Raw genomic sequence first — 72,089 nt, forward strand, 5'->3', positions numbered from 1 at the left:
TCTTCATGAATAGCAAGGGACAATTATGCCTTGTTAAAGTTTCAGCTTTGAAGCAAGGTCAATTGTGGTCAACTTTCAGAAGTCTACCTGAGATTTGGAGTTTATTATCTATAGTATTTATAGATTATAGTCTGTATCTATCAAAAAATGAAGGTCCTTTTTTCATAAAAAGTAGTACTTCTATGGGCCTTACACAAGTCACTTTTCATCTCTTCATAAAAATTAAAGATGGTGATCATATATCCAGAGCAGTTGCCTATAAGAAACCAGGACTCAGCAATAAATGTCACAGCCATGTTTTTCATTCTATTGTATTTGCAGAAAAGAAACGTAAATCCCAGAAACAATTGTACATTAAAAGTAGGCAGAAAGTGCTTTCCCAAGAACAAGTCAGTGTTATCTAGTAATAATTATGGCCCTGGTGAAAAACTCGGTGAAGTCAGCTCAAAAAATTTTATTGTCTTGAAATTAAATCAAGCTCTCTTAGAGGGGTGATCAAACTGTGTCTTTTGAACGCCATGTAACTTTGTCATGGCCATCTCTCATGCCTGGGTTATGGCAACAGGCTGTCCTGATGCAAGGGGTGCTGGATAACCTCAAATCCTGCCTGCGATGTGACACAGCTGGGTCTCCCTGGGTTCCCAATGAACACTCAGGCCATTGCTACCTTCTCTGAGGAGTCCTCTCTGGCTACGACAAAAGCCAGAGAGTGGTCAGGTATTTGATTAGACACTCTCAGTTATAGCTGTGTGGCTTAAGACAGTTTTAAACCTTCTCCCATGCTAGATTTCAGATTTTAAAACTCAGTATTTAATGTTACCCTTTATTTTTAAAAACCACATACATAATATTTTAAAATGTAATCTGTATGTGGGCTGGGGTCTGTGCTTGGATCTCAGAGAGGCAGGAAAGCAGAGGTCACTGTCAGAACTCGAGGGCTGCTGAAAGGATATCTCTAAATTGCCCATCCTCAAAAGGGGAAAAAAAATCATCTCTGGGAAGAGACCAAGCCAGGAAACGGCAGAGGTGACCTCCAGAGCTCCTTTCCAACCTAATTTACCGGATGATTCTATGAAATCTTAGTTGTAAATGGGACGCGTAAACAGCAACTCAATTCACTCATATCTTTATGGCAAACAAGGATATATTTGTGGTGAACAAATCTAATCACAGTGTGAGCCCATAGGGAATCTGACCGCAAAAGCTGTGAGGCTGTTCAGTCATCATGTAAGACCACAGGGAAACCAGATGTACCAGGATTCTCCCACTGCGTCTAGTGAAATTCAATCCCTGAGGCATTAAAAGGTTATGGAAAAAAGGGAGCAAATATAGCATATGTACAGTAATCCTCTTTTTGGAGTCGAATTTTCAGAGATGGGCTTATGGGGCTAGCACTGTACTCCAAAAGGAATTCAGCACTTCAGCTCAAAGCCTCAAACGCAAGTTACCTCAACTCCTGGCAAATTCAATGTTTTGAAAATATTAAGAACTGACAGCCTGAATAAAACACTGTGCTGCATGTGATGTTCACGTTGTGCATCAGTGGGACCTTCGGATAAGGTCAAAAGCAAAATGCAGGTCTGGATGCAGTAGCCACGTCGATAGGTTGGAGGGCTCCCTGTCGTTTGACCAGTAGTGCCCCTTGCTCATGGGGGAACTACAGCCACGTTAGGCTCCATCCCCACCTCATTTCTTAGCAAGATATTAGCTGAATTATTTATTCAAATAACTGAATGCCTTTTTTTTGTTGTTAAAAAACAGCCTGAAGTTGCTGAAATCAGTACAGTCATCCTGATTTAAATTCATTTTGAACAGAAATCACAAGAGGCTTCATTCTGACCTTGCACCAGCCCTTACACTTCTGTGTAATGCAGTAGAATTATTCTTGATTTCCATTTATGTGAAAATCTAAATTGGTTCTTAAAATAGATGCTGTCTTTTTTTTTCTCTCAGTCCGCTACCAGTAAATTATTTGACCTACATCTTAATACGTATTGGAAAAAAAAATGTTCTCCCCACTCCTATTTTACAAATACATTTCAGAACTCATATATTCAACTTACACTCTATTGGTTTCCGCCCCACAAGATTTACCACCCAAGAAAAAGGGAAATCCAGAGGAAAGCCCACTCTCAAGGACGCCAGATGAATATAAAGTGTCTATTCACACACTTTTAACGCATATGTGCTGCTTATGTCAGATGTACACCAGCTTACATTTCTGCCTTGTTTTTTTCTATCACTTCAGTAATAAGAAAAATCAGTTTTGAGTCTATGTCAAACTACTTTAAGAGCTCCCTTCACCTTGTCTGCATGATGTTCTCTGTATTGAATGAGAAGCACTTTGTAAATTTTCCAGAAGTAGCAATGAAATCCCAGAAAAAAAAAAAAAAGTTATGTGCTCTCAATTTCACAAGTTAGAAATACAAAGCACTCATAATCTGAACTTTCATGAGTTTTGCCATAATTTCTTGGCTTAGCTCACAATAGTCTAATAGGAATTAACTATGAAAATCCCCTCTATTTTGAAAGGAATACTGACCTTCCAATACCGAATGTACAGCACATGGTCACTTTATGCACCCTACCAAAATAAATTTAGTGTATTCAAACCAAAGTCCCAGTAAGCTGAAATGGACCGTACATACTCGTTGTCAGATTGCTGCCTTCATACATCATAATGGCAAATGTCTTAACGCAGGACAATGACAATTACTGGATTTATGGCAAAACACAGGCTTTGAAAGGCAAATCTCACAGGAACAAGGTGAAAAGGCACTGACAGACTCACCTTATATACACCCTCTTTCATGTAGTAGCAGCTGAGCTGTTTGTTCAGTAAGGATTTCACATCCTCTTACAGGATTGGGCTTTCGTTGTTTTTTTTTTTTCTTTTTTTTTTTTTTTTTTTTTTTTCTATTTGGTGTGGAAAAAACAATTTCCTTTTGTCCTGTATTTGCAACAGCTACATTCTTTTTTGTCAAGAAATAAATGCTCAGGGAGTAAACTTCATGAGTGAAAGATTGTTTTTTCCCTTGTTGCACCACTTGATCCCTACCACCTGCTTACAGTAACTATTTCTGGTCTCATTACCAAGACTGAGAAATGTGCAGCTTATATGGAACTGGGACATTTGCAAAGAGTTGTATAAGTACATATGCTTCTCTAAACTTGCCACAGAAATAATAAAACCCCACAAACTACACTGGTTCCAACAGTTCCTTCTAGGATTTACTCACTAAACAGACCAGAATAAATCTTTCACGATCCTCTGGTACAGGCACTTCAGAAATCCTTTCTGAAAACTGCTATGTAATGCAGTTTTATTCACATTACAGCATACCCAAGCCTTAAGCCATAATGCTGATTCAAATTCTACTAAACTTGCATTCCTTCTTCATTTTAGCACTTGGAAACCCAATGTTAAAAACTCAACATATTCTTAGTACTAGTAGTTATCCATCCTCTTTCTTATATCACCCAATGGACATGGTGCTTAGGGACATGGTTCACTGGCAGTGCTAAATTAAAGGTTGGACTTGATGATCTTGGGTTTTTTTCCAACCTAAGGGAATCTATGCTTCTATGAATTTATTTTAACATATAAGTTTTTTTTTTTTTAATATTAAAAGAAGTATTTAGCATTATTTTCTGTTTTGAAATGTGTCTTAATCTATTCATTAGGAGCCATATTTGAATCCGTATCCCCAGTTTAGCAGATTTTTTCAGTAAAGGCTTAAGGGTTGAACACCTACCTCACCTTAAAAATAGTTTTGGTATATGTAGGTTCATAATTGCACTCCAAGACTGCAAAGCAGAAGTCTGAAAGTTTCATAATTAAGACTATAACTTTAGCTGTCTCCTACTTCTCGCTGTATCTACTGAAGGCTTCCCCAGCTCCGTTACCTAACTAGGCTCACCACAACAAATAGTACAGTTAAATCTAATCTTGCAATTCCACTGATTCTATGTTCTCAATTGCCTCTGCCTGCTTGTGACAGCAGGGAAAAAAATAAAAAAATAAAAACCACCTTCTTACATTCCTGCAACAAGCTTTTTCTTCTGATGTCTATCTTACTCCAGAATGGCCCTTCCCTTTTTAACCTCTCCTTCTGTTTCAGCATCACCAGGTTTTCCTGTGTTGTGGTCTGTGTTTTAGCAACTAACCCACTTTGGCAAATAAATCATTCTGAGCAATTGCCAGCTCTTTTTGTCTGAGGGTCCTCCATTCAATTTCAGGTTGTCAGCATTTCATTATTTTCCATGGTTGGCCTCATGGCAATGTCCTTTTAAAATTCAATACACTGAAAAGCTTAGGAAAAAAAAAAAAGAGAGAGAGAGAGAAGAGAGAGAGAGAAAAATGTTCCCTTTTCAGTAGAGAGCATGCAGGTTGAAACAGATATATCTTGAGGACCCATGATATCAAAGAGAATTCATAAGTTTTACATAAATTCCTCAAATTGCCACAGTTTTGTTACGCATGCATATTTATGAGGAGATATTATACATAATAGAGATATACAGTATATCAACTAAATGTTCTGTTAGCTTTTGAAGCATAACATTAATACCAAACTTGCAATGCAGTACAGAATTACCCAACAGGTACGTTTTCCTTGGCTGCCTGTCCTGTACTGTGAGAAACTGGTAAGTTCACTCATCAAAGGAGTGCTTTTATGTCCAGGCACATATCCCAGATTAAGGAGAACAGATCACTAGTACTTAGGTCTCATATTTCCACATTTTATGTTAATAATGGAGAGCGAATAAGTTCACTGAAGTTTAACAAAATTATGTAGTGTGGAAGTGCAAGAGCTTCAGACATGATTTAGATATCTAAACCATGACTTGAAAAGAATTTAGGACATAAATCCTCCAAAAAGTGACCCAGGAATCCTTCACTGCAGCAACAGCAAGACTTAGTGCTCACTTTTCACTTTGGCATTTATGCTTTGGACCTGCGTGTGCAAGCTTTCCATCCATGTGCAGGACTGCCCACAAGTACGCAGCTCAGAACCACTGTGATCCAGATGTGAGACGGAGCATAACCCAAGTGCCTCCCTCCCCCCAAAAAAAGACTCTAGAAGAGTCTGATCTGACTGGTGTGGTCAGGTAAGGTATATCAGCAGCAGTGCTGAGCCCAGCGAATGCACAAATACTGCAGAAAGCCCTCCTTCTGCATTACTGCTTGGCAGTTGCAACACGTGAAAAAAGATCTGGAATTCCTGTTTATCCTGGCTCCTCAATGCAAGAGCAATGGCACCAGAAAACAAAAAATTAAAAGAGAAACTGACTCCCATGTGCACTGCATAGGACACCTGCCTCTTATGGTAAGATCTGGGTCTTGGTTGCTGCTCCATGGCCTGACCTTATGCAGCCAGAGAGGAAACAAACCAAAACCAGCACTAAAGAATGTGGGTAGCAGGGATCAGAACCCATGAGTTTCTCTTGCCAGCTGAGTGTCTGATTTAGTGCACTGCAATATCCTGTTCCTGCTCTATTTTCTACTCTTTTCTTTAGATACTGTTAGGCATTCAAACATTGCCTAATTATATGCAAATACTAGTCCAATTAAGCACCAGATATTGCCATTTGCTAACATTAGGCTAGATTAGTTTTGTAGGTGACAATTCAATAAAGCATTCATTCTTTCATACCTCCACGAAACAGGCAATTCAATAATAATTTTGTATTTACAATTGCATCATAGAGCTGCAATCATGCACTTCCTCCTACTGTGCCATCGCCATGCTGCTCTCATAGTACCTGAACAATTCCAACTGTCACGTTCTTACAGATGGCTTACCTTTATCCAGAGACTGTTTTCTGCATCCTCATCAGTACCGTAACATCTCCAGTCTTCCCCCCTCACAGTACCTAAAGGGGGCCTACAAGAAAGATGGGGAGCGACTCTTTGTCAGGGGAATGATGATCATTATCCTAGTGACGGGACAAGAAAGAATGGCTTTAAGCTATCAGAGGGTAGATTTAGATTAGATATTAGGAAGAATTTTTTCTGCTCTGAGGGTAGTGGAACAGGTTGCCCAGAGAAGCTGTGGATGCCCCATCCCTGGCAGTACTCAAGGCCAGGCTGGTTGGGGCTTTGGGCAACCTGGTCTGGTGGGAGGTGTCCCTGCCCATGGCAGGGGACTGGAACTACATGATCTTTAAGGTCCCTTCCAACCCAAACCAGTCTGTGATTCTATAACTTAAAATTGCTTCACCTTTTTCCACATATAAATCAGAGCATTTCAAGCTTAATAACTTACAAATTGACAAAATGAAATCATGGCACTAGGTTTTAGATGTCAAATTAGTTGCATCAAACTGGTAACATGGTACTATCTAGGAGCGTTTCCACTTTCTAGACCATAAGACCTAAATATAATGAGTAAAACATATATTCATGCTAGCTGCTCACAAAGTCAGCATTCATTCTCCATCCCTGATGCTAGAGACTTGAATTTCCATTGTCTAACTCTGATGCATTCAAAGCAATTATCATTCAGGATAACACTTTTTTAAAACCACTTTGTATTTTCTTTGCAAAGCTTTAAATTGATTCAGAGCCCATATACTGTATGTCTGTATTACCTTCAATTGAAACAATAAATTAGTAGGAAGTTTAATGCCTAGCTGTGAACCAATTGTATCAGCAAAAATACATATTTCTAACACCAACACTGTGAATTTTTGTCCCTGAGAAGGGCCTAAAAGTTCTCTGAAAGCTGTCAGTGACAGTTATCCTATTTTATCCTATTATTTTTAAATCCCCTTCTCAGTATATTGCTAGAAATAGAAAATGTTATTGCCAAATAGTCTCTTTAATCCTACAACATATTGTCCATTCATGGTTCACCTCTAACCTAGCCTTAAAGATGGCAGAAAATGGGAGAAGTGATATAACTCAGCTCTGCAAAAAGTGACTGAGGTATACCGCTGCGCACCAACAGTGGTCATGCAAATATTTATATGAGCACCACAAGAAATGGAGCAGTAACTGTGCAACAGAAGCAAAGAGGAGTTCAGCAGTGTGCCTGTTGGATGGTTTCATACTAAATTACCAAACGGGATATCTTCAGTCTGTCACAGAACCAGCAAAGCCCTTGGTTCTAATAATGCTGTGCTCACTACTTGCCATTCCTCCCCTGTGCATCTGCACAGATGAGTGGAGCCAAGCCTGGTCATGAAGTGTTTAGATGAGGATGGATTGAGACTCCAGGCCATGGTTGTTTTTGGCCAGTGGATAGATGGCTGTATCCTGAAGTGTCAGGCATCAGCCACAGTCCCTAGGGTGTCCTGAGATCACAAGTGGAAGTCCATGAGAAAGAAGAGCAAGGGAAAAAGGTAAACTCTAGGACAAGCTGCCAACACCTACGTTCACAGAATTTAGAGACCTCTCTTGCCTGTGAGACCTCTCTGCTCATGTATCTAACTTCACTAAAAAGAGCCTTCAGGTTCAGTGAAGGGGAGGAAATGTGCATAAATTTACTTAGTCATTACCTAGCTTCATGATAGGAAGTATATGAAAAATAATGAACCATAATCACTTCTTTCATCAGGTCCCAACCACTTCCTAATATTCTCCAGTGAGCCAAGTGCACAAAAAATAGATGGGAGCAATACCTGGCACAGTACCAGCCCAGGAGCCACCCCAGAAAGCTGAAGAAGCACTGCACACATACCCATACAGGCTGGAAAACTACACAGGACCTCGGGAGAGAATAGCTTTACATAACTGGTATAGCTACCTGCATCACAAACATGAGGCTTCTGCACTTAACACTGGGTGCATGAAAATGCTGGACACAGCTCAGCTGGAAAAAGTCATCCTTCCCCTGTCTCTCCTGCATTTTTAGGTTGCTCTCTCAAGGCAAGCAGTGTCTCTGTAATGTCACCAACTCTATTCATTTTTCTCCATAGTGTTGCAGTGGCACCTGTAATGGTGAGAAAAAAAAAAAAAAAAAAAAAAAAAAAAAAGGACTCTTGAATGCTGTGATTGGCACGGTTAATGACCTAATGACCATGACACTGCAGAGCTGCTGTGTGCTTCAGCAGTGGTTGGCTTATTTCAAGTCCTGACTTTCCATTTAGTAAAGTAAACCAGAAGCATGGCATAGCCTCTGAGTAAGCATTTTATTGAAGCTCCAGTGTTAAAATAGCCTAGACAAAAGGACCATCAAACATAATACCTAAGAAGGGGTGCAGTAGGCAAATACAAACCAAACACTTCCTTTGTTTAAAAATAAATAAATAAATAAAATAAATAAATCTGCAAGCTTTTGTGTATCATCGGTTTCTAAAGCTAACAGACTACACTTCTAAAATCACGGTAACAGACTTCCCCACCAGAGTAAATGAACTTAGCTTTCTGTGTTAATGGTTGAGAGCTGCTTGCATTGGCTAGAAATCTTACCTTGAGTGGGGATGCTCCACTCTTACCACAACACAGTTGGCAGGGTGTCAGAAGGTAATGTCTGCGGACAACAGTCAGGGGAGAGGTCAAGCCTGCTTAGCCATGCATTGGAGCCAGAAAGCATGCATTAGCATGGTCCTCATCAGTGCTCCCAGTTCAGTTTTTGGATTCTGAAAGACTCTACCACTTTCTTACCTGATTGTTTTTGCATTACTGGTTAGACAATGCACCTGCAAAAGTTACAGCTTTCACCTATGGTGATTTAGTCATGAATTCATCACTGTTGTCAGCATCATTCCTCTCAGCTATCTTGGTTACTGAATTGTACCACTATGATGTATTCACATAGCCATATGTCATGCACAGGAAAATGTATCGGTGAATGGAATGTATTTACAGGGGTTGAAAGACATATTGTATATAGCCTATACTAAAATATGTACAATTAATTGGATTAATTAAAGCACAGATGAAAATATACTAAATAAATGAATTGCTATTTCTGTAAGACTATTCCTAGTGTCTGTGTGCATACTTCAACAAGTCCCATCTACCAGATTTGTAAGCAATGGTATTTTATTTCCGGTTAGGGAGAAAGAAGAAAGTTATTTCCAGCTATTCTACATTCAATGACCAAAACACCAACAAAATTTCTGGCATGGGAGGAGAGCAGAAAGACTGGATATAGCAGGTACTTCCCTAAGCTTGGTCTGCATTCTCTTCAAGTCCTGATGAGAGGTTTGTTCTCCTCCCCAGGAGGGCAGGGAATAACAGCAAGTGTCCTTCCAAGGTCTGCAGCTCAGGACCTCACTGAAGACTACATTGTTGCTCATATTAACTAAAAACTGTTGACAGGAGGAGAATTTCAATACTTTGAACACTAACAACATTACACATACAGCATTATTCACATTTTTAAAAAATGATAATATGGCCACACAAGATGGTGTTTACCCTCTGTTTTGCCATTATTTTTTTCTTGTAAATTTGAGCCAAAAAATTATTCAAAGATTAAATTTTAAATACACAATTATCTACGCATAAAATTTACGAGAAATCCAAGACAGCAATATTAGAAAAATATTCTTAACAATTCAAAAATGTATCTACATGGAACTACTTCTTCAGTTACTAAAAAGTTCCTTTTATCTTTTTTTTTTTTTTTAATATACTTCTGTGGTAATAAATCATCTATTCACATCACTGTGAATGTGATTATCTGTATCTTTAATCAGTTATTTATTATCACTCCACCTTGGCTGTGAAAATAAGCAATTTGGTAATTCTTCAGTACATTACAACATACATATGGAGTACAAACCACAAAGGAAGCATGAACCCTTCTTTGCCTCTCTCTCTTTCTCTCTCACAGATATATAAAAAGGCCACTTGTGAAGTCCAGCAATTTAAAAATGTAGCTTATCTATAGAAACAAGTAATTAGCAGTGCAATTTAACGTTGGCAATTACTCATGGGCATGGTTAAGTTCATTTGCATTTCTGACTACCTGATAGCAAGTGAAGTCAAGTAATTACTTGTCCACACTACCTAAATTACATAAAAAATAACTGAACACTGCAATATCTATTTAACAGTATATCTATGAAAACTAGATTCAGAAGATGTATGTCCAGTCTTTCAAATACAGTTGTAATGAAAAAAAAGTTAAAAGATGTTTAGAAGCTTGAGGATAACGATGAGTACCTGATGGGATTTTCAGAAGCACGTTGGTTTCTCGCAGCCCTTAGTTGCACAGAGCTGTGGTTTCCCTCTGCAAGACAAAACCTTTTTATATGCTCAGCAGACAAGTTTATGCACATTGGCCCTTAAACCTTTATTTATCCCTGTGCTAGCATGCAACACAGATCAATTTTTAAGAACAAAATTACTTTCAAAGGGCACTTTGGTAACATTGTTAAATATCTCATTAAACACTTCTGAGAAATATTTATAAAACAACTGAGGATCCGGCAAAAGATTAATTTTAAAAATTGCAATAATTACCCAGAAGAATTGTTCTCAATATTCATATGAATGTGGTTTTGTTATACGGGAAACCAGGCATCACTGAGATGGAAACCAGTTCAGGCATCCTTAGCATGGGGTGAAATTTATGTCTGTGCTCAGAGCCAACCCCGCAGCCAGACACTACCAACAATGTCTTTACTCTGCAAACACTTTACAAAGCACAGGAACCAAATATATTGCAGGTGAAATTCTCTGTTGTGCAGGGGTCTTTCACAGGTCTCCGTATTACATAAGTCGTACTTAAATACTATTTCAAAGTTGCACAAATCTACAGCACTGGCATGAAACTTCCCTTGGAAGAATTCCTTGAGCCCTCTGAAAAGGATGTACTTTGATAGCATCTATCACAGTCTCTTAAGCAATACATAAATCTTGTGCTGGCCTCTGCACAGAGGTGGGTACACCTTGCAGAGTCTCTCCAGTTTTGTAGAGATGTTACAAAATCCCACACTGCTTCACAGTCTGCATTTTGCAGACTGAGCGGGCATCGCATACATCCAAATTTCAGAACCACTAATAAACGCTTTAATTACTCAAATGATCAAGAGAATAGAGACATGAATATTTTACAGTTTAGCTGCTCACAGCTTCTGGCCCTGGACTGAAATCTTGATTCCACTGAAATTGGTGAGAGTTGTTACTGACCTTGGTGAGGCCAATATCTCACCCCATCTTTTCAACTGATAGCTACTTGTCATCACTAGCCTGTCTTCCAGCCCAATCTCTACCTCAGACTCCTTTAGTGAGATTTCTCAATGTCAGTCTTTTCTAAAAAAACTCTTCCATTCTGAGGAAAAAGCTCAAAACAATGAGAATCACCTACCCATCAACCCCACCTGGTTTATAATTTTGGTACACAATTCCTCAAAAGAAATCAAGTGCCATGTACCCAAACTGCTCTTACATGCCAACAAAGTTCCTTTACAACAGTACTCAACTGTCCCTCACACAGGTGCCAGAACTCCTGGTACCCAAACATTGCCACCACCTCATGGCAATGGGTTGCTGCGATTTTTGCCAAAGACCTAAAGTATGATTCTCTAATCAGGTGATCCCCTTCTGGGAATGGATCCAGTGGACCCAGACTTTGGTTATTCTTAATCATTACCTAAATAGAAAAATAATAATTATTATAAATAACAATAAAATAAGACAGAATATGGAATCCTCAGTTATCAACAGCAATGCTGAGTACCTCACCCTTAATTTTCTAGGCTGTGGGTCTTTACTTATGAAAAAAATAAGTAACATGGAGATAAGTAACATGTTTCCAGGAGACATGGAAAGATCTCTGTACTATAACTGTCAACAAATTTGCAGTAGGGTTGCCCAAACCTGCAGATAGTTCACGTCTTTTGATCTAAATCAGAAATGAGGGAAAGTGTCTTGGCTCTCATATTTTCTAGGGAACGCCTGAATCATTCTGCTGTTAGCTCCAATGGGGTACATAAGTACTCTTGATCTTACACTTGACTTATTCTCTGTCCCTTTCCCCTTCATTTTTGGGGAAAAGCAGACAAGAACTTACATAAAAACGTCAGGGAAGGATTATTTACCTTCCCAAGAGTAATCACTTCTGTCCTCTGAGATGCTTATATAGCATGCAAGTCCTCTCTTTTGAACTTATTTCCTGCTGTCCTTAATGCTGTCCCCCTTACACTGAGGAGCAGGCCATTTATTCCAAGTTCAGGATCCCTTGTTGTGGCAAAGACCCAAGAAGTTCTGCTTGGCTACCCCTAACCAACAAAGGCTTTACAACAAAGGCTTCCTCTTTTTTATTTTTTTCCTGTACCTTTCAGATCTCTAGCCTGAAGAACCAAAGAGTACAGATCTGAAGAACTACTGAGGACAGATCTCTTCACCTGTCCTTTTGTGGCTTTTCTCCTCTCCCCCCTTCCAAAGGCATATTCATTTCAGCTCATGCTTCCTGGAGCCAGCTTTAACAGACCACTCCTTTCACCTCCCAGATTCCCAGTCCACGACTCCTGGATTTGCTTTCCATCTATGGGGAAAGTGACCCGCTCCCAGCACAACAGCTTAACACAGTATTACTTCACACTTTACCAGAAATCTCTCCATTTGTAACAAGTGTTTCTCTTGCCTAATTCTATCCCAGAGAATAGTGTATCCATCTGACCTATTTTAGACTTGTGCTTCAAAATGAGATGATCTGATCCCTAAAACGTGCTATGAGGAGAGGCTGAGGGCACTTGGGTTGTCTAGTCTGGAGAAAAGAAGGCTCAGAGGCAACCTCATTGCTCTCTGCAGCTTCGTGAGGAGCGAAATGAAGAGGGAGGTGCTGGTCTCTGCTCCCTGGTAATGGATGATAGGATGCATGGGAATTGCAAGAAGCTGCAGTAGGGGAGGTTTCAGACTGGGCATTCAGAAAATTTCTTTACCATGAGGGTGGCCAAGCATTAGAACAGGCTTCCTGGAGAGGTGGCTGATGCCCCATGCCTGTCAGTGTTCAAGAAGCATTTGGAGAATGCCCTCAATAAGTTTTAACTTCTGTTTAATCCCGAAGTGGTCAGGCAGTTGGACTTGTTGATCTCTGTGGGTCCCTTCCAACTGAACTATTCACCTCTTCTCTTCTCTTCTCTTCTCTTCTCTTCTCTTCTCTTCTCTTCTCTTCTCTTCTCTTCTCTTCTCTTCTCTTCTCTCTTCTCTTCTCTCTTCTCTCTTCTCTTCTCTCTTCTCTCTTCTCTTCTCTTCTCTCTTCTCTTCTCTTTCTCTTTTCTCACCTCTTTCATTTACAATGGGAAACTAGCTTAGTTATATGTTTCAGTCTAGATGTCTATATTTCATTGAATAAAATTACAGCATTAGTTCTCAGATTACACATATGATGATTATGCTAAACCAGCAGTTGAACAGTAGTCCATGAATTCTGAAGTCTATGGACTTCAGCAGTCCATGACAGGTATAAAAGAAAAGCAAATTTGTAAATGTTATATAGCGATATAAATTGTAACAGCTCTATGAGAAAGTACATATATTTAACAGAAAAGGGGTAGCCAGAGAGGTCTGCTTAGCTCAGCCGATTGTGACATGAGAAGCACATCTTGAAGTAGTAACTTTAATAACCACCCAAAACAGCAATTTTTGGAACTGAAATCAACCCCAAAGATGAGCAGCAACATAAGGTCATTAATAATTACATTCATGAAAGAAACAAAGAGACAAAGAAACAAAGAAAGAAAGAAGAAAAATGATAAGGTATCTATGATAAGGCTCTATGTGAGTTTTCTACTCAATAACATATTTTATTTGAAGCAAGTCACTTCCTTGAAATACTGCAATTTTTTGTTCTAACTGTATTACTCGGTGGCTGCAGACCTTTGGGCTCGATCATGCTGCTTCCACAGCTAATTTTGTGGCTCGACCACTAATTCCAAAGACTTTAGAAAGTGACAAAACCAAGAAGAACACAAACTTTGACAACAGCTTTAGTAGTCTACTGGCGGTCCCCATGATGTGCCACACAGTATGAATCCACCCCACAAACCCATTCTCCAGAAGGACTTATTTTGGGTTGAGTGGAGGCTCTCTGTGAAGAAGTTCCCCAGAACCCAGGCCTCTCTCCACCCCGGAATATCTTGTTCTCCTCAAAGTTTTTCGGGTCACCTCTTGGTGTGCCCGCTTGTCTTGGTTAAACTGCAAAGACTCAAGAGTGCTGAGGGCCACACTCTGCCAAGTCTTTTTACCAAACCCACCACTTCTTCGCCTGGTTTTACCCTCCGCGGGTGGCAGCGGGCAGCCAGGCTCCCGCAGTGGCTAGGCCAGGGTCGCCTCCCACCACGGCCACCTCGGTCCCCCCGAAAGATGCCATTTTGGGGGTACGGCCGGGCTGAAGAGTGCCATCTGGGGGCACGGCCGAGCCCCGGGTGCCATCTCGGGGGGCAGCGACCCACCCCGTCCCCTCGCGTCTCCCCGCTCCCTCGGTGCGCGTCGAGGCACAACCGGGGGCCGCGCCCCGGCCGGAGCAGGCTGCCATTAGCATTCAGCCCCGCCGCCATGCAGCGCTGCCAGCAGCCCTGCGCCGGCCGTGCCTGCACGCTGCCAACGCCGCCGTGCCGCCGGCTGCCGGGGGGGCAGCGGGGGAGGCAGGGGGAAGGTGCGGTGTCCTAGCGGCCCCGCAGCCGAGGCGCCCGCCCCGAACCGCGGCGCTTTCTTCGGGAGCCCCCCCCCCCCCCCCCTCCCCGCCGCCGCAGGGGCTAGCAGGGGGAAGGAGAAGGGGGCGCTCCCTCGCCCCCCATTTTCAGCACAACGGGAGGGGGGGGGAGTTCATCGGCACAAACAAGGAGCGCAGGACCCGCTTCCTCCCCCCCTCCCTTCCCTCGGCGATAAATCCAGCCGGGCTATGCATCGCGATGGGGACGCGCTGCCGCCTTCCCCGCGCTGAGGCGGCGGCTGCTGCCGCTGCCGGGGGGGCCGCCATCCCCTCGGCGGGGACAGAGCAGCCGCCGCGGGGGCTGCCCGGCCCCCAGCGAGGGAGCAGCCGCCGCTGAGGTCGCCCTGCCCTCGGCCAGGGCCGCCGCCAAGGGCCGGGGGGAGCCCGAGCCGCTGCGACACGGGAGGGAGAACGGGGCTCGGCGCGCAGGGAGGAGGCGCAGCGGGCATGCGCCGGCCGAGCCGCTGACTGGATCCTCAGGCGAGGTACCGAGGCAAAAAAATTAAAAAAAAGGAAAAAATAATAATCCTAAAGGAATGAAGGAGAGAAGAACGGAACGCGGCGGAGGAAAGCGAAAAGGGGTTTAAAAAGGGGATAAAGCAGCGCTGGAGGAGCAGATGTGGCATGTGGGCACCGCCGGCACCAACAGGTAGGAGGAGGAGGGCAGGGGCTGGGGAGCCGGGGCTGCCGCAGCCGCAGGTGCGGGGACCCCCCCCCCCGGGCTCGGGGCTGGGGTCCGGGGGGCCGATGAGAGCCGAAGCCCGCAGACAAAGCCCCGGCTCCCCGCCGCGGGGGGCTCCCGCAGGGCGCCGGCAGCTGCGGCTGCCAGGCGGCGGCACCCGGGCGGCGCGGCGCAGTCGTGCCCGGCATGGCCGCGGGTGGCGGGCGGCCCTTCCCCGGGGGGTGCGAGCGTCTGTGGGGTGCGTGTGGGGTGTGTGGGGATGTGGGGGGGGTGCGAGGGGACGCAGGGCCGCCCGGGCGGCGGGGACGGCTCCACAGAGGAGGGAGAAGCGGCGGGGGGGGGTGAGGGGGAAGGTGGGGGGGGGAGGGGGAGCCTGATTTCATGGTTTTAAAACGATGCCATGATCTGATCAGCCTCTGTTTACACAGCAGCAATCAGGCTCTTTTGTGGACGGTAAGAATGGAAGGGTTTTGCTGGGATTCAGTGGGAATATCCTTTGTGCACCCGAGGTGGAAACGCTCGGGGTGGGGAGCGAAGGAGCCTGATCATGCCTGCTGTGGCTCCTGTCCCTGGCTCCGGAGGGAGGGGGAATAATAATAATAATAATAATAATAAACAACAGCAGACAGTTCTTTAATTTATTTTATTTTATTGCACCAAATGGTGTACCGGTGAGGTTCACCGGGAGGATTAGTGGGAATCGCGGAGCCCTAATTAGCTAAAAAAAAAAAAATATTAAAAAAAAAAAAATTATTATATGTTTATTTAAGCATAACCAAAACCAGCCCTCCTGAAAGGATGGGCATTGTATCTTGGGTGTGTTGCCTGTTTTTCCTCGGTATTTACATCGAGCGTTGCTTATTCTGAATTATGTTGAGGCTCTAAAGATTTGCATTAAAGCGGGGAGGGGGGGGACCCTAAAGCATAGTGCTATCGCCGGTCTGGCATACCTGTTTATTTGGAAGCCTAAATGATAAAATTATGGCTTATAGGAGGAAGGGAGGGGAATAATGAATACTGTTTCTCTTACAATGTGCATGAACCAACACAGTGTGATTAATGTGCTTTGGTGACTTGGGTTAAAAAACATAAATTCTGCAGGGTTTCTTTGGGTGTGATCCGTATCAACACAGCAGCTGCCTCTAAAACATTGACAAATACCGTAGCCGTAAAATAAATATAGGTAATGTCAAAATATCAGCAGCCTTTGGGGATTTTTTTAAAGATGTCAGTGATTAACTCTTGGGCTTGCAAACTGGGAATCTTTTTGATTCATAAAATCTCTGAGGCTTTAACTGTAAAATTATATATGCTACCGAATATAAGAGGCACTGGTCAGTTCTGAAACTGTAACGAGCCAAATCTGTGAAATGCCAATAATCAAACATGCTAAGCAGTAAGTATAAAAAACAACAAAAAAAAAGCCTCGGGATTTTTAAAAACAAACAATAGTACTCAAATTTACAACTTCATTTGCTTCCCCATAAATTAACATCTTTGTTAGCACTTTCTGACATCATTTCTTGTTAACTTAAGAACTGATAGCTCGATTTTTTTTCAGATATTTTGATGGCATGACAAATCAGAAAGAAGAGGATGTACTGTATGACTAGACACCAGATCAGTTCTGTTTGTGGATTACATTTTCAGTAAGATGTATGGATCTATTTTTTCCTTGTTCTTATATATAGATCATGAGACTTGACTGAGGCAATATACATATCATCCATCCATCTATGGCGAACTACAGCCATGCAGCTGACAACATTTTACAAAATCTCTCTCCTTTAACAGCTTTTCTGAAACTGACTTCACTGGGTTTCATAATAGGAGTCAGTGTGGTGGGTAACCTTCTGATCTCCATTTTGCTAGTCAAAGATAAGACCTTGCATAGAGCTCCTTACTACTTCCTGTTGGATCTTTGCTGCTCAGATATCCTCAGATCTGCAATTTGTTTCCCATTTGTTTTCACCTCTGTAAAAAATGGCTCTACTTGGACGTATGGGACTCTTACTTGCAAAGTGATTGCCTTTTTGGGGGTTTTGTCCTGCTTTCACACTGCTTTCATGTTGTTCTGCATAAGCGTCACCAGATACTTAGCTATTGCCCACCACCGTTTTTATACGAAAAGGCTGACCTTCTGGACTTGTTTGGCCGTTATCTGTATGGTGTGGACCCTCTCTGTAGCCATGGCTTTCCCCCCAGTTTTAGATGTGGGCACCTACTCGTTCATTAGGGAGGAAGACCAATGCACTTTCCAGCATCGTTCCTTCAGGGCTAATGATTCTTTGGGATTTATGCTTCTTCTTGCCCTCATCCTCCTAGCCACACAGCTTGTCTACCTCAAGCTGATATTTTTTGTTCACGACCGCAGGAAAATGAAGCCAGTCCAGTTTGTTGCAGCAGTGAGCCAGAACTGGACTTTCCATGGTCCTGGAGCGAGCGGTCAAGCGGCTGCTAATTGGCTGGCTGGATTTGGAAGGGGTCCCACACCGCCAACCTTGTTGGGAATCAGGCAAAACGCGAACACCACAGGCAGGAGAAGGCTACTGGTTTTAGACGAGTTCAAAATGGAGAAGAGAATCAGCAGAATGTTCTACATCATGACATTCCTCTTTCTGACCTTGTGGGGTCCCTATTTGGTAGCCTGTTACTGGAGAGTTTTTGCAAGAGGGCCTGTAGTACCAGGGGGATTTCTAACGGCCGCTGTCTGGATGAGTTTTGCCCAAGCTGGAATCAATCCTTTTGTCTGCATTTTCTCCAACAGGGAGCTGAGGCGCTGTTTCAGCACAACCCTTCTTTACTGCAGAAAATCCAGGTTACCAAGGGAACCTTACTGTGTTATATGAGGGAGCATCTGTAAATCTTTAGCCTTGTGAAACACTACCATTCTCTGCTAAGCAATTGTGGCCTGTAGCCATGTCTTGAGAAGAAAATCAAGAATGGGATGTCAGCAGTTGTAAGGATTTGGGCAACATTCTGCAGTCTTTGCAATAGCTCACCTCTAATCCTATTTTAAACCTAAACATGTTCCTGCTGACCACTGCTGAAGGTTTGTAATTAAGAACAAAGGACTGAACTACTGCCCTGAATTCCTTTATGTGGTTGAAATCTAGATTATGAAAGTAGCAGGTGCTAAGTATCAGTGCTAAATGCTGTGTATATCACTACATAAAATAAGACCATCAAAAAGATTAGCATTGGACATCTTAATAAATTAAGTTGATATGAGGTTAATGTGTTGACAAAACTAATTTTAGACATCTGAAGACCTTTAAAACATTTCATACAATTATTGTTTTGCAAAGACTGAAAACTGGGGACTCAAGTACTGTAACTGATTAAAGATGTGCCATGCATTATTGGATTATCACACTTACAAATCTGTTTGCCTTGTGAGTAAGTTTTGGGGAGCATTCCAAAGCAGTATTTTTGTTTGGATTTAGACTTAACTTTTTTTTTCCCCTTTTCTTTTTTTTTTTTCCTTTTTTCTTTTTCCCAAATATATTACTCTTTCTAAATACCATTTTCCTTAACGGTGAAATTACTAACATTTAACTGTATTCTGTGGGTTTTGCTGATTTGGTATAAAGTTTAATAGACTCTTATTTATATTTTTAAAAAAGCTAGATATCAGTCTGTTAGGCAACGTTAATGATAATATCCAGTCATAATTGAACAGTTATAATTATACAGAATAAACACATGTTGCCTTAAAGGGTTATCTAGTATCTTCCATTTTGTTTAGCATTGAAGCAAATAAGCAAGGAAAATTGAATCAGTAACTCTGGTCAGTCATTTGGGAGTGCATGAGAGATCACTTAGTCCTCTTTTTTCCTTTTTACTCCAATGGTTCCCAAAATCAGTATGCACATCACTGGGATGATATGATTTTTTTCTAGGTGTGCCGCCCTTTCTAGTTTGTTCTGAGAAACACAGGCAGTTGATGTATGTTTATATTTTAAGACAGCTGTCATGGGGAGACCGCAGCCTTAGTATGATATCTTGCACAATTTGTGAAGCATTTATTCTACTGAAGGCACAGTCTTGTTTATATTTTCTGCACATTTTGGTGTATTGGTTGTTTTAAATTATTTAAGTTTTAAATTGTGAAAGCATATAATATGATTTCTTAGTATTTTAGAAATACATTAGAGTCTGTGAGTCTTTCCTTCTTTAAGATACAGATGTGTGGATTTCAATATAAAGTTGCATTTGCCAAAATTTACCTGTGTAGCTTGTTAATTTTCTTGGAATAAAATTTTACATTTTTCCAGTTATACAATTAACCTTTTTTATTTTGTCTAGTGAGCTAGCATGAAGTACTGAGAATGTAGCCATTATGAATTATTATCCTTTGCAGTCACTGTATTCCCAAACTGTAAATGCATGAACGATGGGGACCACAGGATTGATAAATGATATTATCTACAGTAGCACTATTGTGTAGTTTATCATAATTACCCATCTATCTGTTCTAATATGTCAGTTATATTTAAAGTTACAACACAGTATTTGACATTAACTTCACGGTTTAATTTTGGAAAATGTGTATATTTGAAGCACAACATCATGAGTCAGTCGATCGTAAAGAACATTGATTTTTTCTTAATTTTTTTGGAGAGACAAGACTAGAGGTCTTAATTCAGTATTGGTGTATCTTGTTCTTTGTTGTAGTTTTATGACCAGCAAGTTAATATATACATACACGAGCAGCAGTCAATAATGGAAATGCTTAAATTTGTATGATAACATTATACAACATATGCAACAATTCAGAGAGTTGTGTCTATATGTGATCAGACAACTTGATCAAAGATTTAGTGAGCAATCTGTTTGACCTCACTTACACTTTTATACTGAGGTTGATTGGTTGAGAGGCATGGCTTAATATACTGTGTTGAAACAGAAAACTTGCTGAAATACCAAGTCCTCATCAGTACAAGGATGTTTCAGAACGTAATTTGAAACGGGACCAATAAACTTCCACCAAAAGGACTTTTTTACTACACCGGAAAAGGCTTTGAAATTAAGGTAGTTAAGCAATTGTCAAAGATAGCAGGAGTGCATAAAAACTGAATCGTATGTTGAGAAAAATTCTGAAAGTTATCCCACTTCAGTTTATTAAAAGGTTGATTGGCAATAACTTCAGTCTAATTTCTATAAAATAGTAACCTTTACAAGGAACATTGATATTACATATTGTAATAAAGAAGTACATATAAATAAAGTTGTAAATAGTGTTATAGTTGTAGAAGTAGTCAGTTCTGAGGATTAGCCAGAAAATTTTCAACTATGAAATTTCACAAGCTGCAAATTCGGGGCCTGGCCTAGCTCCTAATAAAGTCAGTTGGTGTTTTCCCATTAACTTCATTTGGAGCAGAAGCAGGCCCTCACGTTTCTATAGTACTATGCTTCTGAAATACTAAGAAGGCTGTATTTACTATGCAGTGGGAAAGGAAAAAACAATTTAAAATTATTTCCCTGGAAGTTTTGCAAGCAGTAACTGATGTAAATTAAAATAATAAACAGTAAACAAGTCTGAAAGCAAATATTTTGCTAAATGTTTTTCTTTTGATATGAACATAATTCATTTGACTAACTGAAAAATACATGAGTGTCTTGCTACCTGACAGAGGAAGACTTCCTCTTTCTTAAGTGAATTTTTATACTTGTTCCATTAAGAAGTCTTGTAACAGATGTAATTCCTTTTATTCTCTCCAGTGTTAAAAGAACAAGGGGATGTGCAGTGAAGTTAAAAGTCAACAAATGAAGTAACATGCCATGCAAAGTTATTACTCAGTGGAACTCACTGGCGCAGGATGTCCAGTACCTTAGAGAGGTTCCTGCAGGAATTACATGTAGACGTGAAGTTAAGCAGTGCTTGCAGGTTCTGCCACCGGTGTCATTTGATCCTAGTCAGCACATCTAACCTCATGCATTGGGGGATAAATTCAAAAGAGCAAGAAGGTTCCTTCCAGCTCTGTACACGGTTGTGTCATGGTATGAAAAGCTCTCTGCTCTCATTTCAGTACAGGAGTGAAATTGGTGCCAAAGCTTATGCAGAGCTGGTAGATTACTCTTCTATTTCAGAATAGCAAAGAATATTGCAGTGTTTTATGTCTGCGTTGATCTTTGATGCTCATGGGTTATGTGATGCTAGTTGTTTTAATTTTCCTGGGTAAGAAAAAAAAGTAAGAACAGCTGCCCTCGAGAAAAGACTGTCTGCCCCTCTTGCTTTCCTGCCCTCTACTTGTGTCACTGGCTCTTTGGCAACCTCTCCATCAGTTCTTCTTCAATGTGAAATATTTCATATATTGAGTACTATTTCTTCTGCTCCAGTGCTCCTTAAGAAGTATCTCAGCCATCCCCCCTCCAGAGCAGATAAGAGGAGCCCGCTTTCCTTGATAGTAGTTTCTTGCAGCAGCTTCCCAAGGATTGTGAGTGTCTGGGTTCCCTCCTAAAGACAGAAGGAGGCAACTGGTTCCTTCCAGTTGCCCTCCTGGAGCCATCATGGCATGATGCTTGGCTAGCACACTGCCTATCTCTGTCTTTTGGCATTGGTCATGAAGAAGTCACTGTCTGTTATGCAGAGAAAAATGCATAATGGTGAGAGGGCAGCAGGAAACAATTTCCCCTCTCCCAACTCCTTCATAAAGAAACCACAGTTATTGTTGCATTGATCCTCTAAATGAATAAAATGGACAGTTAGCAAATTAATGCAAGGTTTTTGGTATAACCCTAAAATATTATTACACAGTGGTTTTCGGGCAGTCTCCAGGCCTTGAGGCAGAGCAGCCTGCTGTATCTATCTCTTTGTAAGTGCATTGAGTTTGCTCGCTTGTATTGTCTTCCAAGCATGAGAACATTTTACTTATATTAATCTGAGCCCAGTATTGCAGCAAGCTGCTGTTATTCATGGGTTTAATAAATAAAGGGAAGTCTGGTGGTTTTTGAGGTGAATTAAAGACGTACTTTGATTAATACTTGTTTTTTAGCAAATGTTGAATAAAACTATGGGTTGCCAGGCTCTTCCATAGTTACACAGTCAGCTGTCAATTATTGCAAACAGAAATGGTGTAGACTAACTTGCATAAAACATAGGTAATACAAAGCATATGCACACTAGCCTGTAAGAACTTCCTGTGTTTATTACATTTGTTGAGGAATGAAGTTAAGCTGAACTAAAAAGCTGCAGGAGAAATTAAAAGGAAAATGGTGGGTGTTTTTCCTTTTATTTCTGCTTTGTTTTAGCATAGCCCTGCTAATCTGCAACCTGGGTTACACACCCACAGACAACCAGGAGTTGACTGTACAGTTCTGCATACCACATAGACAACTTCCCTCCAGTTTATACTCTTTGAGAGCTGTAGAAGTGCACACTACTAATCTGATTGACTTTTCAGAGAAAAGAGAAGATACAGTATTCTTCAAAACTAAAATTCAGTGTATGCTCTCTGCTTTTGTTTACTGAAGTGATTTTGAGTATAAAGAAATCAGTGATCTAAATCAGTAATGATCATAAGCATACTCTGGCTTTGTCCATTAACAGCAGGACGAGATGACATTTTGCGATGCGTATGCCAGCAACAAATCAAAGAGTTTGATATTACACACCATGACTTTCCTTGAGTGGCCTGAAAATAGCTCATGCTTATATTTAGAAAAGATACGATGAAGTTGTCCATTTAAATGGATAAAGTCTGTATCTAGCCAGTATCAGAAAACAAAACAAAAAGTGAATTTTAAAGATTGCTCATTATAAATAGCAAAGGGTTTTTGTGGTGGTTTTTGTTTATCTGAACTGTGTAATTACATAAGTATATGATGATCAAAGGAGTGCCACAGTAAATAAGGCAGAGTTTTAATAGTCTAAAGAGGAAATAAGTAACAACAAGCCATTTGATGTAAAATAAATATAGCTGTCCATATGTTTCATAAAATTTAGAAAACAAAGCAATAATTGAGATTTTCACTGCATAGTGATTTTAAATACCCAATGCGTTTAAAAACAATGTCATTAGACAGTGAGGTGACTGATGCAGTCCAGTGAGACTTACTCTTCACATCACAGTTTTTGTACTATGCACTACATTTAATGAGCATGAGGTTTGAAAACAGAATTTGTCTGATACAATCATCAACAAACTGCATTAGCTACAATAAAACTTCTCCAAATATTAGGTAAATTGCTGTCTCCAGAGATTATTCAAAATTATCCCTGTGCTAATTCAGGAAAAGTCTACTTCACCATTGCAAAAGAGCCATCTAGTTAAAGATGTTTTTTTCATCCTTTCATTTGTTAGCCAAGACAGCTTCTTCTGTAATGTGGAATTAAAAATACCAAGTTTGAAAGGATATATTTGAGTTCCAACTATTATGCCACCGATCCGTGATATTGTTGTCATATTTTAAGTAAACCCACAAGGTCTATGGTTGAAGAATGTAAACAGTCACTTAGAAAACAAACAAACAAAGCAAAACCCAATGACATGCTTCCAGTTCATTCTCTCCTATTTGCATGGAATGCTAAAATTTCAGTTTTAAGAATGTGAAGGAAATCTCTGAAAAGAAGAAGAAGGCTATAATATATGTATTGCATTGTCTGCATGGTTTTAGTCTATCAGCTTGCCTAAGCTTTGCCAATGAATTTAAGCAGCATAGATTGAATTCTCATGCTACCATTAACTACAGCATTTCCTGACCCCTTTTATTTCCATTCTATAACCGTAAAGCTCAGGCATGTTAACATTCTTATGCAAACTGAAGAAATTGCTAAAAATAGAGTTTTGCACTACAATAATTTTGGAGGATCAGCTTCGTGAGACAGTCTAAGAGGGTACCTATTTACGATGACTACTTTGGGCAGCAGCTTGGAGGGTACAACAAAATTTTAACCCCTGTTTATGAGCTAGCTAAAATCCTGCTGTCCCTCAGTGAAACCACCTCTCATGTCTCACTTCCATGCTGACATTAAGTAGGACTTCATTTGTGCATACCCTGAGTGTTAATGGGTGAAACTGAGCAGTGAGCAGAGAACAGAAATGCCTAGACAATTGTCTTTTCAAAACAGAAATAACAGAAGAAGCAGAGGCCCAGAGGTAAACATTTTTGTGAGCTGGTTTGTATTTCATGCCCTGTTGCCCCCTCAGTAGTGACTGAGATCTTCTGGTTTACTCTTGATTTTTTTGAAAATATATCTGTGCCACTCCACTATATCCCACCCCTTAGAAGTTGATTTTATGCTTAATCAAGTTTGTGTAGTCTTTACAATACATATTTAGTAGTAAAACATTTGTAGCTTTGCACTGATTATGGAGATATATATCAGTGTAAGTGCTTGCCCATTTCCATAAGCAATTCCTGTGTTACAGGCACACAAATCCTATTTTTGAAATTAAGGCACTCTACAATTATGTGTTTCCTGAATTCTCTGTTAAGGCCCTTAAGCTTTGGAAATTTCTCCTATTTGATCCAAAACACTCAATGCAGATTATTATGGCACACCGCAGGGAACATTCGATCTCTCTGACTGCAGGACTGTTTGGACATCATGAAGACTGGAAATGTATATTTAGCTCCTGTGTAATAATTTATGGTAATGACTGAGCAATAGAAGCAATAGTGATGGGGATCCTAAAATAACATATTTGGGTAATTGCAACTTTTAATCGTAAGACATCCAGCACAAAGGAGAAACGCTCCTTTTGTAAGATGATTATGTAAATGAAAATTAAATACACAATTAAATTCAGTTCTATAGGATTTTGATTATCATATTCTGTCAAAGCTACAGCAACATGGGCATAAAAAAAAGAAATTAGAGTACCATTTGACATGTAATCCTTGTAACTTTGGCTATATTCTTGCAATCCCTACTCAAGGAAAAAAATCCCTCTCTTTTGTGGAAACTTGTCTCAATAAAGTCTGTAAGATCTTGATAATTTACGTAAGTGTTCATGTTCTTTACTTGACTATTTCTCAGTGAGAGCATGGTATAGCAGGACTTGAACCGTAATTATGTCGTAGTCTATGTGCAAAACTAACCTTTTGATTGGTTTCAAGAGGGAATGTATATGTGTATATATGGGCTTTTCTCAGGCTCTCTGATAGAGTGCGGTGTAGTTGGTTACAAGCAGTGATGGCTCAAGCCCCCAAGGAAGGCACAGAGCATCACACTAGAGCATGACAAGTGAGTATAGAAACAGGTGCAAGGAAGGTGAGGGACCTGTGCTAATAGTAGTAGATAATGCTTTTGGAGTCCTTTGTAAGTTCCTAAGTGTCAGTAAGGGTATCTGCAGTAAGGTGGGGTGGAATGCTGCTGCCCACACTTCTTTACATAGGGGAGGGCTGGAAGTAGTACATGTTATAGGTTGGTTTCTGCCCCATGGTGTGGTAGTTTTGGTCACTAAACCCAGCAGCCTAGGGATTTAACCCAGGTGGATTATTTGGTCACAGTCTATGCTGTTCAAATGTGTGAAGCTTGTTTTTCTTTCAGTGTTTGCTGTGAGTAGTTTCTGGTTTTCATAGGTAAAAAAGAGGTGTGTGTAAAGAGAATGAATGGGCAGATCAAATCCTTTCCAACACAACCTTTGTGTGAGGAATTTCAAAAGGTTGGAGATAGATGTGGAAGTCCCTCGTGGTTTTACCACATCTCTCAGACAGTCTTGTATTTCAGTTTAGTTAGCATATATGCACACAAGGGACTGAAGTGATCGGCCCCCATCAGCATTCAGTCTCTTTCCAATGTAAATCTCCAAAAAGACAGGACAACGTTTGTGGAGACTCTTTTATATAGATGACCATCCTCTAAGAGACGTGTTGTCACAAAAGCTAGGATTTATTGTATCCTTTTGTATTGGAGAAAATTCAATTTTGTATCTTTTGGAATAAAATTTCATGTTATATTTGCTTATTAGCATACCAACTTAAAGGCAGTGTTACAAAAAGAGTCCATTGCCCTCTCTGAACTAGGCGAACCACAAGTCTATCTGGTAAACAGTATCAGCAGGGATATCGTGATATCGCGATACCTTTGGCATCAGATAAATGCTGATATGTTCACAGTTATTGCAATATTTGACTGTGTAAAACCCCTGAAGGGGTTAATTTCCCGCTTTGACATTTTCCCTACACAAGCATCTTCATCCCCTTTCATACAGGATAGGCTTGGTAAATGTGGATGCTTTGGGTGGTATTGACATCTCAGCCATGCCATCTAAGGACAAGTGCTAAATAATTTATTAATTGAAAGTTAAGAAGAGGCTGTGTAAAGCAACAAAACAAGCTGTGTTTTCTTAAGTTGTGTTTGTGATCCATTAAACATTGGCTTTGGTACCTGGGTATTGTCAGACCTAGTATACAAACCTGATATGAAATTAGAAATCAAGCTGTCAAGATAATTCCTAGTCACTGAGTGTAACTATGAAATGTTATTGTTAGGTATATTCTAATGGACTGCTTCTTTGCAAATATTCACAAAGTCTGTATGGTAAAACACGGATAGAAAAGCCTTGGCCATATTGAACTTAGTAATAAAATGCCTGTTGCTTTCAGTGAAGTCTGAATGCTGTGCATAAACCTTAATTTCCAAAGATGACAGATTCACTTGTGCATGCCCAGCATGTCTAAGAATGGAGTTTTTAAGGCCTTGACCGTATTCTTAAGCAGTTTGGTTCTCTTTTCTTCATGACAAGATTTTCATATGATGCTTGCTGCAATGAAATCTGAACTCCCTTTGTAATTTGTGTTTATATAACCATGTTGCTTAATAGCCTCATTACGGACAAGTACCTCTTTGTATTAGGTTCTGTGAAGAAGCAGTCTCTGTCTAAAAGCTTACAATTAAACGATAACAGAAGATGGGTACAGACGAGTGGGATTCCAAGGAAATTATGAGACAGTGTTTGTTGGTAAGCGTGATGGGAGAAGAGACCCTGGAATACTCCATCTTTTTTTTTTTTTTTCCTTTTTTTCTTTTTATATTTTTTTTAAGGAAGAGAGGGAGAGAGATGATGGAAAAGGAAGGTTTTCAAAGGATTGAAAAATAACAAGGGGATGGGTTCTCAGCAGAGAAGAGCAGCTTGGGAGAAAGTACAAAGGCTGTTTCCTGAAAATGTAATTGTCGGTGATAATTGTCAGTGATAGCCTGTCAACATGAGCAGATCAGAACCTCTCGATAAAGAAAGAAAGATGATAGGCCAAGAAGAGCAGAAAGAAATGGCAGTGAAGCTGAATGAGGGACACAAAATAACTGCTGATCCACAGCATTAGGTAGGAAGAGGTCATTAGAGGTCGTGTTGAAAGTAAGGCTCAATGAAAACAGCTGGGGAAAGCCAAGAAGATTGACACCAGGTACTGACTGCAGTCAGGGAGCTTAAAAAGTAGAGGTAGAATAAGATAGCAGGGTAGTTGTGAAAGTAAGTGGGATACAGAAGCCCAACTTTTTTTGTTTGCTTGTTTGTTTTTGTTTCCAAATTAAGGAAGAGGCTACATAACCCCTGAGTTTTTATGAGGGGAGTCAGAGGACAGCAAGAAGCTGATGAAGCCATCAAGAGTGACTGATGGACAGGTCTGGATATTCAAAAGAGGGGTGGGAGGTGAGGATATGTGAAAGAAAGGCTGGAAGAATGACCAGATTTGGGTGATTGTCCACAAATCAAAGCAAGCAGATGTGCATTTGAAGTTCCAGGAGGAGAAGCACTCTGTCAAAGATGGAAAGGACAAGGAGAAAGGGGGGTGGCATTAGCAGGGGAGTGGGAGGGTGAAAGAAGTGAAGAGCCAGGAATGAGGGTCCTCTAGACGGGAGCAGGTTGCTGTAGTCTCTTTGATGTTCGCCTTATCAATGACTGTGCTAACCCATGGCAAAAGAAAGCAATGCCAAGGGTTTCCAACATCAGTGATGTCTATGCAGCAGTTGTCCCAGTGCTTGCGTAGCCGCTATAGTCCCAGTGTGTCAGCAGTGGTCCCAATGTCTTGTAGCCACTATTATATCCAAGTTCAGCAGGAGCTTGAAGAAAAGCAGAATAATATCCATCATTTTCTATTCATTCCTTTTTAACATTATAACAGGATTTTCTGTTCTACTTCCATGTTCTTTTTCTTTCTCTTTCTGTAATGTTACTCTACTAAGAAAAACTACATGTTCTTCATAAGTGACACTCTGTATTTAGAGTATGTTGGGCCAGCAATTTTGATAACTTTCAGACTGAATGATAGCTTTTCAGAACAGTGAAAGTGCAGCTCCTGTGCAATTTGAGAGCACTGCAGTGTTTTATTATCATTATCTCCCATAATGGTGGTATCTTGGTCTGGTGAAGTGACCATTAGGATGAAAGCCAGTAACTTCCAGGTTCTCATTGCAGCTTTGCTGCTAACATCATTGCATGGGTGACCTTGGATGATTTATACAGGCCAACTTTCCAGTTATCCCCAGTTAATTTTAAGCATTCCAAGGACGTTTTGGGCTCCTAGTGTAAGACAATAGTTGACCAATTTCCTAGGGAATGCAGAACTAATAAGTACAGATTATGTTAGTGTGCTAGGTGTGTAGGTGGTAAAACTGATGAAAAATGTTTTGTTTAGCACATTTTTCCAAGTCTTGGCTTCCTGCAGGAAATTTCAACATCTTTTCAGATTTTTCCTTCTTGAGAAACTCAAAATATTATGTGAAAAAAGCTCTGTTTCCTAACCTTTTCTTAAAGATTAGGCCAAGCAGCATTTCAGGATACAAAAATAAGATAGCCAGATTATTGGTCAGCTTGAAAATGTGGGTTTTGTTGGTGGTGGGGTTTTTTTGTTGTTGTTTTGTTTTTTGTTTTTTGTTTTTTTTTGTTTGTTTGTTTTTCTTCCCCAGGCATTTTTTCTGCATAATGTGCCAGTTGAACAAAATGGCTAATAATATAACTTACTTGAAGGATGAGAGAATTAATTAGCTAACGTTTCTAGATTTCTGAAACTCATTACAAATCAGGATTTACCCCCTGTAATTGGCAAGGCTGTGATAAGAAGCCCATAGCTACCCTAGGCAAGCAAATAGCTGTTATAGCCTTTTCAGCTACAGGCTGACGAGACAGTGTGGTGGTCAGCTTTCATTGCTGACGGCAGACTGCAGCCCAAAAGTTTGGAGACAACTGTGACAGATGATTTGGGATGTTCAGATAACCTCATCTTGCCAAGAGATATGTTCATTAAGTTGTCAAAGAACTGAAATGTATGCATTGCCCATCCATCTGGCATATAATTTAAATACAGCTGAATTCCTGACCTCAGATATGATATAAGCATTTCTGAGTAGACGTGACTGATAAATTTGCATAAACAGAGGCTCTTAGAATAAAAATACATTTTAAAAGGAGAGTAAAAAAAAAACACTTCTGAGATCTAGAGATTCATGACAACATTGATAGATGGTAACATACTCAAATAAAAAAAATATTTTACTGAGTACTAAATAATATTTTTAAATGTTTGCACAGAATTTTTAGTACAATTAATAAAGTCTCTCTGTAGCCTGAAGAAAGGTGTCAGCAGTTGAAGTGCCTGAAACTGAGATACCAAATTCATCACGATGAGTTTTCTGAGGGCTGAGTAGATAATCTGCATGATTTTAAATATTAAAAGTCTTTGTCAGGGTAGATATGCCTGCAAAAATGCAAGCTGGCAGTTACACATGATGAAGGCACAGTTGTCTGGGCAATTCCATATCTGGGTTACCAAAAATATAAATAAAAACAAATATTGTTACCTGATTTTATTATATATTTTATTATATATTTTTTTATTTACTTTTGCCAGACAGCAATACCATCATCAGTTCAGTGGATTTCAGCAACACCTAACATCTTAGTATTTGAAAGCCAGTCACACCAATCCGATGCTAGACCCCAAACCTGCAACGCCTGGGTTGTGTGTGCTGACCCTATGGGAACAATAGTGCTGTGGATGCTGCCTGTGTCCCCTGGGAGGCTGTGCAAGCAGCCTAGACACCCCCTGCCCACCCGGCTGTCCGTGGAGCTTCAGCAGACAGGCTGATGGTTTGACTGATAGGCTTGGAGAGAGGTTCTCTGAATGCTGCAGGCTTTCAATGTAGGCACCTAAAGCAGAACCTGAGGTTTGAAGCTGTCAGTACCTCTTCAGTCTTTCTTCAGGTCTCTCTGCAAGAACACTGCCGCTCTCCCAAGGCTGCATCTAGCAGAAGGGAAGAATCATCCCTCTCTATCTGTGCAGAAGGGCTGGTGCATGAATTTAAACTTCTACACAAGCAGATGGCAATATTTTCTTTTCCCCTCCTTTTTCTCGGCATGGAGCTCATCACTCTCTTCAAGTCACGAATCTGGAGATATGTTTATCAAGAGAGCTAATAGCAAACCCTCCCTCTGCTGTACAAGCAGTTTAAAGAGTGATGTATTTCTCACATGCTCATGAGCATGCTGAAAGCCTGCTTTGCTCATGGGCACTTCAGAGCAGGCCCTCGGTAGCTGCTCCTGCCAGTGAGGCTCTTGCAGGCACCCATGTCACAATGTGGGAGGAAATGGCCCTGCCTTCCAGCAGATCACAGAATCACAGAATAGTCTAGGTTGGAAGAGACCTCCAAGATCACCGAGTCCAACCTCTGACCTAACACTAACAAATCTTTCACTAAACCATATCCCTAAGCTCTAAACGTCTTTTAAAGACCTCCAGGGATGGTGACTCAACCACTTCCCTGGGCAGCCTATTCCAGTGACTAACAACCCATTCAGTAAAGAAGTTCTTCCTAATATCCAACCTAGACCTCCCCTGGCGCAACTTTAGCCCATTCCTCCTCATCCTGTCACCAGGCATGTGGGAGAATAGACCAACCGCCACCTCGCTACAGCCTCCCTTCAGGTACCTGTAGAGTGCAATAAGGTCACCCCTGAGCCTCCTCTTCTCCAGGCTAAACAGTCCCAGCTCCCTCAGCTGCTCCTCGTAAGACTTGTTCTCCAGACCCTTCACCAGCTTCGTAGCCCTTCTCTGGACTCGCTCGAGCACCTCCATGTCCTTCTTGTAGTGGGGGGCCCAAAACTGAACGCAGTACTCAAGGTGCGGCCTCATCACAATCCACATGGATTTTAGTAGTTCCACAAGGCAGAGACTTCTGGCAGTGCTCAGGTGAAGAAAATACAGACTTGTAGATAACAGAGGTAAAGGCGTTAGGTTATTTCTGTTCTGGCCATGGTCCTTTAACCACTTCCTCTGCACAAGTACCACCCCACCCTCTGCCCATTTTTTCCTTTCTCCTCCTACAGTTCTTACATGCTTGGAACATTGTGTTCTTGGAGGGCAACAACAGCAGAACTTCTTTGTCCCTGTTAAAAAAAAAAATTAAGTGAATGTAAATCCGTGTCTTGAGCTGTTTGATGCCCCGGTGCTTGCTTCCAGGCATCTTGTGCGAGGGCAGAGCTCATTCCCAGGGGACAACTTCATGGTTTTCCCTGCAAGGACTGCTTAAATCTATAAGCATTTACGGGATCTGGTCTTTATTCCATCTTTGTCATTCAGTGTTAGGGAGGCTCAAGAGCAAGCTGAGAGCACAACAGTGCTCCATGACCCTTGGAGCATGTTCATCGCAGGTCCTTCAGCTCGCAGTGACCACCCCACAGCACCTCCTGCGCAAGCAGCCAGGTGTTCTGGGGTCCCTCTGGTGGCTTCAGGCCGTGCTATGGTTAGGCCTGTTGCACTGCTGCTGCTGAAAGGGCACATTTAAAAAAGGTGGCATGGCAGCTTTTGAAAGCCTCCTGCTGAGTGCAGGCTTGCAACCAAACAGTTCACGCCATGGCTGTAAACCACACACAGCTCACAGGGTGATTCCAGCGGTCTGAGGGGGTGAGCAAGTGCTTCTGTCCTCAGGAACTGAGGTGGGATGAGCACCCCAGCCAGTGGCTGACTAATGAGGATACTCATAGCTTTGTTGTTGTTGCTCAGGCCTCTAAGCCAAGCAGCGCACCGCACCGCAGGAGCTCTCTGAGAGGGACTTGGGGTGCCATGGGCACTGTGAGGTGGGCAAAGGGAGGAACTGTCACAGAAGGAAATGGACAGTGGTTTCCAGTGTGCTGGAGAGGATACGCAGATGGCAGAAGTTTTACCAAAAGCAGGGAGGGTCCCTGGGAGCAGCGTGGATGCTTAGGGGAGAGAGATGGTGTGGAGCAGCTGCAATAGGCATAGGGGTCTTGGGGAAAGGAGCATGGGCAGGCAGGCATGTTGGGTTCAGTGGGAGGCTGCTGGAATGTAACCTTTCATTAATAGGCATCCCTTAAATTAGGTCAGTTTAGACACAGTCAAGGTGTCTTCGGTTTACAGAGGATTTTGAAAGTTACTTAAAAAATAAGAAATACAGCCAGAAAGCTCTTAAGGAGTATGGGGGTCAGTGACAATTGGACCCAGCAATCCCAGCTCTCCCAGGCCAGCTAGCAATGCTGCTGCATACCCCACCAAGGGCAGGACAAGGCAGAAGGAGAATATGGGAGGCCATAGTTCTACGTGTGATTTAGTGCTTTCCCTGCCGCCTCTCTGCGAAATGCTTCTCCTTCACAGAACTCTCAGGGGAGGATGGGAACAGCGTTGTCTCACACCCTCAATGGGATGATTTCTCTCTTCCCTATCCCCCATGTGACACAAGCAGGGAAATTAATATTCCAAACCATTGAGCCTGTTTGGTGAATCTAGCACGTCATTATTTAAGATGACTGTGATTTTTTAATTGTATTTTTTTAATTGACTCCATCTAACTCAGCATTTGAAAAACCTTGAAGATCATATTATGTGCACTAGCACAATTAATATGTTTGTTGCGAGGACCCCAGTCATAAAATGTGTATATCCAAGGCCATTGTGGAATTAAGACTTAAGGTCATTTAAGCGACTCTGCATGTGAATAAATAACATTCAGCCTCCTGATGCCCAAAAAGTATCCAGGCAAAGCCCACAGAATCGAGGCTTTCAGCACAACACTGCCCTCTGGAGCATTCTGAATCACTCTCATCACAAGCCAAACAAAGGACATAAAGGAGAAAAATAGAAAAAGGCCTTGGTCTCCAATGTAAAAATGAATAGAACAGTGCAATGAGTAATGAAAGCAGCTATACTGCAAAAGCAATGGAAATATAAAGACATTCATCCCCGTCACAAATACCAACAAACATTTTTCAACATTGAATGGAAAGCAGAAAGAAATTGAGAATTTAGAACAGACCTGGAGAGAATGGCACATAATAACAAAAATGCTTTTTAATTTTGCTCAGAGGTCTTGGCAGAATTCTAACAAAGAAAAATCAACAAGCTATTGGGAAGGAAAAAAATAATTTGCTCTCTCAAAAATCTATTTTAGATGCAGATCTTTTACTGCTAGGCATCCTTTCACATTTTGGTAGTGTTTGTGTCAATGCAAATATGATATGTTACCTTGTGCTGTCAAGAGCTTACCAAAATAAACCTCATCAACAAGGCATTAAATAATAATATCACCTTTCCCTGAAATTTTGATATTCTCTGTGATGTACTTATGCATATTTTTAAAAGAACATAAATTATTGATTCCTTCCTTCCATCAAACCTGTCTAACCAGTGAAGTGTATATAGAATGCAGTCCTGTACTAAGCTCTGTTAAAGAACAATCTACAACACGTAATTGAAAGCATGGGCTTGACAGAAGTGAATTTCTTGAATTTATTAAAGGCCTAATCTTGCAAATACAACCTATAAGCAGCAACAGCTCATCGTTGCTGATCCTTCTGATAGCAGATATTATTGTCAATAATACATGTGTGCAGAATTGGATTCAAGGATGTAAGAACAACATTCCAACACCAGCTTCCCAACACAGTATGTTTCAGCTAAACAGAATCATGGAAAAGCTGAGGTTGGAAAAGACCTCTGGAGATCATCTAGTCCAAACACCAGCTCAATGAATGGTCAGGTAGAAGAGGTTGTTCAAGGCCACATCCAATCAGCTTCTGTGCTTGCAAGGCTGGAGAGTCCACAACCTGTTAGGGCAATTTGCGCTAGTGTTTGACCACCCTCACAACGAAGATTTTTCTTCTCTCATTTTTACAAGGTATTTTCTGTATTCTGATTTGTGCCTGTTCCCTCTCATCCTGCCACTGAAGATGGGAGGACCTGTCTTCTTTATTTCCCCAACTGGGCATTTATTTGTGCCAATAAGGACCCACTTTAAGCAGTCCGAGCTCAGCAGTCCCAGCCCTCAGCCTCTTCCCATATGTCAGGTGGACAAAGCCCTTAATTTTCTTTGTGGTCCTTTGCTGGACTCACTCCAGTGTGGCTTTGTCCCTGTTGTACCAAGTGGTCCGGCACTGGACCCAGCACTCCAGATGGATCTTGTTGGCACTGAGCAGAGGGTAGGGATGCCAGTGCTTGACCTGATGACCAGATGCTGTAGGCTTTCTTTGCCAGAGGGACACATTGCTGGCCTGTGTTCAATTTGGGGTCCACTAGGACCCCAAGGGCCTTTTCTGCAAAGCTGCTTTACAGGCAGCCCCCAGCCTGTGCCGATGCATGGGGCTATTCCTCCCGAGAGGAATTCATAGTGCAATTAAACATCATCAGGATAGTAGCTGCCAATGAAATGAGCTGAAATAATGACTGGGGAATAAATGACTTGTGTTGCTGTAGTTGAAAGAAAGGTTATTTGAATACCAGTAGACTAAGGGGAATGGATTGCAACAAACAGAAATGGCAAGAAAAGGGAAACAGCCATCCCCTGTTGAGTGAACGTCTGATCATAGAAACAGAGCTCCTGGATGATTCACTTAGGGCTTGATCTAGTAGCTGTTTAAGCCAGAGAGATTTTCCCCAAGGTTTTGGGACACAGTGAATGAAACCCAAATGTATCATGAAGAAAGGAAGAAGTTGCATAACATTTTTTTTCTATCCTGCTAATAACAGGCAGGCAGCAGAGTAAGCTTCTACAAACAATGGGAAATTCTGAAGACATCTCATAAACTGAATTTAGAATACTAAAATGTAAAAATGCCAAGTACAGCTTTAGTTAGCCTCAGTGGTACCTCTGCAATGCAAACAATTAATTATGCACATGAATGTTTGCAAGACTGGTACATATATGGGGAAGGATATTCAAAGTAAATGATAACACATATTCTATTGTCCTCTCTTCATTACTTAGGGAATAAAATCTAGTTTGGATTTAAATACGTTTGAGTGTTTTATGGAGTTGACCACTGTGCAAAAACTGAAGAGGATTGATTATACATTTTATCCTATGAGGCTAGTTATGCAATATTTACGCTAACATTGCAGTATATAACAGAAAGTAACAGTTATCAGACTTCATCCGTAGTGCAAGTGTTTAATAGTTTAATAACATGTTTAATTTCACTTCAGATCCAAACAGATAACATGGGAGCAGCTTGGCTGTGCATGAAAAAGTCTCTTAAAGATGGTTTTTCCCTTTAAAACTGACTTTTCCAAGCACATGAAATTTTAAATTTATGAGGCAGAAGCTGGAATTCAAGTAACTTTTGCTCTTCGCTGTAAAAACTTGGAATAAAATGTTTTCAGAACATGTGTCCTGGTTGGGTGTGAGATAGGGTTTGAATTTAGGGTAATGGATTAGGGCTGCTCTTGGAAGATAATTTATGAAGCAAATTTGTCCATTCATACCTTCCCAAAAGTAGAAGTAGATCACAGAAATCTGAGATGTTTGTTTTTCATTTCAATATTTTATTAGAAAATCTAAATTTCTTATACAGCATTCAAAAGTTTACTTAATTCACTCTTTAGTAAATAATTAATCTTAAAACACTGGATGGGAGGACAACCTGATCTCTGTCCAAGGTGAAGAGCTCTTTGCCTCCCATGCTCCCTGTGCAAAGCCCTGTATATTCCGTGTACAGATGCACTGTAGGAAAGATAAACTTCTTATTTCTGAGTGTCCTTACAGAAAAATAAATAAATAAATAAATGACAAAGTAGAAAACAGTGATCAGAAATCACCGTGGGACTTACTTTGTTTCTTTGCATTGATTATACAAGTATTTCTGTATCATCCAGACACATTTTAGTGTACGACAACTTTTTTACTTGAGATCTTTAGGATGATTTCTACTTTAAATACCTTCAGATATAAAATCTTTAAAGCATTCATTGATAGTTTTGTATGGCCAAATTTGTCTTAAGTCAGGCTTTCTAAGTGATAGCATTGTTATCATCGTCTAATCTTTAAAGGAGCTGAAGGTCTTGTCCTCAAGGATATCAGTTTAACTCCAGCTCTGTGTATGTATTTAGCTAACTCAGAGGACATGATATGGCTCATAGTGATTAATAACTATGGTCTTCAGAAGCTGGCATCTTCACTGAGGTCTACTGTATATCTAATTGAATTGGCCCCACTGAATTTAATCTTGAGATCCCTAACACACAAAAGAATTAAGTACAATTTTAAGTATAGTTATTAAATTATACTTCAATTTGACTAGGAAATATGGGCATGCAACACTTCAGTGACATGAGATGAAAGATTAATAATAACCCCATACAAAACAACTTAAAACTTCATAAATAGAATGGCAATGTTTAGAAAAGAGAACAATTATTTAAATATTTACAAAATACAGGCTAAGAGCAAGTCCTTATTCATTTTAAGTCCTCTGATATTAGTGAAATCAATATACAGTTGGGGATTGAGACTATCATCTAGGCACACTGCCAGCAAAGTGAATGACTCTTTACCCTTGACTTCAGTAATATGAAGTAGAGAACCAAAATGACTATCGAGATGCCTGTAATTCAGACACTGGAAAGCCTGAATATAAGGCACATATGTCATACATGTTGATTCAGTGGAGTGGCAACATACCCTTAGAGGATATATCAAATTAACAAGAAGGGTGCGCCTACTCAGAGTTTGTAGACCTAGAACATCTACAAACTAAACAAAGTAAATAAAAGCTCACTATTAAGATACAGTGGGCACAGAAACCCTCTTCTGACCTTCAGCACCAGGAGGCTTTCCTGTCTAGTCAAGATCCAGAACACAAAATCCTCTCCTGAGGATTTTAAAACAGGACTCTGGGAATAATTAGAGATCTGATAATTTAATCCCTCCTCAAGCTGAAGGAATTCAAACCTTCAGTTGTTTCATGCCACTGGACTACGACATAATCTGTTGAAATGGAATCATTGTTTGATCAGTGCTGTGAGACTGATGAAATCGAAAAGAAAGCAAACGTGGAGGAAGTTGATGTTATAGCCCAGTGAATATACCTCTTTGCTCAGAGGTATTGCTTTCCTGATAAACAGACTCCTGTATTGTTGCTGATAATCTTGGACCAGTGTCTGCAACAAAAAGCATTTATGCTTCTAAAGATTTACTCAAGATACAAACTGACTAGCCTGGTATTGATATCAGAGCAGATAAATGAACAATCGGAAAAAAATAAAAATAAAAATAAAAAATCAATTATTCCTAAAAATGGGATTCGTGATAGGACTAAGGAATGGTTAATGAATGATTAGTGCCAATCAAAAAAGTTTTAATTGACCTATAAATAGAGATTTCAATATTTCTGATTACATTACAAATGTAATCATTAAAAGCAATATTGAGGATATAACATACTTAGACTTCTGTGCATCATTTGACCTAGACCTGTACAGCTTTCTGCTTAAGAAACAGAATACAAAAATAACTGATTAAAGCTATTGAAAACTAGGTAAGTGACTGAACTCAGCCTGAAACTGTAGTCTGGGAATCTGCATCAAATAGGATTTTTTTTAATGGGGGCCTTCAAGGATTTGTTCTTGGCCTCAGATGATTTCATTTTTTTTTATCATTGACCTGGAAGAAAAAAAAATCATGACTGAGAAAGTTTACAGAAATTGAAGAGGCAGTGAATAATGAGGCTGACAGATCACTGATACAATTCAGATTGTGCTTTTGACCAGGCACAAACAAACACTATACATCTTTCTTCAGCTGAAGCTGTTCTTGAAGAACAGGAACTGCATGCTAACCAACAGTCATTGCAAGGATGACTTGATGTCCTGGTAGATATCAGCCAGATGTAGGCTTCTGGTGCACAAGTGTGGCTGAAGGAGCCAAATGAAATCCTTCAGTACACAAATAAAGCAGTGTGAACAGTAGTAAAGGGGCTGTGTCACTCCACATCGGGGACTGATGTGACTGCCACCAGACAACTGTGACCAGTTTCTGTCCTGGTGAATGCTGAAAAGCCGATCAAGATTTCGGGAAGCCCACAGCAGCACTTAAAAGAAAGTCATGAAAACACTATTTAGCTTGAAAGACTAAAAGGACTGTTTATTTGGGGTTGCTGTTTAATCCCATCTGGGAAAGAAAAAATCATTTCGCTGAAAGATCAGCCTGATATAGGCCAGCAGAAAGGCTGATGAAACAGTGACTCTACCACAAGTCCTTTGTGGCTTGGTGGTATGTGTGCAGAGAGGGTTAGGACTGTGGTGCCTCAGTGCTGGGCCCTGTTGGAGTTAGTGGTTCTGCACTTGTTCCTCTGGCAAAAGCTTATAAGGACAGGCAGTCTGAATTAAAGAATGGATCCCATGACTCGGCTGCTGTCACTGCTCTGCAGTGCCAGGTGGACAAGAGGAAGAGAGAAGGTCAGGTTAGATAATCACCTTACAGTCTTGGTGCTTATCTGAACCTTATGTTTATCATATCCTACCTTAATCATTTGTATCAGCAGAACTAGTTTCTAGCCTCATTAAAACAAAATGTCCTAAAACATTTAATATTTATCACATCTAGTCAAGCAACAATTCCCGGGGAAACTGCATTTTTCCATTATATTTCAACACCAAGTCTAGAAGTGCACCAGCTTGCAAAAATGAGGATGGGGGAAAATCCTAATTAAATTTTTCTATTAAAATAACTTAGTCCTTAGGGAGGACTAAGAGTGTTAAGGTGTGGACAACAGGTTATTATGACTAAAAGGGCAGAGCTGTCACCATTTGTTAGCTTGTAAGTGACAAAAATGCAAAAGATAGCATTTTTAATGCAGTAACCCACTGAAAGCAACCCTGCTTTTACAGGGCATTTCCCATGCAGGCTGCCTTCCAATCCATGCAAGCCAGATGAAAGTTTGAGCACTAAATATTACCAGGTGAAATGAATTTGCACAGTAATTGACCTCCTGCAACATGTCACTAATACAGTGTCCTTTCCCCTGGCTGTGGCCTCTGATAGAAGTTTTGGAAGAATATTAACCTGGCTGTATATTATTTTCTGGTTCATTAAATATAATAGCAATTCTGGCAAAGCTTTTTGTTGATGAGAGAGGTTTGGCCTCCACAAGAAAACGTTGTCACAATAGTAGATGCTATATCCTTATCTAATTTACTTACAGCCAATACAATTTTGAACAGAGATATTAGATGGCAAAACCACAAAGGATAATTTATAATTTGCAGCCTACAAAACTATCTCAGCCCTCAACCACCTGCTTTGCCTCTATTCCCAAACATTCCTGCAATCCCAGACACCTTTAATGGGTTCTCTGTTGCATATCAGCCGTTGGCTCCTCTTCCTCTGCCATTAGGACAAACTATTTTGTTCTAAAGGTTTAATTCTCCTTTGCCAACAGGATTCTAAGGGAGGAAAAAGCTTCTCGTCCTTTTGGTGTTTTCACTCCCATACTTCAGAAAGACCCTATAAACAAAAGGGTCCAAATGTATGATTTCAGTGTTTCATCCAGTCTTAAAGCATCTGCTGTTGCCCTCAAAGTATCTCTCTCAGGCTGTTTGTCACTGTCCTGGTCTGACTGGCGGTGACAGTTCACCTTATCACCCTGCAGATATTTACTCAGTAGTTCAATGTATTTTTCCCTGGCATACTAATAAAACACCTGCATTTATACAAGACCTTTTATCCCAAAAGATTTCAACGAGCTCTGCAAGTTATAAATTTACAGCAGTACTGTACAGGTAATGTAGCTTTCAGTTCAGTACAAAAGGCAGTATCCAAAATCTGGAAATCCTGGTATTTTAACAAGTGACTGCTGAACACAGAATTAAAGCAGATGTTTGCACATTTTGGAGGGTTAGTCTCAGGTACAGAGCTAGATTAAATTCCCTGCTGAACCCACACCCAAAAAACTCACTCAGGTTTCCTGGGGACTTTGGGTAAGGTGCTGGTGCCCAGATCCACAAAGTATCTTTTCACCTGACATGGGACTTCTGTGGAGCCGAAGCAATGAATTTCAGCAGTGTAGGCCTCCAAGCTATACCTGGCTCCTTAGTAAGGCTGTCAACACCTGCATTTTTGTGTTTGTGGTGATGAAAAATTTTCAGTAATACCAGTATTTGGCATACCCAGAATCTCAGCCATTGCCTGGACTGAAAAGTTTAATGTTTATTACATGCCCTTACCCCGTCAAGACACACATTAAGTGTCCCTACTTAAGTCCTTGTTAGGTCAACTCCATGAAGCAGGCTTAGGTCAAGCTTAAGGCTGAGTGGCAGCAGTTTAGCTCAGTCTGGATAGAGAGGCTGGAAGGAAATTGCTGTGCCATTGAGCAGATCCGTAGAGGTGAAGGGCTGAGGAAGAAGGACCTTGAGTTGCAGTGCAGAAGACATCCCCCCTCAGTCCAGACACACCATTCATGCCTCACCCATTAAAAAATATAAAAATAAAAAACTCAGCTTTCTTTCTCTGACTAGGAGGCTGCATTATACAGTAGCATTCAAAGTCAGGATTATTTCCAAGCTTAAACACCTAACATATTTAGGATCAGACCTGGCCTCCATCAAATACATATCTAAAATAAGCAGTCACTTTTTGAATTTTGGCCTCAGTAGCAAAAGTAAGATTTGGATGACACCAAGTTAGAAAATACAAACCTTTATATTGGATTTATGTCACAAGCCAAATGCAAATTATTACTGTTCCTCATTTTCAGTTACCTCTGGCTATTTAATCCATCCTCCACTAATTCTCTTCTGCATTATTGGTCTGGAATTTAGTCTACATGATGAGAATCATTTAGTTGATAGCACTTTAAACTCATCTATAAACAGCTTTTGATGACTAATATGCATTTTTCTGTTCCTGCAATAAATTTGTTTCAAGCAAAAGGAGACTGTTTGGAAACACCTTACATTTCCTGGTAAATCAACTATTTAATATTTAATTTCAAGCTGTACTGGGAAAGCAAATCTAATTTTTTCTCAGGCTCACATCAGAAGGGAAAAAAGTACAATAGCTGCAGAAAAATAGACAGAATTTGTATTATTTCAATATGGATATATGTCTTCTCAAGCCATAAAAAGAATAATTTTATATGGCTTTTTTTACATTTTTCCATCTTAAAAGACAGCCACTTTAGATTCATTTAATTTGAATTCCTACATGACCTCTGCAAAAATAGAGAATGAATAACCAAATGGAAAATGCTTTTGCTTACTCCCAGCCCTGGAAGTGATTCATTATTTAAAGCATTACCATTAAAAATGAACCATTTCACAGATAACAAGAAACAGGTAATTCTTTTACAGGCATCCTTACAACTACAGAAAATGTGAATATTTGTATACTTGTATGCTTTTGAGAGGAATCCTCAGTAATATACACATAAAGAGACATGACAGATGTCTTCTATCCTAAATTTTTTATGCCATTCTCATGCTAAATGGCATTAGACTTTAGCATACTTCTCTTTAATATTCTTCTTTTTGTGCTGTACCCAGTTTGCTTCTGCAGTCAAAACCAAAAAGGCCCCCAGCTTCCACAGCTGCTTCTGCTATTCAGTATTACAAAATCACACTACTGCCACTTAGTGATACTGGATTTTACCTTGCTGTTTGATCCTGCCCAAGGACAGAGTGCATAATTGTCCTGTTCAGCCACGTATGAAGCAATCTGGCCCACAGAGGTTGTACTGAGTATATTTTGTGTTACTGTCACAAGCTCTGTCATCAATACTTTCTTACTTGGCTGCATGCAGTTGATCCAGGCAAAAACTCTTCAAGGAGCAGCAAACACCACCTGGGGCAGAGAAGTCCTGTCAAACCAAAATATTCTTTCCTTGCCTATCCACAAAGGCAGAAGCTGTGGTGAGGGAGGATTCCTGATGCACAGGGGCTATGCCAGGAGTGCACATGCAGGTGCAGTAATGGGAGATGGCTGGGGTATGATCAGCATCCAAGAGGGGCAGTAGATCTAAACCACACCATCCAGGTCATTTGGCTGATCACTTTGAGTTTTTTCATCATCCTTGGGATCTCTGTGTTCTAGTCAGAGTGCACAGTAGAGAATTGCATTTGTTAAAATAGTTCTTGAAGCAGACAAGAATTTCAAGCAAACTGCAGACTTAGAGCTTGCCATTAATATTTTCAAAAGGTAATGACTCAGCTCAGTCTTATCACAATTCTGTTGCAAATTCAGATTTCCATCTTTGTTTCTGCTGACTTCAAGCAAAGATTTTGCTACTAAAATGAGACTGTGTTTTCTGATACAGGCCCTTGCTTCACGCCAGTCAAGCTTTTGTGCCAGTGGAGTTGCAGGATTTTCTGTGCTGTTCTGAGTATATTAGGAATGTATACAGGATATTTAGTACTCAGAAAGTACCAGATCAGTTCAGAACGACCTTATCTACTAAGTGAGGATCAACCCCAAGATTAATACCATGCATAGTTGTATGTGCTCTGTGCCCCATGAGGGCCTGGTTTTATTGCTTTATGACACTTCCCGACCACAACTTCTACATTTGCCAACTAACAACCAATAATCCTTACAGCCACATTTTTTTTCATTTACATATGCAAGACTATCATGCATAAAAGCCTACAGCATTCTGTAGATAATTTTAAAGAAAATCCCCTTTCCTTGGAATTCAGTCAGTATGCTGAGCTCTTTTGGCACTTTATCCGAAGGTTGAGATACAGGGTCGTATTTTTAGCTTTCAGTCCAAGTCAAAGAGGCTTACTCATTCTAAGTGGCTGTTTGTGCTCTTCACCGTGAAGTATGAGTGATTCATGGGTTTAGTCCACTTGGGCTCATTTACAGTAATGCTGTACAGAAGCATAGTTTCTTGGTGTAATGAATTTCTCTCTCTTCTCAATAGTTTAATTTGACCGACGTAATTGCTGGGCTTTCTATTAAGCAAAATAGAAGTACAGATCATGCATTCTAGTTATTCATAGGATTCTCGTCTCAGATGAGGAGTACTTAATCAAGTTATTATTCAGGTAAATACTACATGTACAAAAGTGACTTTCAGTCTACCAGCTGGAATTGGCGTGAAGGGGGATTTTTCAGCTCATTTTCATAGTTGCACTGATGAGTTTGTCAGAGTTCAATCAGGAGAGTTATCCACATTCCTACAACTGCATTGCTATTCTCTTTCACAGTTTTGTCTCATTCTGTCGTGGTAAAACATTAAAGACAGTGCCCTGTTTATCAGCAGGAGTTTTGTCTTTGCTCTTCAAGGGGCATTTTCACTAATCCAAGCAAAAAGTTTCCCACTCACAGTCTGCAAGTTGTATGCTTCCTTACCATTTGATGAGAAAACTAAGTTTTGACATTATTTCTTTCTGTAACTTTGAAAAATGTGTTTCTTTGTGCACAATAGCTGGTGCCATCACAGTGTATAACATTCTGGGCCCTATCCCAAACATCTGATACGTTAGTGCCAGTCAATAGCCTGCCCTCCCATACTATTTCCTTTCACTTCTTATGAAGGTAACTCAAGGCCATTGCCTCAAGCAATTTTTACAGTGAATAAAACTGACTATAGAGCAGTCAAGGACTGCAGAGTATTTACGTAACATCCTCTATATTTCTTGATAACCTCATACTTTTTCAGTAGCTCCTTATTAAGGCATGAAATCATTTGACATTTTGCCTGGTTAATCAAACAACAGGAGGTAATCTGTGAAAGCATCATTCTTGATTATCGCCACAGTACACTGGTAGGGTTGTTACAATTACTTTGGAAGTAAAACTTCCTCTGGGGAACTCAGAGTCAGTCAACTGCCAGTCACATCTTTCCGTAACTTAAGCCACATAATTAGTTCCTCTTAAAGGCTCGTATTTCATACTGGCTTCTCCTTCAATTAAATGTATCCATTCAAAGCAGATACTTTATCAGCTATTCAATTGTTGGGAAGTAAGTGTGATGCAGATCATATTTCTATTCAAATTAACATGGTTCAATATTTGAAGTATTTTGTGGTCAGATTATAGAGACAGCTGGAGGAGTTTATACCAAAATGCCTACAGATAGCTTTAGTTTTCTGTTAGAGCTTCTTCAATGACACAAATTAAATTTATTTTAGCTACTAATAATATCACACCATATGATACTGTGTTAAATGTTATGCTTGATCTCCTTTATCTTTAAAAATGCACAAGGATACAGCATATAAAATGCAAGAAAAGGGTAAAGGGGGATGATAGTTCACAAATCAGCAAGGTTTTGTAGTTAAGGCTATCTGGTTAGCTGTTTTACTATGCAGCTTACACATCCACAGTGTGAAGCACAGAAGTGTCATCTACTTTTTGACACAACTTAAAGACGTTGGCCTAAGTTATGCAAAGAGTGTGTGGGGGTTCATAGCAAGAGTGAAATGACATATGAAAAACTGTTACTATTAAGTTGCACATTTGCTGTTCTGCACTTTGTATGTCAATAGTGGAGGCTCTGTGCATCAGCCCTCACCTTCACTGAGGAGGTTACCAGAGCAGCTTCTGAGAACCCAGCCAGACAGCCTGGCTCTGCTGTCTGAGCACAACCATCCTACTTTCATATTGAAAGGGTTGTTAGGCATTGGAGTAGGCTGCCCAGGGAAGTGGTTGAGTCACCATCCCTGGAGGTCTTTAAAAGACGTTTAGATGTAGAGCAGAGCTTAATGATATGGTTTAGTGGCGGGCTTGTTAGTGTTAGATCAGAGGTTGGACTCAGTGATCTTGGAGGTCTCTTACAACCTAAATGATTCTGTGATCCTCTCTGATTCGCTCTGCACCCACTATAGATGCTCCACTCTGCTGTTCACAAAGTTCCTCTAATGCACTAAAGAACACATTTAATAGTCTTTCTTTCTCCTTGCCTCATCTCACGCCAAAATTATCTAAGGATTTCTTTTGACTAACAAAATGTTTGCTTATGTTCAGAAGGGCTAAAATAATTCCTCTCTGTTTCTTCTTGGTTGTGTCATTGAATTTAGCCTTGTTTCACAGTGGTGCCTATACAATACCAGTATTACACGTAACCCTGTGAACTCATTTAGGGAACATCTTGTTTAAAGAGCTGAGATGTTTCTTTCATTCTCTGCTACAAGCCACTAAGAATAAATCCTATTAAAAGTAATGCAAATTGCTATCGTTAAGAAGATAATCCTGTTTGGCCTACATAGAGTTCACATTTTTCTCCAGCAAAACATTACAGATTCTTGGTTTGTTCAGCAAGAAGCACATTCTCCTGTTGCTGATAAATAACACACTACCTTCTTTTTTATTTTATACCTACCCTCAAAATATCATTGTTTTCTGCAAAACAACTATAAACCCCATAATCAACCTAGTAGAGTTTATAGGTGAGAGTTATCTGAAGCAGGGATCACTGGTACCCTGTATATGTGGTCTTTCACTGACCTGGGCAAATTTGCACACATTCACTATACCCAAAGTACCCAGCACATACGTTAATTCTAATAATATATTATACTGTGTATTATACAGTCATTCATACTGAGATATTGTCAGTGGGGAAATGACAGCAGATCCTACGACAAAAGAATTTTAGGTTCCAAAACAATGATTATATGGAAGATAGCACTGTCTGTCTAAATGAAATCTGAAAGACTGGCATCCCATAATCACAATTCATAGTCCTAAAAATATCATGCTGTCCTTTCTGAAAGTAATATAACCATCATATTAACTTACTCTGAACATACTAATGGAGGGTTTGACTTGGAAATGGAATAGATCAAACAGAGAAGTGATCTGCACGTACTTCAAACATTAGTCCAAAAGTCACCATTTTTACCAGAACATGCAGTTTTATTTGGAAGCAGAAGACTTCAGCTGATGCCCAAAGCACAATATTAAATGAAAAGCTGGAAGATTATTTAACATCACCTGCATAGTGTTTCATGTGTGGTTCAAGATAGCTTTGTCAATAATGTGTGCAGTGCTAGTCAACGTGATCTGGAAGATGGCGCAGAGCGCACCCTCAGCAATTCTCTTGATGACACAAAACTGAGGGGAGTGGTGCATACACCAGGAAGTTGTGCTGCCACCTGGAGGGACCACAACAGGTTGGAGAAGTGGGCTGATAGGAATCTCATGAGGTTCAACAAGGAAAATCACAAAGTCCTGCACCTGGGGAGGAACAACCACACACACTGGTACAGGCTGGGGCCAACTGACTGGAAATCAGCTATGTAGAAAGGGACCCGAGGGTGCTGGTGGACACCAAATTTAATACATGCCAACAACATGCCCTTGCATCAGAGACTAATGGTATCCTGGGCTGCACTGTCATCAGGCTGTGGGAGGTGATCCTTCCCTTCTACTCAGCACCAGTGAGGCCACACCTGGGGACAGACTGCTCTGGATGGTCCTGCTTGAGCAGGGGGCTTGGAGCAGATGGTCCCTTCCAACCTCAACAATCCTGTAATTCTGTGAACCAAAACTCTATTACTATGGTTAGAGATAGTCGAGAACAGAGTTTTGATGACTTCTGCAAAGATTCAGTATTTTATTCAGTGATTGTGATATGTGTCCACTTTACTTTAAAACAAAAGTGTGAGTTTGATCTATTTTACGACCATAAAAAAAAAAAAAAAAAAAAAAAAACAGGAGAAGCAGTGGCTTTCCTTGGGTGCCATAAGTGCTGTGGATCACAAGAAAAATTGCTGACAGTTTTGCACTTCTTCCTGGCTAGACTGAGACTGTCCCAGAAGCAGTGGGAAGCTCATGCATCCTACCTCTTAGTAAAACTTACATTTTTCATGCCTATAGAGACCTCAACCAAAAGACAAAGTAAAAATTTTTACAGGAGAATAATTTATTTGTAGAACTATAATAAACATTTGAGCATTACAAACACAGATTCATTAGCTTTCTATGCCCTGATGTGTCTTCTTAGTGATGTCAGTCATTAGAAATGCCAGTTTTACTGTTTAATGTTTTGCATATTTAACTGATGTTGACTTCTTAAAGATCTGGTCTTAAGTATTCCTTGCTCCTATGCATGTAACATCCCTTACCACAGTCATTTTTTTCTTAAGGTATGGCTCTCTCCAGACTTGGGATCTCTTATCAAGTATTGCATAATTTTCGTTATGCTTTAGGGACAGAAGGAAAAACAAAAACAAAAACAAAAACAAAAAAAAAAAAGAAAAAAAAAAAAAAACTTTTTGCTCCATCAGTAGTAATCTCTCAATGTTGCAGATTTCACTGTAGCTTGCCAATGCTTCCTACTGATTTCACATATCTGAAGTGGTAACTCATCAGTAAATGATCTTTGATACTATTCTATGTCTACACCACTGAAGAAGTAGTTGTTTCCATCAAGAAATATTTCTGCCTCTGTTTTCCTTTTCAGTTATTTCAGTTATTTAACAGAAATTACAACGTCCCATCTCCATTCAAGATGACAGTAATTTCAGCCCCTATCACAAAGTTTTTTTGTCATGTCATGACTTCCAACAAAAGCAACGTAAATAAACTTTAAGGAATAAGTCTCTATAAAAATTAGTAACTCATAACAAATCTATATCCAGATCTACTATATCAGGATCATAATTTGCGTATTTTCTGCCAGATGCCATTTGCAAATCCCTAGGATGGTTTTCATCCAACTGTGATCATAACAAACCTTTCCATCTGTGTATTTTACAAAGAGAAATCTTCATCAGAAATGTTCCCTAGAGGCCTTTTGGGCTCCAAAATTCTGATATGGTTCCATCATTCTCATAGGAAAAGTGATACAAAATTTAAGGGAATGTTATAATTGATCCTTAGGTTTGCTCAGCCATGATAAAAAACAGATCATTTGCTTTGAAAATTAATTTAAAATCTATATTAACAATATTATTTCATTAAGTCATTCTAAGTTCTAAAAATATCACACAGTATTTGTAGAATATTTGTCACTTTGAATCTACAAATTCCACAAGACTCTTTTAAATAAGGCTTACTATATATTCTGAAAAATAATAAGTTCACATTTCTATATAATGTCGATGATATGTTCCAGGAGCTCCAAAAGTTCTCTGCAAAGAGTAGCAAATTAAACAGATCTGTATTCCAGAAAACATGCTAGTTCTTCAATATGTGGATAAAATGAGTCCATAATGAATTCTGCCATTTACTACAATATTTCTTACTGCTGGTAATAGTAGCCTTTAGTGTTGGTTACAGACATACTCTGCAGTTGATTTATTGCAAGGTGCCAGAGAAAATAGCTGCTAGTATGAAAATATACTTAATTCTGTTTTAACCTTAAAATTATAATTTGTTTTTTAAAGATGGAATGGTAACCACTATAATTAATGACAACAAAAGATTATGAATTTAACTTCTAAAATAAGCAAAGAAACAGTAAAAGAAAGATCTTATAGTCTCTTGTGAAGCAAAAGTTTCAGATAAATGAAATTCAGGGAATTACTTCAACTCACAGCTGAACCTGAACCCACCTTTGTTTACAGAATGGATTTGCAAAAGTGAGTCTTTGAGTTTGCTAGTTCAGGACACAAGTCTCCTCTTCCAGAAACCTGCAAGTAAATTGGCAGGTGGGACTAGGGGAATGAGAAACTTTCCAAGAAACAGGGCTAATTGTGAAAGGAGGAAGGACTATCTGAAAAATGCATCACAGCTTCTTTTTATAAATCATCATTTTAAGTAAGTCGTCTAATAAAAATGTCAATTTCCCCACTTATAGACCGAAATAAACATATCAAAGTAAAACTCTTAAGCAAGTTTTAAACTTTAAGAGTATACTGACTAAAAAGACCTGCAGAATCAAAGCCCAATATGGGTAGGAAATTATTTTGCAGCACTAGGACTTCACTGTAAGAATGCAAGGACAAGCTATCTGCTCTGATCCAGGAAGGAATATTAATCTACATGAGAGATCTGACTTAATACTTTTCTTTATTATTTTATATGAAGTTAGCCAAGCAAACGTCTTCAAATCCTGTTTACCTTGCAAATCCTGTAAGACCTATTTCTCACGTGAGGCATCTTGCCAATAATGGAGCAGTAAGTACCATGCCCTGTATCTGAGAGGTAAAGGAGGCACTATACCAAGTAACATCAGCAGGCTCCAGTATCACAGAAGGACATCAAGACATCAAAAAGAAAAGAAACAAATCAAACAGGTGCCATAACACACAAACAGCATCCAGCCACATCTACGAGGGCACTCCTAGGGCCAGAAACACACTCCTAACATTATGGGGGATGTTATTATCTGTATCAAGTGCAGGAGGCACATCTATCTAGACATGTGTTGTTGATGAAGGGGCTGTGGAGACAGGGAAAGAAGGAGGCAGGGAACACGTCAGAGGCTGACAAACCAGTGAATTCAACCAGCTTCCCACTCCCTGCTCCTGCCTGCAGACACTTGGAAAAGAGGCTGCAGGAGGAGGTTGTGGGGTAGGAAAACAGTTTAGGCAGGCTGGATCCATATAATAGGTCATACTTTGGAGAAAATCTAGCTAAACTGTCAAAGAGTTCTAAAGGAAACCACTCACAAGCATACACATGTTGCTGACAAGACATACTTCTTTATATCATAGCTCATCAGAAATAATATAGAAGCACCTACTCATTCTTATAAATACTAGACATCTTTAAAGTCCAAAACAGCACTAAAATAAATTAATAAATTACAGGAAAACCAGTACCACAGTCTAGAAGGAATTCCTCGTAACACTGGTATTGAGGAAGCCAAGATAGACAGCGTTACCTCCACAGTGGGAATGGAAATCTGAGTTCTCAGACGTGGCACTGATCTTCTAGCTAATTTTGAAGCAGTCACTTCACAACTTAATGTTTCTATTTCCTTAGCTCCAAATTTCTGATAAAAATCATTGCCTTATTTGATAAATACTTTTGAAATCTGATGTTATTGATAAAAATCAAGGCAAGTGTTTAAGAAGAGGAGAGGTAAGCAGTGGTATATAATCTGTTGCTAAAATCTTTGCTGGAGAATTAGAGTATGGAAAATGTTCTACCACTCTTTTAAAAAGATACCCAAACTGAACCCAAGAACTATGGATCAATAAGATTGAATCCAATTCAAGGTCACTCTAAATGCAAGAAATAATTAAAAATAAAAACAAAAAAATCACACACACACCAAAAACAAACAAACAAACAAACAAACACTTTTAAATCTAATAGAGTTATTTTAAGGAACAGTTGATAGTTGTTTATCTACTAGCATTACTGTAAGTTTGGACTATTGACTCTGGGAGAAAGACTCATTTTTTGGAAGTTCAAGGCTCTTTCATCAGAATACTCTGGAATAAAAAGCCACAGTGATAAATTTTAGACTAGCCGGAACCATACAAGAGGAACCCCTAGGTGTCCTGGTAAAACACCTGTTTATTTTGGAGAACTGAAAGAGGAAAAAAAAAAAAAAAAAAAAAAGCTTAGGCATAGAAAGGCATAGAAAATAATAACCATATTTGTACATCTCTAGTCCACATCCTGAGCTAACCTTCACAAAATAAAAGGTGAAGATTAAGAGGATCAGCAACAGTGATTTCTGGGACAGAGGGGGGAGACTGGAATCCTGCCCATAAGGCTTTAACGAGAAGGAGTCTGGGACAAACTTTGCCTTCTATTTTGTACACAAAAACACCTTGTGTGCTGCTGAAACATAGTCCTTCACTTCAGATGGGCTGTAGGACACACTCGTGAAATACAGTACTGAAAATGCTACAGGGTCATCGCAGGCATTGACGTCACGGTTTCCATTTGAACACTGTTGTAGAGCTCATGAGTAAAGCAGTTTAATTTCCAATAATTTTTGTGATCAGTTCATGGTAAGATCTACCTTTTAGCACTCAAACTTTCAGATTACCACAATAAGTATCAATTTCTTTCAAGAGTTCTTTTATTAAATAATTTAGATTTGTAGGCTTACAAGCAGTGCTATGTTGATGAAATTTGGTAAGATGCAGATTTCAGCCCTGGAGCAAATGTTTTAGAAGACTTTGAAAATACATTTCTGGGAACTGTGATTTGATTTAAAAGATATTTTTCAGAGAGTGGGATGGGGGAGTGTGTTACATGAGATGAATAATATGAAAAAAGAAATCCTATCACTGCAGCAAAATGCAGTGGATTTCAGAGAGGAAGGTGATGCCCTATAACATATTCTGTAGGAATGCTGTAATTAGATAAAGCTTTTTCTGATATCTTATGTACTGCAGCAAGAAAACAAAGCATAAATTTGGAGTTTATTGAGCATTTATACATGGTATTGTGCACTGTGATACAAGCAAGGAAAATTAGATTTGTGTTTCTATATTAGTAGATCAAGAGTTCCTACGATCATGGAACCATTGTGATTGCCAGCTCTCACTAAATGCTTAAGATTTATTTGATGGACAGATTTGTTTCCTTGATAGAAACAATGTCAGAATAAGTTATATATAATATATATATTATATATACATTATATGATATATATCATATATAATTATCCATGTTTTCTTATTTAATATTTCTGCTCATTAAAAAAATAAAATTGAGTCCCAAATAGAAAAAAAAAAAAATCTGTGTAAAACAACAAAAAATGTTTTGTTGGAGGGCTCCTGCTTAGACAACATATTGACAATGAAAAAATACTGTCCTTGTGCAAGCATTTGCAAAGCGTTTTTAAGGACAACTTTAATATTACATTAAATAAAGCAGCATGAAAACTCTTTGCTATAGTATTTTTTAATAGCAGAATTTGCTATAATTTTTAGACAGTCAGGTTTCCTGAATTCCAAAAAGGACATGAATTTTTTCAACCTAGCCTTTGTGAGGCTCAGGACTGCCACAAAACACAAGCCATTAAGATAGCAGTTCTCAACAAGTGCCAGAAATAACAGTTCACTTTCTCACAACAAAAGATGCTGAAGTACTAGCAACATTTTCTAAGATCTTTTAAAATACCTTAAAAATAAATCTATATATTTATTTACGTCCAGTATAGTATAAAAATCATGGGCATCTTCCCTTACATTTTTAGAAATAGTAGCATTTCAGGATGCCATGACTAAGACACACTGATGCTGTCAGAAGTTATTATTTGAGTGGCTTAAAGATGTCAAAAACTATCTCCTAACTGATGGGAAAGGAATTCAATAATAGACAATTTCAAGACAAAAAAAAATGACCACCTCGGCCTTAAATAAGAAAATGTTGTTAAATTGGAAAACCTCAATTAAATTAGAAGCTTATGGCTTAGTGATGAGCTGGGCTACAAACAAATGCTTTTTTTAAGGAGAGAGCTTTTAGTAATACTCATTTACCATATAAGAAATGACACAAAGCAGAACTTTGTTAAGGTTTATTTTACATAATGGCAATTTACCCATGGGAGCAGTGCTTATATGCAAATTGTATCCCCAAGTGAGAGCTGCTCTCCTTGATGGGACATCGATTCTTCCAGAGATGGCAGGCAGCAGCTGTGTCACTGTCCTCAGAGGGACAAAAGATATATATTATCCAGGTTTTGTAGCAGCCTGGCCACTAACTCAGAACATCTCGCAGCCCAGGGACCACCATCCCTCCTAGAATGGCTTGTGCCCATTAGAAGTGAAGATTGGAAATGCAGTCAGTGGTCTCAGGATCCAAGATTTATAAATCTCATTACTGCATCTGTCCACAGATCTGGATGTCAGACCTTTATCTTTCTTCCTGTTCCTCTAGACCACTTCAGTTTCATAATATTCTTTAGTCTATCAATCTTATTTGAGGAAAATAATAGAAGTTAATCTCTTAGTTTCCAAAAACTCACCTTAGCCTCACAAACAACTAGTATCTTACACTTCTCTCATTGAAACTACCACTTGTATTGAAAGGATGTTAGTATTAAATTATAACAACGCTCCTAGGGAGGTACATGCATTTATTTGAGCACCCAAAATGTTCAACATGATTAATGTGATTGCAACCAATGACAAGGTAATTTAAAATGATTACTAAAAATATCACCCTCACACGTTATTTTTAGAGTATCTCCAGCAGTAACAAAACAGCACAGAGCTGGGCACAACTTTCACAAACAGTGTAAGATGTGAAATCTAAGAAGAATAAATTAAGTTACTGGCATCTGTCTGTCTAGAAATAGAATCATCTTTAAGAGTGCTCTCTAGAGAGAAGGAAAACACACACTTTTGAAAATGAGTCAATATTTTCAAAAAAGCCACGGATTCTGAGCATGTCATATTGCTGTTACCCAGCTTGGACACGTGAATGCTGGGTGTTTCCTTAAGGTCCTCCCCACAGGCAGTTAGTTTCAAGTCCTTTGTCAACACATTTTCTCTCACATTTAAATTGGCTTCATTTATTTGTAGGTCCCAGGCTCTGGACCTCATCCATTTCCCTCCCTACTTAGTATCTGCCCAACACTGAAAGAAAAAAAAAAAAAAAAAAAAAAAAAAAAGTGTTGGTTTTAACCCTCAATGTCTCCTAAATGTTGAGTGTAGAGGAACAACCTTTATTTTACACAAGAAAACTCTCTATTAAATGATGCTTAGCAAGACCTGTAAAATAGCCTAGGTTGTTAAAGTTAAGCTACTTGGAGATCAGAGAACGAAAGTATATATATCAGCTTCAGTGAAGCCATACACTCACCAAATCTTGATTGTATAACTTTTCTTACTTTTCATTAAAATTCTCAGATGTATTATTCCTGGACAAAGGAGGATAGATCTCAAAGAGTCTCAGGAAAATCCAATACTCTTTTCTCCTTTTCCAAGGGAAGTAATATTTCCATAGAGAAGCACATTATCAAGGTGTTAAGGCCAGCAATTTACTTACTTCCAGAAGATGTGGTAGTATAAAGTTATAAAATATATCATGGCCAAAAGGTAAAGGCCACATTTCATGATGTTTTCAAAGAACATATTTCTTTTTAACTAAGTTCTTAAGTTCCCTGTGCATGCATTACTGCTTCTATTAACAAAATTCATTTATTTGTGTAGGCAATGAGCTTTTCAGCTGTCTACTTGTTTTATTTGCTTGGTAGAATTTTGTCATGAAAATTAAAGTTACATTCTGGTAGCAGCACATTCCAGCAGCTTGGCTCACTTCTTCCCTCACACACTTCTTGCAGGTTCCTGCTCAGGAAAGCATGAGTATGGTAAACCCTATTGGACTCAGTAGGCTTCAAAAACAAGCTTAAATTAAAGCACGTGTACAAGTGTTGACCTAAAAAGAGATGGATGTATGCACCTTTTAAATTTTAAAGAGTGTAGGGGCCACTGTTATTTACATCTTTTGCATTATTTTGTCTTACACCTCGTATTGCTGCCTGCTGCAGAAATTCCTGTGTAGTGGCACAGGAATTGTGCCACTTGTGGCTGGTGGGAGTCTGCACAAGTCTGAAGATAAGTTGGTAAGCTCAAGTTCATTAAAAAGCTCTGAGTAAAGCCTCAATCTTGCTAAAGAGCAGGTGAATTTTACTGTTATCTTTATATGATATTATTATGTCTTTATATCACTCTAAATGCAAGTCACTCATGACTAAGGACAGCATCTGGATGCTGTTCTGCAGCAGACATTAATGAAACCATGTTATTTCATAAAGATTGTCCTATTTTCACTGTCTGATTGAAGCTGTTTTTTGTCATTGATAAGGGCTGTCAAGCCTTGTAGAACTGTATAATTAGAAACCCAGAGAACCATTGAAAATCAATATGGTCCAACTGAAGTGATTCTACAAATGTTCAGAATGTAATGGACTGCAATAAATCGTTCAAAATTCCATACATTTGGTTAGAAAAAAAAAAAGTAAAAAAAAAAAAAAAGTGTGTAAATATGCTTAGTATTAACTTCTGTAGAACTTTACCTTTAGGTGCATAGTTTGTCATATCTGTGGAATGATTTAACTGATATCTATTAATATCAATAGGATATTGAGAAAAGCAGGATAACCCATTATTTTGATTAATCAGAACAGGCAATGTTTGCTTATCTCCTATCTACATGACTCTACACAACTGTTAGCCTGTTTTCAAGACAGAATCACATCTAGGAAACTTATTCTAACAACTTTCTCCATCTTCAGGTAAGTGCCTTTTAGTTTAGTCAAATTTGTTTAACCAAATCATGTTGTATATTGTGGTTTGACTAGTCTTGGAATTTGTTTTCTCTTATAATTTATGATTACATATTACAGCATAATTATCTCAAAGCCATGAACAGGTCAGGACTGCAAATTCATTCACAAATTAATTAATTCCCATACTGAAAACGGTTAAGACTTGCCTCATATTTGTCATTTGTATTAAGCTAACAGGCATACAAATAGATTCAAAAATCATGTAAAGTCATTAAAACGATGTGAATGACTGAAGACTATGTCTCACAGTGGCCTTAGACCTCCATTTTACTACACAGAGATGTCATCTTTAAGACTCATTTGTGTTCGATAGTTTTCCCACCCGAAATGTCTGCCTGACTTTCAAACTAGGATGAATGGATGCATGGATGGATGGATGGATGGACGGACAGATGGATAGACAGATAGATAGACCTATTTCTAAAAATCCTTTTTCCAAACAAGTCAACATGGCATCACGTACAATATCTGGCAACAACTATAAAGTTAAGTGTTGATCCTTAAAAAGCTCTAATCCTTTCTGGAATGTGGTCTGCCAAAACTGTTCTCATTCAATGACATGGAGAGAGCATTGCAGTACATTTGCATCATCAAGAACTCTCAAAAAAATAGTGACCTGAACAACTGTCCTTACCAAAAGACAGTGTAGAGAGGAAAAAGGCTGACTTGTGCACCTTTATCCATTCAGCTGTTAATAACAAGTAAAAGAGACAGTTATTACAGATTTGCCCAAGGAAATACAATACACTTAAAATGAATTTTCTCTCTTCTCAAAACTTAAGGAATATTTTTTTCTCTGACTGATAAGTAACAAGCATGCTCATATTAAATATTATTCCAAAAATAATGCTTGAATGGGATCTTCAGTCACTAGTTCTCAGTTCTAACCCAAAGCAATCTATTTGTTGTGAACTGCATCATAATAAATTTAGTTTTACAGCCCATTCTCAGGCCTTGGCATGATAAATCCTCATTGATTTCTTTTTGAGTAATCAAGCTTTAGACATAAGTTTTAGCATTTTTTAAACTCACTGGTATCACTTCTCTAATATAAGGGAAAATAAAGTGTGGAATAGATTGTCATATTCAGCTAAAGACCTACTAACCCTGGGAATGTTAGATGTGTTAAAGTCTTTCAACCATTTTATACCCTTCCAAAAAAAAATAAAAAAAAAAAAGGCTGTAACTCCAGACTCCATGTTTTATGGTCACTAATACACTAATATGAGTAAATGAAAAACCTTCCAATACAATATCCGTGTCTGCTACATGTCCATTATCATCTGTAACGTTAGAGGCCAGAGAAGAACTAAACTTTTGTGAGTGAAATCTGTGGCCCATTGAGTCAATGACAATCAATTTGTCATTCATTCACTAAAATCAGGAATTCTACTTTAAATTTTTGCAGATTCGGTGACTGCTTTCATACTGTTATACAGTAGTAGTACTGGCAAATTCATCTTATATCCACACAAGTGTATTAAAAATGTGTTTTCTTAAAACAAAATTTGGACCAAACTTCTGTAATACAGCTTTGTTTTTTTGTCATTATTTGCTTATATTTTTACATAATCATGTATTCAGATGTCTTATGTGGTCTATCACTACTGACAGAGTATTTCCAAATTTTGGAAAAATTATATACTTTCCCCCTTCCATAGCAAATACTGAAGATTTCCATTTAAAAAACAAAACAAAACAAACAAAAACTATGTAACTATATTTGTTGTATCAGATATTTAAACAAACATTTTATTTTATTTTTAGTTATTGTACTTTAATGGCCTAACTACTGACATTGCAGTATGTTTTACAGCTCTAAGTAAGGAAATAGCGTCATTTCTATTTCCCAGAGACACAAAAACTTCCCATTCTAGCATCCCATATTTTTAGGCCATTCAGTTTCATTTAATGACTACTAGACAGAGCTGAACAACTCATGCTCAGAAAAGAAATCTAGAAAGATATTCAGCTCTGTTTCAAAAGTAATAAAAATGATGAACTGAAGCAGAAACAATGAACTGTCATACAAGAAGATTATGGTGGAGCTGAAAATTGAACTTGGTTCTCCTGGGTCTCAAGCTAGCTGCACTAACACCTTATCCTTTATTCCACTCTACCCAAGGCATCCTCCAACTAAATAAGGGAGAAATCTCTCTGAGGGTTTAAAAAGTGTTAGAGCTGATGAAATGTTCATAACTAGTCACCTTGGCAAGTTTAAAATTTTGCAACAAAAAATATTTACCTGCCAAACCTTACCAAAATACAAATGGTCAAATGAAAGCACTGGTCAACTGCTTTTGCCAAGGATTGTTTACTAAATAAAACCCCAGAGGCAATCAGAGGTGTAGCTTCTTCGTTATTACGAAAGCTGGGTCATTTGGGTCATTTTTACGCAGAGGTCTTTTTTTTTTTTTTTTTTAACATCCAGCTTTGCAAATATCATCTTGTGTCTCTCCCCTTTCTCAGAATGAGGTTGGAGGGTAGGCTTGCTCCCAGTGCTAAGCGAAGATGTCGTTCTGTCACAAAACAAATTGCCCCATTCCCAGAAGAAATCTGCAGGTGAAAGTAATCCCAAACATCTCCCTGCTTTCAAAGTAAAGAAAATGCAGGAGCATCATGCACGGATTCAGTGACCTCCATCAGGTTGCCACAACTACTGCATGCCTTTGCTTGGTGACCCTGGAAGAGCACAGCATTTGGTAGATATCTGGGAGGGTGCAAGAAGCTTTCAAACGGCTTACCTTTGTCTTCATAGATCAAACAACAAACTCATTTGTCTTGCCTGGAAACACAATCAGGCTAAAATTAATAATAAAAAAAAAATCTCAGAAAATTAAAGGGACTAAATGTTTGGATGAAAATGAAAGCTATTTCAGTCTTAACCTTTAAATTCCATTACTGTGGTGTCTCCATAATATTTCTTTGTTTTATCTCCCTAAGGCAAACATCTTTTGTGCATCCAGCTGAGGAACGTGGCCAGGCACTGGGAAACTCTACAAGAGTTTCTACAAGGGGATTCTTTTCCATCAAACTCCAGTTCATTTTATCTGCCTCCACACTCCCTTCTTCCATAGGAGCAGGATATTTGGCAGTTCACAGTGATGCATAGGGTTCCCCATCCTGTTTTCTGTCCTCTGCAATGGAGGCTGTGACTGTTCGATATGTGTGTTGTTAGTGTTTTGGGGTTATTGTTTGTTTGTTTACAGTGAATGGTACTGTACAGTTTATGTTTTATCTAAAATAATACAGTGGCTATGTGGCAGAGGATAAAGCACCAGAAGGTGAGGAAGAAAGAGAAAGAGAAAAAAGAAAGAGAAAAAGAAAAAGAAAAAGAAAAAGAAAAAGAAAAAGAAAAAGAAAAAGAAAAAGAAAGGGAAAAAAAAAAAAAAAAAAAAGCACCACTCTGCTTTTCTCAAATGCAGGTGTGCTTGTTCAGTTGAGGAAGGAGATGCTTGAAAGGAGCAGGGCACAGGAATGGTGTCAACCTCAAGGGCTGTGGAAAGCAAGAAGCTTTCCAGGGAACTCAGAGGAGCCCCCACAGAGGGAGCCACTGAAAGCTGCTGGATTGGAAAGCAAGAAGCTGATTCTTATGGAAGAAAAGACAAGTCCCACAAGGATGCTGGAAGATTTGTTTTCAAACATTTGTATTTAATCTGCCTCCTTCATTTACCATTTTATGGCAGAAGGCTGGGAGCCTTCTGATGTGTTGTTGTGCTCACCTCAGAGAATGTATTGACCAGTTCTGCTCCAAGCCTCTGTTAATTGGGATTCTGTCATAGTCTTTTTCCTAACATGGAAAATGAGCCATTTCTGGATTTACAGCAGTTGTTATATGGCTATATTTACCGAAATGATTTTGTTATTTTCACTTAGATGTGCACCACAAAATTCAGAATTCATCTTCTTCTGCATTTTTGTTTGTTTGTTTGAACAAATAAAGCTTTACAAATCCCTACTGTACACCACACAGGGATTCCGGGTCTTTGGCACTTGTATTTGTTTGTTGTTTATTTTTATCTCACTGTGTAAGTCTTGTGACAAATCTTCTTTTACAGGTAAAGACGAATGGCTGAATTTCTGCTGCATTGGGACCAAATCACTTTAGCTTCATTTTGTGAACAAATGCAGTTTCACGGCTCATTGCTCAGATAGTGCAGCCTGTCACAACAGAGAGGACACAAAACACGAAAACAAAGGGAAGAAATGTAGCCATGAGTAGCCTTGGTTGTACCTAACTAGAAGAAGGTTTACTTTCTGAGTAGGGATGGCAATTTCCCCATCATAAAGTTCTCAAGGTGTGCACAGGGAAGATATTGCCACTTCAGTTTGGTAAATAGACCCAGCAAGGGTTTTCTTCCTTAAGCCACCACGTATATGTTTAGGTTCATAAAACTTTGTCCTTTAATATCTTTGCAAATAAACAGATGCAAGGCAAATTAAAACAGCTGAGTCTGGATCTAGACTCACTTCAGCAGGCTGTGGCTTTCCACAAGGGAGTTATACATCAGCTGAATAATGCAATTTATAAAGAGTTGAGGTGATCTGCATTTATCTACATTCAGGGAATAACTGTATAAAATGAGCCTGATTCTTCTCGCATTTACCCAGTTTTCAAAAGGATTCCAGTGGGCTTTCACCTCAGAGCACCCTGAATGAGAATCAAAACCCATGATTTCACACAGCAGTGATGAATCCAAATAAACTGCTCTGCTTTCCACACTGCTGAAAACGGGCATGCTTTTCAGGGCATCCTACGCAGCTGCTTTATATTCATTATACATCCACATATCAGTTGGAGTAAGTGAGGTATTGCAAGGGGGGGGGGGGGGCCAGAAGGATAGATGGGTTGTTCTTCTCTTAGATCCTTCTCTTGGGAGGTGGGATCAAGAGGAGCTTCTCTCAGGGATGACAGCAGCATTTCAATGGGTGAAGAAGACCCAGTCTTGGGGCCTGGGGAAGGTCACCAGCTTTCCACTGGATGCACATCCCAACAGACCTGCCAGAACTGGGGCTGGTTCCTCTGGATGCTCAAAGCAGCACCCATAGGAAAGACCAGCAATTAATCCCTTAAGAACTTTGTGGAGATTTTTTTTCAGGTAGCCTTTTGTGTAGAAATACTTTTGGAGTATTACAGAGGCTTTTCTCCCATAAAAATGTTTGACATACTGGTGTTCACCCCATTGCCTGTGGAAATTGCTCCTTTGTATCCAAGAACTGTTTGTGAGTGGATCTGTGGCTGTGCTCCTGTTTTCTCACATGAGCATTCGTATCTTCAAATCATTTCTCGCCTGTTAACATCTTGGTTAATTTTCCAAGGAGATTAGAATCAAGGCCCTACAAATCATAAATGTTACTTTAAAAAGGGGAGAGAATTAAGAAAACAGGCACATCAGAGCGTATCTACACTCCCCATTTTGCTGAGATTTGGTTTTACTGAAGGGACACTAGGATACTTTCTTGAAGATGAGACTTGCCATTGGATAAGTCATTGCCATCTTTAAATGAAAGCAAATGAAAGCAAAACAGCAGCATTCTTCTCAGTCTTCTGAGTATCTCTTTACATTGTTTCCAGATGAGTTCCTTGTAAAAATATCACATTGCTGTGCTGCTCAAAAGCTACTTAATATTCTTTTATTCTTAAAAGAGCTCTGTATTCCCTGACATCAGAGGTTTAATCAGCTCTGAAGATGTCCCATCTTCTGCATTGTTTTCCTTTCTAAATTAGAAGGAAATGCACAATAAATAAATAAATAAATAAATGAAAATTAATCCATATATTTCTCATTTGACTTGGGGAAATAACTAGCTTTGGGTACAAAATTTTAATTGCTGAGTTTCTTCTGTTGCCTAAAATATTGCTAAAGATAAAGGATTTGGCCAAGTCATGTTTTTAAGAACTATTTACAAATCTAAGCATTTTACTGAATATGATTCAATGTCTCCAAGCTAACGTGGCAGCAAGCACATCGTTATGAACTTCTTGTTTGTTATATGCATTAGTTTTCGCGCTTGAACTGTTTGTAGCAGTACTCCTCAAGCAAAATAGAACCTGTAAGAAGAGAGAATGTTCATTTCTGCAGAACATCTAATATTTCAAAGTATTTAGCTTCAAACTGGGATAAAAATGTGAAATTGGAATTGCATTAATGCTGTAGTACAATGATTTTTTAATATTTGAACGCTTAATATTTTATATAAGGATTTTATAAAGTGTTATATACGAAACAATACTCTATCATATTCAATCTGATACTCTAGCACTGTAGTTTAGAGTGAATCAAAATCTTTGTTGAACTAAGAACTTTATCTCATTAAAAATGAGACATTTTTTCTCTAGTACTTAATTAAATGTAATCAATTTAAATAAATTATCTGTTAAAATGGAGAAACATATTTTACTAATACTTAAAAGTGAATAAAACTGTAGCCAGAAATTTAGCCAATAATCTTTCTGAACAATTTTAAAGCAAAATAGTCATTGAAATACCCACTCCACTAGGAAGTTTAGCATATATTTAAAACTTGTAAATTGAAAAAGATACAATTTTGCATGTGGACAATTTAAAACTGTGTGACTCCACCTCTCTTCTTCCAAAGGGACAGTAAAGGTGCTAAATGTATTTACATTGTTTTATGGTAAGTGCAAGCACTGTTGGACATGTTGCATTGGTTTTAACTGATTTTAAATAAAAAGACAAGATATTTTCCTTCCCTCCACAAATATCTGTGCCTCCCAGGGCTCCAGAAGGCACAACACTGCAGCTCCATTACACGTCATATAAAAGCACTCACAAACACTAAGCACAGGAGTTGTGATATAGAGAAAAATCCCATGACAGTTTTCTGGGGTGAAACACAAGAAGAAAAATAGAGATTAATATACAGCAGGATCAATGAATCTTTGCAGATTCTGTCATTCTCCAGTCTGAAGTGCTAGCAAAACAACACCTACAAAGTTTGCTTGAGTTATTGTGTAGTATCAGGAGCAAAGCAGATTCACAGTTATGTCTGTAAATTGTGATGAAATTCCATGTTTGCACCCCATAAAAATGAATGAGGATAGTGTCAATAGTCTCAAGTATGTGCAATAACCTAGTTGAACTTAACTATATATTACATTTTATCTTTCTAAATTATTTTTTTTTTCTAATTACTTTTAAAAATTGCCATCAAATATGAAAGTTGCAAAATAAAAATGTTATAAACATTTTTACCTAATTCAGATGGTGTTCTGTGTGTGCAATAATTTAAAGTAAAAAATTACTACGTTACTGCCACAGGAGCTTCTTTCTCTGATGCTTAATTCTCTGCTATGTATGAAGGAAGCTAGAAAGCAAGATCCTCATGGTCTGGATTTGACGTCTGCAAGTTTTATATCCTAGGTTTATTGTAGGTTTAATGGAAATGGGAGTATGGAAATTTCAAAGGTCGTAAGAATGTTAGGTCTGTAGAATGAAAAATGTCACAGTTCCCAAAAGGCAGAAAATCTGTAAGTTCTTAAATTCACCCACATAGGAAAAGTAGAGTATGTAGAGACTCAGCATCACCCTTCAGTGACACATTTCAGCCTTAAAATGCACTTTGTTCTGGATCTGGACGAAAACATGCAGAAAAACTGTGTAGGTGCTATAGAGAGGTCGCAGTGACTGGATTACTAGGAAGGGGGAATAGGTGACAGGTAGGGAAAAGCAAAGGAAAAAATATGGATAGAAATGTATGTTGTGTTATGTTATGTTATGTTATATGTTATGTTATGTTACGTTATGCTGTATGTCCTAATAACACCCTTTACATTCCACATAACATTGTGGGGAATCTAAGACGTCCCCAGGGCTTGGAATTGCAACTTTTCATCTATTTCAGTGCTTTCATTCTCCTGCTTCTTCCTACTCCTGACATGCAGTGCCTAACTCCTGCAGTTATGCTTAACAAGACCCTGGTTTTCAGTGAGCGATGAACAGCTTCCTAAACCTTTAATAGGTTTGTTACTTTAGGGAGGGATAAACATGCATTTCCATATTAAAGTACCTATCAGATTTAATGTGAATTAAAAGGTACTAAGACCAAAGAAGGCACTAACTTTTCCAGAGGACTTATTTTTCTTGTTGTAGCATCAGATCTTATCAACTTCTGTTCTTGTTTGCTGTAAGGCACTTTTAATACCACATTAGCAGGATAAAAGTCTTCAGTATTGTTTGGAATAGATCCCATACCTCTTTAAACTTTGGATCTGATCAAATGAATAATTCTGTAAAAACAACACTGTATTTCTTCCACCTTCTATTCAACTCCAGAGCCAAAGCATTCATCGCATGATGCTCTCCAGCTCATTCTGCTGTCAGCAATGCAGAGCCATTACAGCAATCAGATGTAATCTGCTTTAACACCAGCAAAGCAGTTGCCAGGAAAATTTCAGATTACTGAGATCTTTATACTAATTCAGTGAAAGTGTCCGTGGTATTTAAAGCACATCTTGATTTTCAGTCCCAGAGTTGTATTTTCAAGCGTAAAATTTGGATAGCTAACTTAGCAATTTTGGTTTATTGAGCAAACACATACTTTGCACAAATTAGGAAGGTTAAGTATGAAACATCAAGATAGCGTTTCTGCCGAGTAAATTTTTCACCCAGGCACGTTTAGCCAAAAGCCAAAATTTTAAGCTGATTTTAATTGCATGTTGATTTGTTATGGAATTAGCTGTGGACAAAGAGAAAAGTTTGATCCTCGAGCCTTACCTCTGGAATATCTAATAACCTTTCCTGTGCCAGTGCAACCAACCACTTGTACTGTATTCACACGACTCCCTCTGGTGGCTAACATCTCCACTCCAAGCACGGTAGAGCATCTTGCTTTTTTTGTTTGGTTGGTTCGTTGGTTTGTTGGCTGGGTTTTTTGATGTTACACATGGGTTATGGATATGCCAGTGAAGTCCCAGCTCATCTGGACAGCGAACATGCTCTTAAAGTTTTTGTCTGAGCAACAAGAGCTCTTTTTCTTGCAATTATATGTATACCAATTCACCTGGATAAACAAACTACTGTTACATCTGCATAATATTGAAAAGACCACTGAAAAAAAATGTTAAATACGTATTTTTGTAAAAGAGATAACATTTCCTATTCATATATTTCCCTTTTATGTAGCACACCACTATAGAAACACCTCACAAATAGTCCCAATTTGTCTCCAAGTAAGTCAGTGGCATATTGCAAATATTAAACCTTAGTTTTCTTCTTACCTGGGGCAATTTACACCAGTGGGTTATATAAAGGGACCTTTAAGTCTACAAACTCACTTTTGCTTCCAAGGGCTTTCTTCTCCCACTGCTGGAGACAGCGTTAGGTATCAGCTGCCATCCTCACCAAAGCAGTTTTCACTATATGCTTCCTAAACACATAACAGAGCCTGATAATCTGTGTATCCAACATCCTGACAAATGTGTAGGAATTTGATGATAGAAGACCCCCAGGGCATTGCGCTCCAACCACCCAACTCTATGAAACCTGGTTGGCACCAAAAGTATCTCACATACATCAGACACTTCAGTGGTGGTTAAGCTTCTACACAAGCATTGCGTTGCAATTTTTTTCATGTATGGTTTGTCCTTTCTTATGTACACCTGACCTCACTTTCATCACACAATGCCATCCTAGCTAAAATATCAAATAGGAGAAATCACAGTTTTTAAAGAAAAACTAATCATCAGGATACTTTCAAGATGAGAGAAAGGAAGATGAAAATTTCTGTTTGTCCTGACATCAGACTGACTGTGATTTATTTGCTACATTACACAGATGAGTAACACCGAGTTGCACAAGGGCACTGTATTGGTAAGTCACACTGCATGCCCACCCTGAACATGCAATTCCTTATCTCGGCATGAATAAAGCATCTTAGCTGAGTATCTACAGATGATGTGCAAAAGCAGCATGACCGTCCCAAAATGTACAATAATGCAGTGGGATGGCTGAGGAATCAGTGAAGATTCAGATATGAAGCACTGTAACATATGATGATGTACTGGTGATCAAAGCAGAGAATTCTTCCAATAAAGAATGATGTGCACCACTTGGTGACTAGGAGACTAAGGAGGTCTCTTATGTCACCTCTGCTAAACAGGATCCTACTATTTTTAACATTTTAATTCAGGTTAGAATTCATGTCTCTCTTTCAGACATACAAACCTTCCTGCCTGTATATATGTACACAGTATAAGTGACATAATTTTCCATTGCTTGGAACAGACTTTTTTATTTGGTGATTTTTTATTCCAAAGCTGTTCTTCTGCAGAAAGGTAGTTCCTAGTGAATTCATTACGGCCAAGGCTCAGGTCTTTACCATGTAAGTACTTATGCATGGGGTTTTTATGCTTGAATTTTATTTTTATACATGAACCATACCTATTGTGGGTTCTAGGAAATTGTGCCATGTGTTTCTCAGTGATGTGGAATAAGAATAATGGTGCAAATTGAACCTAAGCACACCAACATTGTCTCTGTCTGCCAAAGAAGAGCAAACCCTTATAACTTTTATTTTATTCTTCTGTTTAGGTTTGCCCTATATTATCGTTCCTTCAAGTAGACTGGCAATGAAAATATAAAAGAGTGAGGACTATCAAGCATAAAAAATAATTAACACCAGAGGCCATTCCCATCTCAATGCCATAACCAGTTTGTTGCATTTCTCCCTCCTGATACTTTTTTTCTCTGTCTAAGCAAATCTTTTTCTAGCTGCAGAGTAGATCAAATGGAGCTGATGGCAGAGCTCCCTACCCCAGCTAGAAACCAGGGCATTCTCCTGGCACAGGGACAGTGTGGATCCAAACACTCAGAGGCTCAGGAAAGGCTAAACATCAGTGCACTATTCCTGAGGAGGTGCTCCCAAATGTCAGCTGTAAGTAGAACCACATTAGTTAATGAATTAAACAGCAATGTTGTTTGCAAGGCCTCTGGATTCCATCTCAAGTATTCAATATCAGGGAGGCCTAAGCTGAGCTACTCCATGCCGTGTCAAGTTGCTGACACCACACGCTATGGATGACACGAACCAAAGAGAGAAAACGACGTATCAGTGGGAATGATGCAAGGTCTAAAACCCATAACTTACAGGGAAGGTTATGGAAGAGTCAGTGGTGTTGGTGGAGGACATGATCAGAAACTCATGCAGCTAAAAGACTGGCTGTTGCTAAGAAAGAAGGATCTGTTATCTGTGCCTGTGGTGATAAGACAAAAAATAGTAGCCTTTAATCAAAGAAAGCATATCTAAGCTAGATATTAAGGTGCATTTTCTTGCACTGGAACAGCCCACCTGAGGAGATGGTAAAAACTCCATCACCAGAAGCCTTAAGTAACGGGTGGGATGCAGCCACACACTCATCCAGCCTAGCAGAGGGTTAGATGACCCCCAGCCCTCACTTTTAGTGCTGTTTTTCTAAATGTTAGGATTCTCAGATCACACATAAAGGGTAAACCTCTGAGATGGAAAGCATTCAAATTCTGGGTTGCAAGAGATGTTCATCGGGAAATAGGTTCTGCACATGCCCAAGTGAAGTATTTTTCCTTGTATTTAGATGCCCAAGCAACTTGCAGACCTACCTCACAAACATCTCCAGTTTAAGGCAAGGGCAGAGACACTGGTGTGTCAAGGTGTGTTGGACACAGAGTTTACAGCAGAGCACAGTAATATTCATTCACAGCATATTGGCATGTGACAAGCAGGGAGTTTTAGACTTCAGTGAAGTGCAACTAGCTAATAATAACAATTGCACAGTTTATTTATGGGCATAAATTTACATAGGTTCCTCAGGGTCAGTAAGTCAAGAACTCAACACATATTTTTTTTCCCAGCTCTGCAGCAAAATTGTGCAGTTATGTATGCCAAGAAACACAGTTAATTATAAACAGATAATGTCTTTCCCAAGCCTGCACAATTTAAACCTGAACAACTCAGGCTCAGATATGGCATAATGCAGGCACAATCTCTTTTCCATATTTGAGTAATACAAATATCTAAATCCTATCTGTTTTACCTTATCTTCCTGGTCTGCTCTTCTATCCTGTTTCAGAGGCAGCTCCTTTCTTAAGTTGTCCCTGAATGTAGCTGTCTGAATGAATCGAAACTCTCCCTCTTTACTCTCCATATCATTACTTCCTTGAATATCCCTATTTTTAATCACCGTATACTTTGATGGCCTATCCTTAGCTAAACTACAGTATCAGGATTACATACACTTAACTGTCCAGCATATGCATAGCTCCACAGTCCAATTCATCGGGGTTTTTATGTACACAAGTCCCTGACCCATTAGCTGTTGACACACTCTTGGATAAAAGTACTTATTAGTGGATCTAATTTTATGTACAGAAACACATTTCTCAGTGGCACTGTATAACTAACGGTAATGAAGACACACAGAATATCATTTGGATGATACCCTTGCTTTTCTGTGATTTCATTCATCAAAATGTCATGTGGAATAGATATAATTAACATTGCTCATGTATTTTCGTACAGCACTCACAGCACCTTAACTGGCACTGTTTAACGAAAAGGCACAGAAGGAGCCTGAACAGCTTAGCTCTTCCCTCTCCATGGCTCTTCCCTCTCCATGGGGTCCCCCCCGTACCTCTGAGGAGCCTTGCAGGAGCGTTACCTAGAGCACTTGTCGTACAAAATACTCCCCACTTTCAACCACGGTGAAAAGAAGTTCTGACACAAAAAAAAAACAGACAAATAACCATTCAAACCTGTGATATAAAGGAAGTAATTTAAATGATAAAGGGATGAACAGAACAGGAGATAAAGGGGAGACCACATTACAATGCAGCTGCTCAAGTTACTGCTTGCTGGAAGCCCATGAGTTGAAAAATGTTTACAAGGCATCGTTTTGTTCCCTCTGATCCTTTTTGCTGCTGATTTTTAACTCCATGAGCCTCAGTTGCTCCTGCACACATGGTCACAATGTCTCCTGGACTGCCAGGGCAGAGCAAAACATCTTCTCATTAATGTCCACGGTCATTCCTGCCCATGTGGCAATGTTATTGAGACATTCAGAGGAGGAGGATTTACTGCCATATTGCAAAAGCATGTACTTTTGCTAATAGGTAGTTAAATGATTAAAGGCAATATTTTCATTCCTATGAACTTGCTTGTTGTTTCAGTCTGGGAGATACAATGAGTATATAGCGAAGGTTTCAACCATCCTTTTTTTTTTTTTTCTTTGTAGAAGGTTTCATAATCAGTTTGTCACGGTTGAAGGATCGTATTTATGTACAGGTTGATTCTGGAAATGGTCTTTGCTTGTGGTTTTTTGTTGTTGTTTTTTTTGTTTTGTTTTGTTTGTTTTGTTTTGTGGTCAAATCAAAATCTGCTTTCAATGTTTTTCTATCAGTGTAACTTTCTCTAAGGTATTTCTGAATGATTCTATTTCCATTTTTTTTCTCAGATTATTTTCTTTTCTCAGATTGCTGGATATTTTATTTTCCCTCTTCACTTGCTGCAATATTTTTTCATCCACTTCTCCTAAACTCCTTGGTGATTTAATGAAACTTGTATGTCTTTGATTTCTTTCAAGAATCCTGGCCTAAAACATATTTTCTATCCTCTCTTTGATGTTTTGCTTTAGGAGAATATTTTTTAGATGGACTATTCTTAAATGGCACCCTTTGTAGACACTTTATTCCTTTCAGTAAGTACATTTTTAAAACTCCATCTTAACAGCACACTCTAGTATTCACCTTTAATATCACCCTGCTTATCACATCAAAGTAATGTTTGTCTGTGGTGCTTCACTGAGGTATAATGAAGAGTATATCTGACAAACATCAGATGATTTGCATGTGAGTATGCTTCAGTGTGGCTTCTTCTGAAATTAAACCCTTCTGAAGCAGAATTAACTTGGCTTCTTTAGGAAGAAGTAGCTTTGGCTCCGAGCTGAAATAGCAAGATCTCTCACTAAATTTCTGGTAAGAAAACTAAAATTATTTCGAGCTCTTGAGTGGGAGATACCCTCCCGGTTCCTTTGCACAGTCTTCACGAAGCCTGGAAAGACTTGAGCACATCTCCAAGCACAGGCAATACAGGCTCCTGTCCTACTGCTTGAGTTGTTACCTCTCCCTGTGCTGAAGTCTCACTATTTTTGAAACCCAGGAAGGTCAGATATTTCAAATTAGAATCTCACTGGAGATGACTAAGTGTTTCCATAACATATGCAGTCTTCAGTAGCTTGCCACTGCTGCAATTCAGGCTGTTTCAGCCCTAAAGATGTATTCTGAAATAGTCTTTTCCCTGGGCAAGCACCTCCCCGGTTGAAGAGTTCAGAGCGCCCGGGCAAGGGCAGATCGCTGAGCACTGCTCCAAAGGCACCTTCAGGGCTAATTTGTTTGACATTGTTTTGCTTATGCTTCCTGCTGCAAATCAAGAAGACACTTAGGAAATTAATATATAAAGCCTCTTTATCGCACCACTACATCCTGTTAGCAGTTCAGAGACCAGCTGTGAACACTTGCTTGCCAAACCCTCCTATCGAAACAGTGACAGCGAGGAGCACAGTTTTTTGACCTTTTTTCCCCACACCTTGTGGCTTTTTGCTTACCAGTGTCACTGGCCTTGTTTTCCTATATCGCAGCAGAGATACGCTCTTTAGGAGGATTGGGCAAATGCATCAAGATCTAATGCTCTGCCCCATTGGAAGCTGTGCAAGAAACAGCACATAAGATATGAGGTTCTGAGTCGTGGTTTTCAGTGAATAAATCTACATCAAAAGAGTGGCAGGGGGGCACTGCAATAAATATTTAATGTTTTGAGGGGGCAGTATATACATATTTTCTTTAACAGAGCATTTTCTCTGCACTTTGATCTGAATACACATATTGGTAGATATCATTTTTCAAAAATAATTACTATTGGAGCTGTTCGTAGTATTAGTTTTCATAAATTCATCCAGTTATAATTAATATGTGCCTTTCAAGGACCTAAAAGGGAAGGCATTCAATATTTCTTGTCTCTAATTTTAGTATGATCTGATTTTCCTCTGGTTGCCTTTCCAAACACCTGGGGCCAGCCATATGAGTAAATTAGATTGTGCTAAAATGCATATTAATGAAGCTCAAGCAATGGTTCCCTAAAGGGACAGTAAAACTATATATAGCTCCTTTTTTTCCCCTCTCTTGGTTAATGTGCCTTTCAACACATTTAGATCCTAGTAAAATCATGCCATTTTGGAATAGCCAAAAAAAAAATACAAAGAAGCCGTTAAAACAAAAACACATAAGCACATTTATTTGAACTGTATAAATGATCACTATTTTTAGTACTTGCATTTTAAAATTATTTCGTAATAAAAATGTTTTTCTTTTCTATTAATTGACTTATCCTACAAGAAAAAAATCATATCAAGACATTTGGAATAGAAAGAAGTAGCACATCTGTTAATTGCCTATGGTACTCCCTGTTTTAGCCTTCTTAAAAAATTGTACTGTTTATTTTAATGGACATCAATGAAGGACATCAACCAATTGTCCTGCATGACCCTTGGTATAAAAAGAATGAAAAGAATTTTGGAAAAGGACATTGGAATAAGTCCCAGTTCCTCAAGGAAGTGAGGAAGTGTGGAGTTTATCAGGGTTTGTCTATAGCAGCATTTTAGTCCGGATGAGGATGGTGCTTTTTAGGTGAATCACTGTTCACGATGCCTTGATTCACACCACACACTGCTCATAGAGAATTACAGGCCAGATTCATTTCAGGAAAATCTAAACTGGAAAATAAGCTCCAGAGGCACATTTAGAGTGCACCAATTGCTCATGGGCATTCAGTTCATAGAAAAAGACTAAATTAAATCTAAAAATCTAAAACTAAATTTTCCAAATGAAAACCTCCTGAATGTATGGGCACTGGGTCCTCAGCACCACCAGATGTGTGTCTGAAGAGTGCCTGGATGATTAGGGAAGCCCAGTTTATCATATCAGAAAAAAAATGGTTTGGTAATTAGACCAAAGGAAATGACTCCGGGATAAACAACAGGAAGGGAAAAGAAATACCAAGCCACAAAACAAACTGACACAGAAACAAGTGAGTAGTGCTTGCTCACGCCCTTGAAATTAGAAAGAAGATGTAGACACACATCTAAGGACTGGAAGGAAGACCTAAACCAAACTGAAGTTTTGGAACCATCTTTCCACTGGAATATCATGGCTTAAGGAAGCTTTTAAAATGCAGTTTAAGGAAGGAATTGTATAATATGGGTGCTTATAAGCACAGTGGACAGAATCTGACAGTTTAATCTGTTCGAAGGCACTTAATTCCTAAAGATTTTCAAAGCATTAATGTAGGATCTCCATTTAATTGCAAACAAGCTATATTTAAATGGGCTCAACTCATTTTTAAGTGCCTTTAAATGTAAAAAGAGGGGAAAAAAGAGTTCTCACTTCTCACTGTCAAGAAAAAAAAAAAAAAAAAAAGGAAACA

At 39.2% G+C, this 72,089-nt stretch overlaps 1 protein-coding gene and 2 long non-coding RNA genes across 5 annotated transcripts; all 3 read left to right on the top strand.

Annotated features, from left to right (window-relative positions):
- The first annotated feature begins 14,630 nt into the window (after positions 1-14,630).
- On the top strand, positions 14,631-25,117 carry GPR85 (G protein-coupled receptor 85). 3 transcript variants are annotated; one of them, XM_035332268.1, is made up of 2 exons: positions 14,631-15,264; positions 16,859-25,117. In XM_035332268.1, exon 2 carries the CDS (start codon positions 17,034-17,036, stop codon positions 18,144-18,146), a length of 1,113 nt encoding a protein of 370 aa, XP_035188159.1. In that variant the 5' UTR covers positions 14,631-15,264; positions 16,859-17,033; the 3' UTR covers positions 18,147-25,117. The 3 variants fall into 3 exon arrangements, with proteins under 3 accessions (XP_035188159.1, XP_035188174.1, XP_035188163.1); XM_035332283.1 differs by lacking the exon at positions 14,631-15,264 and adding an exon at positions 15,274-15,535; XM_035332272.1 differs by lacking the exon at positions 14,631-15,264 and adding an exon at positions 15,637-15,750.
- A 6,256-nt stretch (positions 25,118-31,373) lies between these two features.
- Positions 31,374-40,960, top strand: LOC118170206. The gene is made up of 2 exons (XR_004752574.1): positions 31,374-31,984; positions 32,123-40,960. It is a non-coding gene; the product is annotated as an uncharacterized LOC118170206 (long non-coding RNA).
- An 11,083-nt stretch (positions 40,961-52,043) lies between these two features.
- Positions 52,044-58,941, top strand: LOC118174860. Its single transcript, XR_004754790.1, has 2 exons — positions 52,044-55,565; positions 58,563-58,941. It is a non-coding gene; the product is annotated as an uncharacterized LOC118174860 (long non-coding RNA).
- The last annotated feature ends 13,148 nt before the right edge of the window (positions 58,942-72,089 follow it).

The sequence above is a fragment of the Oxyura jamaicensis genome, chromosome 1, assembly GCF_011077185.1.
Source record: "Oxyura jamaicensis isolate SHBP4307 breed ruddy duck chromosome 1, BPBGC_Ojam_1.0, whole genome shotgun sequence".
NCBI lineage: Eukaryota > Metazoa > Chordata > Aves > Anseriformes > Anatidae > Oxyura > Oxyura jamaicensis.

Bases quoted from the DNA above. Each gene is read 5' to 3' on its own strand.
- GPR85 (XM_035332268.1), top strand. From the start codon at position 17,034: ATGGCGAACTACAGCCATGCAGCTGACAACATTTTACAAAATCTCTCT.